The 70,104-nt window shown below is 48.0% G+C and overlaps 7 protein-coding genes across 7 annotated transcripts in view; 1 reads left to right on the plus strand and 6 right to left on the minus strand.

Annotated features, from left to right (window-relative positions):
* NFATC4 (nuclear factor of activated T cells 4) overlaps positions 1 to 6,648 on the minus strand; it is an 18,553-nt gene extending 11,905 nt beyond the window's left edge. The window contains exon 1 of the mRNA XM_056863905.1: positions 5,751 to 6,648. Within this exon, the coding sequence (XP_056719883.1) occupies positions 5,751 to 6,619 (869 nt within the window). The 5' untranslated portion in view covers positions 6,620 to 6,648. The remainder of the gene's footprint in view (positions 1 to 5,750) is intronic.
* A 16,077-nt stretch (positions 6,649 to 22,725) lies between these two features.
* On the plus strand, positions 22,726 to 39,624 carry LOC130490105 (ubiquitin carboxyl-terminal hydrolase CYLD-like). Its single transcript, XM_056863904.1, has 14 exons — positions 22,726 to 23,154; positions 24,627 to 24,956; positions 26,043 to 26,148; positions 29,387 to 29,754; positions 32,000 to 32,168; positions 32,356 to 32,500; positions 33,207 to 33,329; positions 33,725 to 33,816; positions 34,058 to 34,121; positions 35,033 to 35,165; positions 36,609 to 36,717; positions 36,995 to 37,113; positions 38,143 to 38,359; positions 39,440 to 39,624. The coding sequence occupies exons 1-14, from the start codon at positions 22,726 to 22,728 to the stop codon at positions 39,622 to 39,624; spliced, it is 2,589 nt and encodes an 862-aa protein (XP_056719882.1).
* A 1,765-nt stretch (positions 39,625 to 41,389) lies between these two features.
* On the minus strand, positions 41,390 to 42,346 carry LOC130490323 (olfactory receptor 2D3-like). The gene has a single exon (XM_056864151.1). The coding sequence runs from the start codon at positions 42,344 to 42,346 to the stop codon at positions 41,390 to 41,392; it is 957 nt and encodes a 318-aa protein (XP_056720129.1).
* A 6,483-nt stretch (positions 42,347 to 48,829) lies between these two features.
* LOC130490324 (olfactory receptor 2D3-like) lies at positions 48,830 to 49,774 on the minus strand. Its single transcript, XM_056864152.1, has one exon. The coding sequence runs from the start codon at positions 49,772 to 49,774 to the stop codon at positions 48,830 to 48,832; it is 945 nt and encodes a 314-aa protein (XP_056720130.1).
* Positions 49,775 to 55,631: 5,857 nt separating this feature from the next.
* On the minus strand, positions 55,632 to 56,582 carry LOC130490325 (olfactory receptor 2D3-like). The gene has a single exon (XM_056864153.1). The coding sequence runs from the start codon at positions 56,580 to 56,582 to the stop codon at positions 55,632 to 55,634; it is 951 nt and encodes a 316-aa protein (XP_056720131.1).
* Positions 56,583 to 61,595: 5,013 nt separating this feature from the next.
* LOC130490326 (olfactory receptor 2G3-like) lies at positions 61,596 to 62,540 on the minus strand. The gene has a single exon (XM_056864154.1). The coding sequence runs from the start codon at positions 62,538 to 62,540 to the stop codon at positions 61,596 to 61,598; it is 945 nt and encodes a 314-aa protein (XP_056720132.1).
* Positions 62,541 to 69,767: 7,227 nt separating this feature from the next.
* LOC130490328 (olfactory receptor 2G3-like) overlaps positions 69,768 to 70,104 on the minus strand; it is a 951-nt gene continuing 614 nt past the window's right edge. The window contains exon 1 of the mRNA XM_056864155.1: positions 69,768 to 70,104. This exon is cut by the window's right edge and continues 614 nt beyond it. Within this exon, the coding sequence (XP_056720133.1) occupies positions 69,768 to 70,104 (337 nt within the window).

Consider the following 70,104-nt stretch of genomic DNA (forward strand, 5'->3'; position numbering starts at 1 on the left):
GGTGGGTCATAAGCCTTTAAGAAGAAGAGTTGGTTTTTATATCCTGCTTTCTTCTACCTTAAAGGAGTTTCAAAGAGGCTTACAATCGCCTTTCCTTCCCACCCACCTACCCACAACAGACATTTTGTGAGGTAGGTGGGGCTGAGAGTTTGGGGGGAACTGCGACTAGCCTAGGATTGCCAGGTCCCTCTTTGCCACCGGCAACCTTAGGCTACTTGCAGTTCCCTCCAAACTCTCTCAGTCCCACCTACCTCACAAAGTGTCTGAGCCTGAGGAGTTTGGGGAGGGGAGGGACTTCAATGCCATAGAATCCAATTGCCAAAGCGGCCAGGGGAACTGCTCCAGGGGAACTGCTCTCTATTGGCTGGAGATCAGTTGTAATAGCAGGAGATCTCCAGCCAGCACCTGGAGGCTATGCAAAAACAATCCACACAAGGCTCAGTTCTATACATATATTCAAAAGGAGATAGTCAATACAAAACGTAGTGCAAGCAATGTCTATAGGTGAGCGACAGTCAAACAAGAGAACATTATACAAAAATATCAAAAGACAAGTCAAAGAACACTATATACAACAAATCTATGTCTAATGTTTCTCTTTGAGTCTTAAAGACTTTCCAGTATAATTTCAGTCTTTGTAAGAGCTGGTCCCGAAAGTAGAAGGAATTCCTACAGATTTTCCAAGAGTCCAAGTGGGGAATCAGACTTTTATATCCACTGGCTATGTGCTGCAGGTGTTTCAAAAGGAGACCAAGCTGGCACTTATAGTAGAATGGAAACGTCTTCCAGGTAATAGACGCTTTCACCGATGATGGCTTCTTCAGCCTTGTTGTTTTCTTAATGCTACATAGTAGTCTGGTGGAAACCACCAGACTACTATGTAGTGTTAAGAAGACAACAAGACTGAAGAAGCCATCATCGGTGAAAGCGTCTATTTTGAACGAAACCATCAGACGTGAGCCCATCACCTGGTCTGTCCGATCGGCACCGAACGACTCGAACGCCATTTGGACTGGGGACCCACATTTAACTAGGGATGCCACGAATTTTGCACAGAATACGTTTGCAAGTCGAACTTTCTGTGTCCCGAACGCAACTATCAGACGTGAGCCAATCTATTTGATTGGCAATGAATGACTCGAATGCCGTTCAGATCAGGGACCCACGTTTAACTAGGGATGCCACGAATTTTGCATAGAATTTGTCTGCAAGTCAAACTTTCTGCGCCCGAATGAAACTCTCAAGATGTGAGCCCTTCACCTGTTCTGTTCGACTGGCATCGAACGACTCGAATGCCGGCTGAACAGGTTTGGATCAGGTTTCTTCACAACAGAGCAGGTGCAAAGCAGATCAGCAGCCATTAACTACAGACTACAAAGACCAACACCAAAGGACAGGATCCGCATTCGTAGCAAATGGTAGCTTGTCATTACTTCTGAAGCGTGATTCGTGCCTTCCCTGCAAACTAGATTCCTCAGTGGTTTTATCTCGAGGATCCCCCTCAGCCTGTTCATATAGCAGCAACCCACATTGACACATTTGAATCAGGCCTAGATCTAGAAAAAGTTTGTGTGTAAAATGGTCGCAGCCGACTTATGACCCAGTAGGGTTTTCAATGCATGAGACTAACACAGGTGGTTTGCCATTGCCTGCCTCTGCATGGAGGCCCTGGTATTCCCTGGTGGTCTCCCATCCACGTACTAACACGCTGGAGAGCAAGTGTGGTGTAGTGGTTAAGAGCGTTGGTTTGGAGCAATGGACTCTGATCTGGAGAACCGGGTTTGATTCCCCACTCCTCCACATGAGCCGCGGACACTAATCTGGTGAACTGGATTTGCTTCCCCGCTCCTACGCATGAAGCCAGCTGGGTGACCTTGGGCTAGTCACAGCTCTCTCAACCCCACCTACCTCACAGGGTGTCTGTTGTGGGGAAGGGAAGGTGATTCTAAGCTGGTTTGATTCTTCCTTAAGTGGTAGAGAAAGGTGGCATATAAAAATCTATTCTTCTTCTCTTGCTCTTTTCTGCTTAGGGTTGCCTGCTCTGGGTTGGGAAATACCTGGAGATTTTGGGGGTGAAGCCTGAGGAGGGCGGAGTTCAGCGAGGGGAGGGATTTCAATGCCATAGAGTCCAATTGCAAAAGTGGCCATTTTCTCCAGGGGAACTGATCTCTATCAGCTGGAGATCAGTTGTAACAGCAGAAGACGTAGGGTTGCCAGGTCCCTCTTTGCTACCGGCGGGAGTTTTGTAGGGCAGAGCCTGAGGAGGGCAGAGTTTGGGGAGGGGAGGGACTTCAATGCCATAGAGTCCAATTGCCAAAGCGGTCATTTTCTCCAGGGGAACTGATCTCTGTCACCTGGAGATCAGTTGTAATAGTAGGAGACCTCCAGCTAGTACCTGGAGGTTCCCCACCCTAAGGAGATCTCCAGCCACCACCTGGAGATTGGCAGCCCTATTTCTACCGCTAACGAAAGGCCAGTTGGCTTTGAGGTCCGATAAGGCTAATTATACAAGATAATTCATGATATAAACCAACCAGGCTAAAGGTTGGACGGCCGTTACAGACTGTGGATTCTAGACTTATGAATTGCGTGTGCAAACAGTAAGGGCGGCCCACGTGGCGAGAGGCATACTTGTGAACCAACCGCTTACCTTAACAGGGAAGGAGCCGCGGGATGTTTATGCCTGCTCCCGCCCCCCCTCTCCGCCACCCCCGGCCTGCGGGCAGGCAGAGCTGGGGTCTGGGATGTGTAACTGGAGACACCAGCCCTTCAGCCCGGGCTGGCTTGACAACTTGTTTTTATACAACGGAACCTCTGGCAACCAGACCAAAGAGCTTCCAGCGCGGCGGGCGAATTCCAACTGGCTGGGTGAAGGGGCGGGAGGATGAAATCCAGGGTGCCCCCCCCCCACAAGCACCCCTTCTCTAGTGGGCAGCGTTGTGAGGTTGGCACATTTGGATAGAGGAATTCAGATGGGGGGGGGGAGATACATGGGATCTATGCCAGGAGAGCAAAATTGGCAGAGGGGAGAAAGGATAGCCCATTGCTACAAGCGGCCGACCGAAAGGGTGTCAGATGCTTTTGCAGAGAATCCGTCTCGCTTTAAGAGCTGGGAAGAGGGGTATGAAGCCGCTGAACCTCTTGCCGTTCCCATGGTTTCTTGGACCACCTTTTTTTTCCCCCTGCCAGAGTTTGCTAGCTCTGGATTAGGAAATTCCTGTAGATTTGGGGGTGGAGGCTAACCTCAGCTTGATATAATGCCATAAAGCAACGGTTCCCAAACGTTTTGAGTCACGGAGAGAAATTTGTCACGCAGCACTAATTTTCACCTAGCACCTAGACACTAAACCGCATGACAGTAGTATTTTCCTTTCCAATCTCTTCACGGAGCACTAGGAGATGTTTCGCGGAGCACCAAGTGAACTGTGGAGCACAGTTTGGGAACCACTGCCATAGAGGTCATCCTTCAGAGCAGCAATTTTCTCGAGGGGAACCTCTCTCCGTCACATGGAGACCAGTTGTAATTCCGGGGGAGCTCCAGCCTCCGCCTGGAGATTGGCAACTCTACCGCCATGAGACCCCACCCACCCCGTACAACAGACAGGAGAGAAGAACGGACAAAGAGAACTATCACAGGACTCCTTCGATTCTTCTGCTGCTCGTGCTCCAAGCTGTCAAAAGGGATGGGGAGAATCTCGAAGGGGGGGGGCGATGACACACTGCTCCCTGGGGCTGGCGCTGGGAGGGGGTCACTATGGCAGGCTAGCTGCCAAGGTGGACCCATGAGGGACCGGAGACCTTGGCCCGTCCACTCCCACTAGGGAAAGAGAGACAGCCCCAGAGGCTCCAGTGACGTCAATGGGGCCTCCCACTGCCCAAGGGAGGGGGATATCTGGGGGAGGCAGCTTCCCTTCCTTCAGGCAACCTTCCCACCAGGAAATCTGTGCTATCTCCGAGGCCTCTGGGACAGCCCCCCGGCATCCTGATAGGAGGAGGAAACGAGAATTACGGGATCTGTGGGGAGATCTCCCGTTTCCTGGCTACAGAGACGCTGGGGAGAATGGAGCAATGACACATTGAACACATGCAGCTGCCTTATACTGAATCAGACCCTTGGTCCATTAAAGTCAGTATTGTCTGCTCAGACCGGCAGCGGCTCTGCAGGGTCTCAGGAAAGAGGTCTTTCACATCACCTACCTGCCTAATCCCTGTAATCTTCTGCATGCCAAGCAGATGCTCTACCACTGAGCCACAGCCCCTCCACATTCTCTGGGCTCCCCATTCTCTGGGCCCTCTATCCTGCTGGCACGGACCCCAGAGAAGCAGGTGGGTGGGTTGGTAATGTGTGTGAGAGAGCAAGAGAGAGCCAACACATTTTTGTATATGTGGGGTGACGGAGTGGAGGAATTGGAGGCAGCCTAGTGGTCTCCTTCACAGGGGAGTGCTACAAGTAGGGTTGCCATGTCCCACTTAACACCCGGAGGGAGATTTTTGAGGCAGAGCCTGAGGAGGGCGGGGTTTGGGGAAGGGATGGACGTCAATGCCATATAGCCCAATTGCCACAGCGGCCATTTTCTCCAGGTGAACTGATCTCTACTGGAATGAGGTCAGTTGTAATAGCAGGAGATCTCCAGCTAGTACCTGGAGGATGGCAACCCTAGTCATCCAGCTGGCCCTGTCTATGTGGGTCTGAGAAGCAGGACTTGGCATTTCCAGCTCAAGAAAACAGCAGGAAACACTTCGAGACTGAACCCTTCCCGATCTTCATCTGCCTCCCCTGCACTTCTCAATGAGCAACACCAACTTCCCCAAATTTCTAGCTGCTTCTAGGGGAGGCTGTAAACAGCCACTCGCCTGGTCGCCTATGGTGAGTAAGATTTGGCTACCCCTGGGAGCGATTTCATAAAGCTTGCAGGGGAGAAACAGTGAGGTTACTCAATGTCTTACTTTCTAGCCAGAAATGTATGAATATAGTTTTGCATAGGCAGATGGGCTATGACTGGAATTGAGAACCTCCAGGTGGTGGCTGGAGATCTCTCACTATTACAACTGATCTCAGGCAACAGAATCATAGAGTTGGAAGGGACCACCAGGGCCATCAAGTCCAACCCCCTGCACAATGCAGGAAATTCACAACTACCTCCCCCCCCCACACCCCTAGTGAACAGAAGATGGCCAAGATGCCCTCCCTCTCATCATCTGCCTAAGGTCACAGAAGCAGCATTGCTGACAGATGGCCATCTAACCTCTTCTTAAAAACCTCCAGGGAAGCTTACTACCTCCCGAGGAAGCCTGTTCCACTGAGGAACCGCTCTGTTAGAAAATTCTTCCTAATGTCTAGACGGAAACTCTTTTGATTTAATTTCAACCCGTTGGTTCTGGTCCAACGGGTTGAAATTAAATTAAACTGACAGAGATCAGTTCCCCTGCAGAAAACGGCCGCTTTGGCAAATGGACGCTATGGCATTGAAGTCCCTCCCCTTCTCCAAACCCCACCCTCCTCAGGCTCCACCCCAAAAATTTCCAGGTATTTCCCAACCTAGAGCTGGCAACCCTAGCTATGACATATTGGACACCTAACAGCCTTTGTGCATTTATTTGTTCACATGCACGTGTGAACTCGGCCTAGGAAGACTCTGCTGAAACAGACCACCGTTCAGAGCCATGATGGCTCTTTTTTTTATTCCTAAGGAGAATCAGGAAGCAAATAATGCTGTTCTCTCTCGGGGTGGGGGGCAGTTTTCATTTACCTGAACACGGGACTGTGGCCTCCAATACGGGCCTTCGACCAGGCTAGCGGAGACGGTACCGCCAGGTAATCCATCCCTTCTTTACGAGCCACACCAAGTCCAAAGCCCACTGGGGCGCTGCCGCCATCCTCTCCATTGCAGCTCCCTTCCTCTTTCCGGGTCAGGGCCACCGTCTGCTCCGTCGACGTCTTGCGGGCTTTTTGGGGAATGCTCTCTACCGGTCGGGTTCCGGCACAGTTATAGGGGGCCACGTCAGCACCCGCCTCCACGGATTCCCCAGAGATCTCCTCACCAAGGCTGCCCCGCCGAGACAGACATGGGGATGCCGAAGAGTGCGTTTCGGAGCTGGAGTAGCGCCGCTTGCCGCAGGGAGAAGCTGGCCGTGGGCCCAGAAGCATCCACCCATCCTCGGTCCCCCGGCTCGGGGAATAGCTGGAGCCGTAGACTGGCCATGACTCATCGGTGGACGACCAGGGCTTGGGGGAACCCCGCGGGGAGCCCAAGGGGGACGTGAGGGCAAACCGCGCCGCGGCCTCGTTCAGTTCATGTTCCACGTCGTCCCCGGCGGGTGCCTCGTCGTCCGAGAAGAAGCTCCATGGGGAGACGCTACCGCTGCTGGCGGGGCTGGGAGTGAAGAAGCCAGATGCTGGTGGTGCCTCGCGATAACCCCCAAAAGCCTCTAGGAGGAGGTAGTCCCGCGGCGAGGAGTCCCAGTCATCTTCCTCGGTGCATCGGCCTGGGGAAATGGTCGTGATTTGTATGCTCGGGCACTCGAGCACCCGGGAACCACCGAGCCGCACGCGCCGGGCCGGCTGGCTCTCAAAAGTGTCCCCGTCCAAGTCAGCCGGACGGGGAGGGGGAGAGTGCATGCCAGCTCGGCCTCCGCCCGGGTGCAACGGACAGGGGATGCCCAGAGGAGAAGCGTAGGGAGGGGGGTCCCCCAACGTGAGCGAGCAGTAGACAGGAAGGCTGTCCGTGTCCAGATCTGGAAAGAAGACACAGTTTCATTTATTGATTCACGGCAAATATGTCAAAACCTCAACAAATCTATCGTATTAATACTATAAAACAAACATATTGTTGGAAAAGAAATTGAGAGTCATTGAGGAATCGTAAGCTGGTAGAAGGGGATAAATGAGATGAGAAATCCCCCCCCCCTTCCACACTCAGCTCAGACTTCTTCACCTCTCTCTGATGTGGTTATTTCTCCCTAGAACTAACTCTCAACTGCTCTCGCCCTTCCATACCTCCAGCAGCATACTCAGTCCTCATCAGACATTATTTGAGGGTTAGTTTGTTTGTTGTAACTGACAAAAGGCACATTTTTATGCACACTAGGGGATCCCTGGTGTGCCAGTATGGCATAATGGATAGAGTGCTGACCTGGGTTCAAATCCTCACTTCTGCCAAGGATGCATGCTGGGTGACCTTGGGCCTGCCATTAGCTCTCAGCCTGGCCTATCTCACAGGGTTGTTGTGAGGCTTGGGAAATTTCTGGAGTTTGGGGGGGAGGAGCTTGAGGAGAGTGGGGTTTGGGGCGGGGAGGGACTCCAAAGCCATAGAGTCCGATTGCCAAAGCAGCCATTTTCTCCAGGGGAGGTGATCTATATCGGCTGGAGATCAGGTGTAATAGCAGGCGATCTCCAGCTAGTACCTGGAGGTTGCCCACCCTAGTGGATACAGAGACAGAATATCCACACCCACAGAAACCACTGTATACAGCCTTTGAGAAAATGATTAATAAGGATTTGGCTCTTCAAGAGGAACTGCAAGAAAGGCCCTGCTTAGCAAACCACCAGCGGGCAGATCGGGGCATCCAGTCACCATGGTGAAAGCAGCCTGTAACTAAAGATGGACAAGCGTCATCTATTTCACTTCTGGATTCATTCCTCTACCCCCTTCCCATAGTGTACTCTGGGAAATGAACAAAGTCATGGAACTAGTCTTGTCAGGTCCCTCTTCGCCACCAGCGGGAGGTTTTGGGGGCGAAGCCTGAAGAGGGAGGGGTTTGGGGAGGGGAGGGACTTCAATGCCATAGAGTCCAATTGTCCAAGTGGCCATCTTCTCCAGGGGAAGTGATCTCTATCGGCTGGAGATCAGTGGTAATAGCAGGAGATCTCCAGCTAGCTCCTGGAGGTTGGCAATCCTAGCCTGATAGTTCTCCTGCTCCTGCCTACCTACGCTAGGAATTAACAGCATGTGGAAGGCAGTCCGAAAGAGAGGTAACCGCTTCGGAGAACTTTTGCGCGAGGCCTTCAAGCAAGCGACCAGACAGGCCTCCTGGATCATCCTCCCAAACGGTGAGGATTTTGGTACAGACGGACTGCAATTCCACACAAGGAATCCGGCCAAGATCCAACTCTGTGCCCTTCTTCCACCCGAGACAATTCCGTCCCTCCAAAGAGGCAGATCTGAGAATCCCAGCCCCATCGGATGGGCTTAAATCGCTGGTTCGGAAAGCAACCAGCGGCAAAACAGAAAGTCAATAAAGACAGGATTCTTTCTCCTAGAGAAAACAAATAGTTGGACCAACATATTTAAACAAATAAAAAGAGAGAGATGAAAGCCAGTTTGTTCCGTTCCTCCCCCTCGCTCTTGCTTTCTTCCTCTCTACCCGCCGCCACCCCAAAGCCTGCTTCTCATTTAACGTCCTGTTTCCCTACCCCCTTTTTCCTCCATCTGTTCTCCTGGCAGGGGGCGGTCCCCCCTCCAGCGCCCAAATGGCGCCCGCTTGGCTTGCCCCCTTACTCGCTACTCCCCCTCGTGTCAGCCCCGATGCTTCTGCACGCCAGCCTTTTCGAGAGCTCACCATCTGGTGCAAACAAGCAACCGCACGTTTCCTCACAGTCAGGGCAGGAATGCACACGTGAACATTTCAGAGACTCCTTGCGGACAGGTGGGATGAGAAACTGGACCACCTCAGAAGGTAGGATGGAGGTGGCCCAGAAAGGAATCGGATTAGGGGAGGGGCTGTGGCTCAGTGGCAGAGCCTCTGCTTGGCATGCAGAAGGTCCCAGGTTCAATCCCCGGCATCTCCCGTTAAAGGGACTAGGCAAGGAGGTGATGCGAAAGACCTCTGCCTGAGACCCTGGAGAGTCGCTGCCGGTCTGAGTAGACAACACTGAATTTGATGGACCAAGGGTTTCATTCAGTATAAGGCAGCTTCATGAGTTCTTGTGTTCAGATGAAATCCCCAAATAAACCTATTCAAGGGTGATCTTGACAGCATGGAGCACTTCGCACAACAGCCTTGAGAGGTAGGAGCACAGTTATTCATTCTACATTGCAAAGGAGAGGGCAAAGGAAAAAGACAATAATTTGCCTGTAATTATTTGGCTAGGGGCAGAGAGAAAGTCTGAAGCAGGGTGATTTTAGTTCACAACTCATCTCCTTCACAAGATGCTAAGCAAAGGCAGGGTCTACTGCTTAGATTTTGGCTGAAAAGGGAGAAACCCCAAAAATGTATGAACATACTCCCTCCCCTTCCGCAATGTTTTCAGTTCACTACCTCTCCAATTAATGATAAGCATGCTATAGCTTCCCACGGTCAATTCACTTTTTGTTGTGGATTCATCTTGTTGGGGTTGTAACACTATAACAAACATCTTTGTAACTTACTTCCCCAACTTATCCCCCCCCTTTTTTTTTGAGAGGGTGAAAGTGGAAATCAAACCTCTCAGCTGAGACTGGAAAAACCCCGAGCAAAGAACCCATCCTAGCTAAAATGGAACTTCCATGTTCAGAGGCAATATACCTTTGAGTAGCAGACATTGGGGGATGAGCAACTGGAAAGGACTGTTGGCGTCAGGGCCCTGCTCATGAGCTTCTCAGCGGCATCGAACTACTGTTACAGCCAGTGTGCGTAGTGGTTAGAGAGCCAGGAATGGGGAAGCCTGAGTTCTGGTTCTTTACCTATGAAACTTCCCAGCTGACTTTAGTCCAGCCACACTCCCTCCGCATAACCTACCCCACAGGGTTGTTGTAAGAACTAAATGGCAGGAGAGAATCACATATGCTACCGGAACGTGATATAGAGCTAGTGTGGTGTAGAGGTTAGAGTGTCAGACTTGGATCTGGGAGACCCAGTTTCAAAGCCCCATGGAAGCTTTCTGGGTAGGGTTGCCAGCTCCGGGTTGGGAAATACCTGGAGATTTTGGGGGCGGAGCCTGAAGAGAGCTTCAATGCCATAGAGTCCAATTGCCAAAGAGGCCATTTTCTCCATGTGAACTGATCTCTATTGGCTGGAGATCAGTTGTAATAGCAGGAGATCTCCAGCTAGTACCTGGAGGTTGGGAACCCTAAGCTAGCCGCTGTTAGACGCCTGTGGTCCGATCCAGTAAGAGCTTGTACGTACTCAACTCTCCTGGGAGGAAGGGGGCCCGCCGTCTGGTCCCCCTGCTCTGGTTCCATCCAGGACCTATGCCAGGCGCAAGACTCCCAGCCTTCCCCTCTACCTTAAGGTTTTGGCAAGCAAAAGGGGGCTCGTGGAAGCGTCTCCCGAACTCGGCCAAACCTTCTCCAGGCCTCCGCCCTGTTCTGCGGGCCAGAGACAAGCCCGGGGTTGGGAGGGGCCGCCATCTGAACCCAATTAAAGGGCCATTTCCCAAAGCCCCAGGCTCCACTGGCAGGGACCCCCGTTGCCAAGGAAATGGGGCCCGGGCCAAGGACGAAAGGGAAAATGGCACCGTTGCAAGGGAGATAGTTGAAACCGTATGTGAGAGGCAGGCAAGAGACGTGCGTGTCCCCCCCCCCCTTGCCGCCATGCCTCCCCGCCCCCCTCCACCGAGGACGCGAGATCTTCGATTGAGGCCAGTCTGGAGGGGGTGGATTCGGCGGGATCATCTGGATCTCATTCGAACCAGACACCGCCTTGCCCAGAGACGGTTTGACCTTTCTCTCTGGAAAAGGACCCAGTTTCCTACCTTCGCCTCTGGGGCCCGCCAGCTCCCTCCCAGAATCGGTCTCAGCCAGCATGTGGATCTATTCGGCCCACAAGACAGCGTTGGGAAGAACGTCACCCCCTCCCCAGCCCACAGGGCCAGGAGCGTTCCCATTGCAGGTCCCGAGATGGGGCTGGAGTCGTAAATCAGATCACGAAAAAAGCGTGCCCCCACCCACCCACCCCCTGGGCGCTGTCTATTTTTCAAATATGCATGTCACGCAAACCACACTTTTCTATTTTGGAAAGCCGGGCTTTGAACGCCAGATGCGACCTTTTGCATTTTAAGCTCTTCCGAGGGGACCGCTTGGGAGAAAACAGGCTTCGACTCACAGACGCTCACGGCCCCTTAAATGTTGGGTTTTTAAAGGTTATTTTTTGCTCTACCAGCCTGTCCTTCTGGAAATCGTTCCGAATTAACTTATTTATTTTCAGGAGGTGGAGTCCAGCTTTTGGGGAAGACCGGGGGGTGGGGGCGGGGATCAGAACGAGAACCACTGCATGAGAGAGATGCAAGAAAAGAGAAACATTTCGGATAGTCAGAACTGATGTGAAAGAGGGAGAGAGAAAACAAATTATGACTTTGGTGCTAGTCCTTAAGAAAATACTATCTGTCTTCAGAAACAATAGCTGTCACAAGAGGCCTACCTATCGCCTAAGGGTTTAGATACTACAGACTTTAGCCTTCTAGCCTGTCTCATGCTCCCGGTGGGTTAGGGTTACTTAAGAACATAAGAAAGGCCCTGCTGGATCAGGCCAAAGCCCATCAAGTCCAGCAGTCTGTTCACCCAGTGGCCAACCAGGTGCCTCCAGGAAGCCCCCAAACAAGACGACTGCAGCAGCATCCTGCAAGTGTTCCACAGCACCTCGTATAACAGGCATGTTCCTCTGATACTTGAGAGAATAGGTATGCCTCATGAATATTCATTTTTAGTAGTAGCCATGGATAGCCCCATCCTCCATAACAACATAAGGAAAGCCCTGCTGGATCAGAACCAGGCCCATCAAGTCCAGCAGTCTGTTCACCCAGTGGCCAGCCAGGTGCCTCCAGGAAGCCCACAAACAAGACGACTGCAGCAGCACCATCCTGCCCCTGTTCCACAGCACCTAATATAGCAGGCATGCTCCTCTGATCCTGGGGAGAATAGGTCTGCATCATGACTATTATCCATTTTCCTGGCCACTGGCATCTGTGCAGGGGTAGGATTGCCAGCTCCAGGTTGGGAAACTCCTGGATATTTGGGGGTGGGGCTTGGGGAGGACAGGGACCTGAGCAGGGTACAACGCCATAGAGTTGACCTCCCAAACCTGCAATTTTCTCCAGGCGGACCTGATCTCTGTAATCTAGAGATGAGCAGTAATTCAGGGGGGTCCCCAGGTCCCCCCTGGAGACTGAACACATGAAGCTGCCTTATATTGAATCAGACCCTTGGTCTACCAAAGTCTACTCAGACCGTCAGCGGCTCTCCAGGGTCTCAGGCAGGGGTCTTTCACATCACCTACCTGCCTACTCCCTTTAACTGGAGATGCCGGGGATTGAACCTGGGACCTTAAGCATGCGAAGCAGAGGCTCTACCGCTGAGCCACAGCCCCTCCCATCTGGATGCACCATAAGGACCGGCATCCTTATGGTGCACATTTATGAAGGATTGCCAGCCACCCAGTTTTGACTATGCAGGAATTCGGGTTTAAAAATAAACGAAAGGGTTTTTTTTAATACCAGCCTAAAACTTCAAGGGCTAGAACTAGGGTTGCCAGCTCCAGGTTGGGGAATACCTGGATATTTTGGGGGTGGCGCCTGAGGAGGGCGGGGTTTGGGGAGGGACTTCAATGCCATAAAGTCCAATGGCCAAAGTGGCCATTTTCTCCGGGGGACCTGATCTCTGTCACCTGGAGATCAGCTGTAACAACAGGAGATCTCCAGCCACCACCTGGAGGTTGGCAACCCTAGCTATACTTTGCCAGATACAATCTTCGAGTGTCCACGGCCTCACCAGAGGCAGGTCACGGGTGAGGCAAAGCGCACTCTACCTGAAGTACATTCCTGGTTCTCCCACTGTCATTACCGCCGCCTATTTTCTAGGTTAGCCAAATTAGCAGGGCAGGGAATCATTTTACAAGCTGGGGAAGAGCTGTTCCTCTTCGCTCAAAGCCCTTTACACACACACACACACACACACTTCGTCATAGTCACAACAGACCTACGAGGCAGGCCACTCTCAAATGAGAAGGCCACAGCCAGCTTATGGGATGGCAGCTCACCTCAAGCAAGCCCACAGCTGCAATCTGACCCTGGGATTCTCTGGATCATTGCTCCAAATACAACACTGTACCAGCTCTATTTGGGGTTTGTTTGTTAGCTTGTCTAATTGTCATTCACACACAAACGCAAGATAGCCGGTTATCGATGCTGGGGAGTCCAAAGCTACAATATGCCTTCTGTATGGAGCTCTGTGTGATCCATAAATGTGCAAACGCAAACTTTGGTTGACACGCCGAACTCCATACAAACTGCATCCTTCTGCCTGGTGCTGGGAAAAGCATCCTGAGAAGAAACAAGGCAGACATCCAGTTATTGCCCAGTTTTTGCATGTGTGCATATTAACCCTTCTTGCTAGCATTACAACCAGCTTTGCAATTCTTACAGGCAGATCTCCTCGCCGCCCACCCCCCAAGCGCTGCAGAAGGGTGGAATCTCTCATGCCCTCCCCCTCATCCTAAAAAGGAAAAAAAAGCTCTCTCTTTCACACACACACTCTCTCTCTCTCTAAAAAAAGCAACTCTTCATCCCCTGCTCCAGAATATCTTAAAATAGAGCCTTCCTCCCAGCCAAAATATTGACCCCCCCTCCAAAAAAAAAAACAACCCAAAGCCCCTCACCTTCCAAGGGGACCCCCATGGCGGGGGATTCTTTCTCCTCTTCTCCAAAAATCAGCTTAAATTCCAGATCTTCGTCTTCACAGTTTGAAGCCCCCATTTTGGGGTGGGTGGGGGTGGGTGGATGCAGCCTAACAGGGGGCAAACCTCCCTCTCCCCCCCAAAAAAAAATCCCTTAGCCACTTCTTCTAGGATGGGGGGGGGAATTCTCCCGATCCCCCCCTCTTCTAACTCAATGCCTCTTTCCGCCTTCCACTTTTCCCTCCTCCTTTAATATATATTTTTTTTCAAAAAACCAAACTTTCCCAAACTTTTCCCTCTCCTCCAGATGCCCCCCTGTCCCCGCTGATTGGCTGCCGGAGAGAGCCAAGTCCGGCCCCCATGTCACACTAAGACACGCCCACTGAGTGGGGAGGGGGAAGCAAGGGACCTGGACGGGTCTATTCTCCCTCCACCCCTCCCCAAGGAATGAGCCTCCACCGCCAGCCTCCCTCCCGTTCCTGCCCAGAAGGAACATTCTACCTGGAGCCCATTGGAAGGCTGCCCGGGGAGACCCGCCCCCGCGCGTCTGCCTGTTAAGAGAGGGCTGGCCACGCCCCGTCGGGCTCTTAAAGGCGCCGGGGGACCAATGGCTACTCTGCGGCCGGGGACAGCGGCGGCGATGTCTGGGGAACGGTGACGCGCGATGCTCCAGCCGCCTGGATGCATGCACGGCTGCACTGCGCGCGCGAGAAGGAGCCGCCCTGCAAACACGAAGCAAGGAAAGCGGATGGTGCAGTGGTTCCCAACCTTTTTTTGACCAGGGACCACACTTTTTTGTTCGGTGCAGGGACCCCAAGTTTCAAACTAAAAATTCCGAGAATTTGAAAATAAACTTGAATCATAACAGTTAGTTAAACATTAAACTTAGAATAATATTTGAATATATTTTTAATAATAGAGAACTTTTAATTGGAAATATTAATTTATTATGGGTTTATAACTTTGTTTCGCGGACCTTAATTTAGTTCTCCCGGACCCCCGGTTGGGAACCAGTGCTTTAACTGGAGGTGGCAGGGATGGATAGGGTTGCCAACCTCCAAGTAATTGGACAAATATACAGTTAGCCTGCTATATAGTTAGTTAGCAAAACCCAAAACAGCAGAAAACATTCGCTAGGAAATTGGTTCAATGAGGCATATGTATTTCCAAAAAAATAGTGTTCAAATAATGCCAAAATCATGAAAATTCTAAATCATATCAAATCACAGTGGGTAGCCGTGTTAGTCTGTTTGCAGTAGTCAAAAAGGGCAAGAGTCCAGTAGCACCTTAAAGACTAACAAAAATATTTTCTGGTAGGGTATGAGCTATCTGAAGAAGTGAGCTGTGGCTCACGAAAGCTCATACCCTACCAGAAAATATTTTTGTTAGTCTTTAAGGTGCTACTGGACTCTTGCCCTTTTTGACTATATCAAATCACATATGTGTTGTTGAATCATATCAATTCTAAATCATATCAAATCACATATGTGCTGTTGATTTGAAATCTTTGTTGATTTGAAATGCTTGTGATTCAACCGCACATATGTGATTTGATATGATTTAGAATTTTCATGATTTTGGCATTATTAAGGAACACGTTATTTGGAAATACATATGCCTAATTGAACCAATTTCCTAGTGAATGTTTTCTGCTATTTTGGGTTTGCTAACCTCCAGGTAATAGCTGGAGATCTCCGGCTATTACAACTGATCTCCAGCCAATAGAGATCAGATCACCTGGAGGAAATGGACGCTTTGGCCATTGAACTCTATGGTGGCGAAGAAAGACTCCCACTGGTGGCGAAGAAGGACCTGGCAACCCTAGGGATGGAACCGGGAGCCTTGTGCGTTCAGATGAAATGCTCCGCCGCTGACCCAATGGGCTCACCCCCAGCTCACATTGCAGAGCTTGAGAAGGTGCGGAAAAGAGCCACCCAAATGATCAGGGGGCTAGAGCAACTGCCCTATGAGGATAGGGTTGCCAACTGCCAGGTAGTACCTTAAAGAATTCTCACCGACGCTGCACAATGTATAGTTAAAACAATATCGAACAGCATAAAAGCTCAAAACTGACAAATACGTTATCGAAACTCTGTCAATTACACTAAAGGTTATTTAATAAACGTGAAACACTGAAGACAAAATACACATGTTGCACCAATACCGTATACCACAGACCTGCTACAAATAACACAAAAGAAAGTCAAGTTCTTCGGACCTTGAAGACAATTTGGATGGACTTTCTTTTGTGTTATTTGTAGCAAGTCTGTTGTATTTGGTATTGGTGCAACGTGTGTATTTTGTCTTCAGTGTTTCACATATTTGTCAATTACACTAAAGGTTATTTAATAGAGTTTCAATGACACATTTGATAGTTTTGAGTTTTTATGCTGTTTTATATTATTTTAATTGCCAGGTAGTAGCAGGAGATGTCCTGCTATTACAACGGATCTCCAGCCGATAGAGATCAGTTCCCCTGGAGAAAATGGCCGCTTTGGCAATTGGACTCTATGGCATTGAAGTCCCTCCCCTTCACAAACCCTGCCTTTCTTAGGCTCCGCCCCCAAAACCTCCAAATGGTAGCGAAGAGACACCTGGCAACCCTATATGAGGAGCAGTTAAATCGCTTAGGGCTGTTTAGCCTGGAAAGATGGCGGTTAAGGAGAGACATGATAGAGGTCTATAAAATTATGTACGGTGTGGATAGGGAGAAGCTTTTCTCCCTCTCACATAATACTAGAACACAGGGTCATCTGCTGAAGCTGGAGGGTGAGAGATTCAAAACTGACAAAAGGAAATATTTCTTTACACAACGCATAGTTAAAATGTGGAACTCCCTGCCCCAGGATGTGATGGCTGCCAAGTTGGAAGGTTTTAAGAGGGGAGTGGACACCTTCAAGGAGGAGAGGAGTATTCATGGCTACTAGTAAAAATGGATACTAGTGATGATGCAGACCTATTCTCTCCAGGATCAGAGGAGCATGCCTATTATCTTGGGTGCCGTGGAACACAGGCAGGATGGTGCTGCTGCAGTCATCTTGTTTGTGGGTTTCCTAGAGGCGCCTGGTTGGCCACTGTGGGAACCGACTGCTGGACTTGATGGGCCTTGGACTGATCCAGAAGGGCTTTTCTTATGTTCTTATCTCCAAATTATTAATTTCAAGAATCGGCCACCCTGGTTGAAATCCAAACACAGCATATGTGGTGTATGTTTTAATTTCTCAGCTGTCTTTATGGACCTAGTGAGGGCAGAAAGGCAGGGTCTGTATTTTGTAAAGCAAAAGCAAAATAAAGGAAGATTATTAGCTTTACTTATACCCTGCCTTTCTCCCCAATGACGACACAAAGAGGCTTGCATCATTCTCCTCTCCTCCATTTCACCCTCACAACGATCCTGTGAGGTAGGTTAGGCTGAGTGCATGTCTGGCCCGAAGTCAGCCAGTGAGCTACCATTGGCAGAGTGGGAATTGGAACCTGGAAGACATTCACACCTACTGCATAATGTACTTTCGATCCACTTTGCAGCAGGATTTTTCCGTTTCACACAGTAAAATCCAGCTGCAAAGTGCATTGAAAGTGGATCGAAAGTGCATTACTGGGAACGTGTGAAAGTGCCTAATCAGGCACTTTAACCACTACACCGTCGTATTTACAGATCTCCAAACACAGCATATTGGATAAGAAAGCACGCAGAAAACTGCTCCTTGTTATCCAAATCCCCAAGTAGATCAAAGGCTCGTTTATTAATTTTATCAGGGACGCTTTTTAGGATTCCTTTCCAGCATCCCGCCCGAGGCAGATTGAAATCCCCACCCTGTTTGTTCCCGCCCCCTCCCACGTTTCCTCCCGTCCTCCCAAACTCACCGCGGCCCTCCTGTCTTGCCTCATTCTTGCTTTTAATCGAGGCTTTGGTCCGCGTCACAAGCTGCAATCAGGGTCACCTTGCGATGGCTGTGGAGAGAGGCGTCCCCATCATTAAGGCCAAGATCCCCGGTTATGAAGGGACTTTAATGCTCCTTTGCCCTGTCCTGAAAAAGCCAAAGTGACTAGCCATTCAAATGCAGATGATCATGACAAACTAATTTTTCTCTGGAGCTGAGCTGCACAGAAGTTTCTTTCTGGACAAGGCAAAAAGACTTTCCCCAGGTGATCTTTAGGCTTTACAAACCAGTTTTCCCACATGTATTTGCATTTATTTATTTCTATTCCATTTTTCTCCCTAGTTTCTTTATTTTGATTTCTATCCCATCCTCTCTCAACAGCCATGGCCGGGCTCAGGGTGGCTACAGGATTACCAGATCCAGGTTGGGAAATACCTGGAGGTTTTGGGGACTGAGCCTGAGGACGGCGGGGTTTGGAGAGGGGCGGGACTTCAATGCCATAGAGTCCAATGGCCAAAGCGGCCATTTTCTCCAGGTGAACCGATCTCTATCGGCTGGCGATCAGTTGTAATAGCAGGAGATCTCCAGCTACCACCTGCAGATTGGCAACCCTACCCCAGAGCCACACACAACCCCCCCCCCAGTGCCCCAACACCCCAGCACATAGGGTTGCCAACCGCCCGGTGTGGCTTGGAAATCTCCCAGAATTACAACTGATCTCCAGACTACAGTATTCAGAAAAGGGCTGCTTTGGAGGGTAGACCCTGGCATTATCCCCTGTGGGGGTCCCTGCCCTCCTCAAGCTCCACCCCCACATCTCCAGGACTTTCCCACCCCAGATTTAGGAACCCCAGCCGCCCAAACTCCAAGGGGTTAACATTCTTTCGCTTCCCCATTTCTACAACCCACGAGGGAGTCTGACGCATGTGGAGTTTTGCAAATCAGAGGAAACTGCCTGGGCCGAGCACGCACGCTCTGCCTTCTCTCGGTCCCTCTTTCATTAACTTTAATCAAAACCATCCGTCTTTTAGCAGGCGGAGTTACGCAGGCGGAGTTACGGAGACCGAATGCCAGGCCTATTTCTAAATCTTTCCCTAGAGGCCGATCTGAGCTGGACTCAGGAGGGGGTGTCTTTGAGTTGCACTAGACGGTTCCCTCCAAGGTTCGACCCCCTCTTCATCCCCCGCCCAGCCAACCCGCAGGCCCTCCCCAACTTTAAGTGTCTGTTTTGGAGGCCGGCATCTGTCTGGTTTCCCTATAAAAGCCAACGTTCCCAGCAGCCAGACATGGAAACTGCCTGTCAGTGAGGTCCAAATTATTCCCCCTCCTCTATGCTTTTCTTTTTATACCCAGCCCAGGCAGGCCTGGGGCTTCCACTGCATGGCAAAGAAGAAAGAGGAGGAAGAGGAGTTAGTTTTTAAATGCCGACTTTCTCTTCCTCTTGAGAATCAAACCAGCTTACAATCACCGTCCCCTCCTCACAACAGACACCCTGTGATGTAGGTGGGGCTGAGAGAGTTCAGAGAGAGCTGTGACTAGCCCAAGGTCACCCAGCCGGCTGCATGTCGACAAGTGGGGAAACCAGCCCAGTTCACCAGATTAGCATCCGCCCCTCACGTGGAGGAGTGGGGAATCAAACCTGGTTCTCCAGATCAGAGTCCACTGCTCCAAACCACCGCTCTTAACCACTAAACCATGCTGTAGAAGAGAAGGGAAGATTGGCCAAGGATCCTGGAGGGTTTTCTCCTCAACTTCTGGGCATGGAGTAGGGGACACTGGGGGTGCATGGAGGGGAAGATATTGTTCAGGGGTTGGGCTAGATGACCCTGGTGGTCCCTTCCATCTCTATGATTCTATGAGAAGGATATTATTCAGTTTAAGCTCACACATGAAGCGGCCTTATACTGAATCAGACTTCTGGTCCATCACAGTCAGTTTGTCTGCTCAGGCTAGCTCCAGGGTCTCAGGTTGAGTCTTTCCATCACCTACAGCCTGATTCTTCAACTGATTTCCGAAGTCTGGAGATCAGCTCCAATTCCAGGAGTTGGCGACCCCCTATCTGGAGCTCAGAGCCCTAGACGTGTTTTGGCCCATCTTTCTAACCTCAGAACAACCGCGTAAGGTAGGCTAGGCTGAGCTGAACCCATTCTCCGACTCCAATGGTGCAAACAGCTCCCACCACACCAGTTCTAGGAAGATTACCAAAGGTTGGTGGAGGGAAGCGACGGAGACGTTTATGTGGCAATTAATCCACCGGCGCTCCCGAATTTATAGGGTTGCCTCTTCACCACCAGCAGGAGGTGTTTGGGGCGGAGCCTGAGGAGGGCGGGGTTTGGGGAGGGGAGGGACTGCAATGCCGTAGGGTCCAATGGCCAAAGCAGCCGTTTTCTCCAGGTGAACTGATTGCTATCAGCTGGAGACCAGTTGTAATAGCAGGAGATCTCCAGCTAGCACCTGGAGGTTGGCAACCCTATGAATTCAGAAAAGTCACTCAGCATGGGCAGACTGCATGTTACACACACACACACACACACACACACACACACACATCCATCTACGTTTCTGAGACTGGAGCCATTTATGCATGTGAGGCTTTGCCTTGGATTTGCTGCACTCTAGATGCACATTTCCCCCATCTGAATTCTCAAAACTCTGCATGGGGGCTTATTTTGGAGTTCTGGGAATTTGGATGGGAAAAATGTGCATCTAGAGAGCGGCAAATCCAAGGCAAAAACCTCCCATGCATAATCAGCCAGGGTTTCAAAGTTCAGAAGCTGCTCGCAGCCCGGCATAATAAAACTCCTGGGACTTTTCCTTTTAGAAGAAGAAAAAAAACTGAAGCTATATTGTGCTGGGGGGGGGCAAAGAAAAAACATGCAGGAGGGAAAAGTTTCCTGGATCTTCAGGCGTGTGCTTGTTGCCCCCTGGTGGAGGGAATGATCTCTGCGTTATTGGGGTAACACCCACCCCCTTATTTTAAAACCGGATCAGACACAAAACAGGACAGGTCTTCATGCACAGAATTGCATCCAACAGAAAGAGGCTTTAAAAAAAAAAAGGGATTCTAGGGCCATTTATGCACGGGAGGTTTTGCCTTGGATTTGCCGCTCTCTAGATGTGCATTTCCCCCCCACCATCCAAATTCTCCAAACTCCAAAATAAGTCCCCATGCAGAGTTTTGAGAATTTGCATGGGGGAAATGTGCCTCTAGAGAGCGGCAAATCCAAGGCAAAACCTCCCGTGCATAAATCGCCCTATAGATTAGGTTTTGGCAAGGCGTGCGTTCTAGTTAAATCGCACTTTCCCTCTCACGCCGCTCATTCATACACTTTTTCTTTGCCGGGGAAGGGGATTTCCTCAATGGAGGCGAAGCCCAAACGGAATCGATAGGCACTAAGGGGGATAAAAACGTTCCGGGGCTCAGACCCTTCCAGCACACACCTGCCACCTCACTCACTCCATTTACACTACTTTTTGCACAAGCCAGACATCAGGATTGTTCAGAAAGGGGGGAGGGGTTGGATGGGAAAACCCCACTAAGAAATCCCCCAAACACACCTTTTTCTCCCTTCCTCTTTTTCAGCTGTTTCTTGCCCCCCCTTCCCTCCTCCTCTCCATTCTGATTGGCTGTCTCGCCTCCCTGCGCCTCTTCCGATTGGCTCTTGCTTTCCGCCCCTTTAAACCTGCGGCCACTTCCTTAGTCAGTTTCAAGAGAAGTTCCTTCATGTGGCTGGAAGGAGCTGATGCCTCCAGGTAAGATAGAGGAGGGGCAGGTGAGGATTAAGGGTTTTTACTGGTTGCAAAGATGCAAAATCCGGCCATCTTTTGCCTTAAAACGGAGGAGCAAATTGTGGGGTGGTGGAGTTTGTTCCCCTCCTATTTCCTGCTTGATCCAGATTCATGCTGGCTCAGTGCGTGCATGACTTAAATCTGGGCCAGGATCAAGCCCCTGGTCTTGTTAATAAGTCTAAAGCTTTTTTTCTCTGTATGTTTTTATTCTGCCTTCTCGCCAAGCTGCTCAGAGTGGTTCACACTTTGCTGTTTGGTCCTCACGACCCTGTGGGGTAGGCTAGGCTGAACGAGAATGGCTGTCCCAAAGTAACCCGGTGAGCTTCGTGGCTGGGAGTGGATTTCAACCTGGCTGTCCTGAGAACAAGTATGCCGTTCTAACCACTGCCCTGATTAAGAATAATAGGAGGCCTCTGAGCATATGCAGAGTGCCTTGCAGGAAAAACACACCTGGGATATTAGGGGCTGAACTAGGGTGAATTAGGGTGGTTCCCTAAAATACACTGATGGTTGTAAATTCTGCAAAGTTTTAACACCTGGGGGATGGGCAGAGAGTCACTATTAAATCTAATGGCATTTATAATTGCAAGTGCCAAACCAATTCCATTGGTATGCTTAAAAATCTTCCGCTTCTTCCAAGGAGTTCAGGATGGCATCCGTAATTCTTCTGTTCTGCCAGTTGTCTTTACAACAACCCTGTGAGGTAGGCTAGACTGAAAGAGCTAGACTGGCCGGCCCAAGGTGAGCCCAAAATGCGCTGGCCCAAATGAGCTTCATGGCCAAAGGAGATTCGAACTCGGCTCCCTCAGCTCCTAATTCAATGCTATTCCTCATAGTTGAGAGAACAGAAACCTGCAATGAGATTTGTTTTCTCCTCTGTAGTCATCTGCAGTCTTTTCCACTCTGGCCAATTCACACAGTCCCCAAAAAAGAAATAGAATCGATCGAGCACCTCTTATTTGAGTGTACCTTATGCAATAAAATTCATAGTGAAACTATTGGACTGTTGCTAGAAAGGTGTCCCGGAAGATCTAACAAAATTAGACTTGAATATCTTCTGTCAGGTAAGAACCACCAAACAACAGGATTGGTTGGCCGGTTTTGCAACCAGGTCTGTAATCACAGAAAAATTGAGCAGGGCCTTTAATCCCGAAGAGTGGCGGAGATTTTAGTTCTTGAAATGACTTAATCTCTACTATTTGCCCAGGAGAATGTCGAAGTGTTAAATTGCTGACATATATGTGTAGTTTTAACTGGCATCTATTAGGAATATCCTGTGTTTATCGAGATCAATTGTATATAAATTTTATTCTTTCTGTAATTAATGTTTCCTTTATATACCTACTGGTCGTGGACTGTAATAATAAAGAACTGAGCTAGTTCAGTCTTCCTCTGGGGGTTGACGGTGTCTTTCCGTTCTCTCCCTGCGAGTAGGTTCCTCCACCTCGATCTCCTCCTGACGACGGCGATGAAGCCCCACCGGCTCTTCATAGCTGTGAGAAGCTTTTCGGGGGAAGCCAAGTCAGGTGGGGAGGTGAAGGTCTCTAAAGGTAGCCTCCTGCGTCAAGAAGACCCCCACAGGGCCTCCTCGGAGGGGTCTTTTTGGGCCAAGGTCTTGGACACCGAGAAAGTGGTCCGAGTCTCTTCTTCCGCCGTCAAGGAACTGACCGGCACCCACGCCGGGCTCTTGGAGGCCGTGACCAACGGAGAGGAGCGCCTGGGACTTTTCAATCAGGAGCGGCTGATGCGGAGGCTCAGTTCCCTCCAGAGAGGGGACCCAGTCCGGGTCCAGATTACTTCCGCCTCCGGGCAGAAAGTTCAAGGCATCGTCCGTTACCGAGGTCCCATAGAGAAGAACAAACGTGATACAAGTATCATCTTTGGAGTAGAGCTGGTGGTAAGTGAATGGGACCAATGAGAGAAGATGTGGTTTTCTGGTCTTTTCACAGGGACATTTCCCCCCAAGGAAAAAAAGTTCCTAAGACTCAATGGGAATTTCAGAATGAGGTCTTTTTGGGGGGGGGGGGGTCTTAAAAAGCTCAAGTTTCTAGTCCTTGGCATGGCAAAAGTTTGGTACACATAAAGTACTTGAAGGGTTGTCATATAGAGGATAGTGCGGAGTTGTTTTCTGTTGCCCCAGGTCGGACCAGAACCAACGGGTTGAAATTAAATCAAAGGCGTTTTCGACTAGACATTAGGAAGAACTTTCTAACAGAGTGGTTCCTCAGTGGAACAGGCTTCCTCGGGAGGTGGTGAGCTCTCCTTCCCTGGAGGTTTTTAAGCAGCGGTTGAATGGCCATCTGTCAGCAGTGCTGATTCTATGACCTTAGGCAGATGATGAGAGGGAGGGCATCTTGGCCATCTTCTGGGCAAGGATTAAAGGTTGGTGGGGGATGATAGTTGTGAATTTCCTGCATTGTGCAGGGGGTTGGACTAGATGACCCTGGTGATCCTTTCCAACTCGATGATTCTGTGATCAATATCAGTGGTGTTTAATGGGGGGGGGTATCATTGCTTACAGTGTGGGTGTGGTAAGTTTAAAAGCAAAGCAAAAGGGACAAAATGTAGGTGTTTAAATGTCACACAGACCACCTAGAGGACACAAAAAACAATGAATATATTCCAACAATGTTTAAAATAAAGATGACACTGTCGTTAGTTGCTAATGATATAACTGTGCACCAGAATTCTGTATACCTTACAAAGCATATAAGGCTAATACAATATCTGACAATATGCAGGGGGGGGGAATTCACATGCATCTAGATCAGGGGTGGGGAACGCCAGGCCCTGGGGCCGTATAAGGCCCGCAAAATCATTTGGTCTGGCCCTTTGTGGGTCCTGGCAGATCTTTAGCTCAGAAGGATCTAAGACTGGTTATCCGCCCCCTCCCACCAACAGGAATAGTCTCTATTCAAGACGGAAGTGAGTTTGTTTTGCCAAGAAAAGGAACCCTCCCCCCCTTGAAGAAGAGTCGCTAGCTATGGAGCTGCTAGGACCACCCAACAATATAGCAGGCTAATTTTTGAGTTGATAATCTTGTATGGCCGGCGAATGATATTATAAATATCCAAATGGCCCTTGGCAGAAAAAAGGTTCCCCACCCCTGATCTAGATGATAAACATTTTTTTCCCTCTAGGGTTGCTAGGTCCCTCTTGGCCACCGGCAGGAGGCTTTTGGGGCAGAGCCTGAGGAGGGCAGGGTTTGGGGAGGGGAGGTCCTTCCATGCCATAGAGTCCGATGGCCAAAGCGGCCATTTTCTCCAGGGAACCGATCTCTACCGGCTGGAGATCAGTTGTAATAGTGGGAGACCCCCAGCTAGTACCTGGAAGTTGGCAACCCTATTTCCGTCTCTCCCCATCCCCCAGGGTTCGGCCGCTGGGAAAGGTTTCACCGACGGCTCCTTCAAAGGCCAGAAATTCTTCTCTTGTCAAGAGAACTGCGGGGTCTTTGTGCCCGTCAACCGTATTGAGCCGGACGACTCCGTGAAGGGCAGTCCTCCAGCGCCTCCAGGAGGCAACGCCAGGGAGTGCACAAGAATCCAGCTGACATCTGGAGATCCTCTGTCGTCTCCCGGGCTGGAGATCGGGGACCGTGTTTTCTTCAAGATGGAAGACAGCACCCCTACTGGTACCGTGGTGTACTGCAACTACCTGCCCAAGAAAATGGAGACTGGGGTGTTTGTGGGGATACACCTGGTAAGTGGCATCCAATTTCCTCCTCCATATTATTCTCAGAGGCACCCCAAGGAGGGTTTCAGCTTGAAGGAACCCCTTTTTTCCAGCTTGCTAACCTTGAGCTCCCTGGAAGAAAGGTTGAGGTTAAAATATGTGCTAGATAGTGAAATGCAATCCATCCATTAAACCTTCCAAAAGGGGGATATTATTAGATGCAAAATAATCATGGTTGTCATATCTGAAAATGTACAAAGTGCCTTATTAACTTAAATATAGGAATTTGGGGGGCTATAAAATGTTCCACTGGAACCCAGGGACAGGGTATTTTTCACGATGCCACCAAGACAGCATCTGAAGAAACCTCCTTCTGAGAATGAAGCAGAGGTTGTCAAACAATGAGGACTAGAAACATATTTTTATGTTGCTTTTTAATTTAAAAACAAGCTGAAATAATTTAGCAAAGAACAAAAGTTTTCCTCGATTCCATGCAAAAGATCCTACAGCTGGTTACGCATCAGATACTGGCAATAAGGACAGAGGAAATTTGTATGTGAGCAGAGGGGAGCCAGTGTGGTGTAGTGGTTAGGAGTGGTGGACTCTAATCTGGAGAACCAGGTTTGATTCCCCACTCCTCCACATGAGCGGCTGAGGCTAATCTGGTGTACCCACTCCCACACATGAAATGCGCTGGGTGACCTTGGGGTAGTCACAATTCTCTCTGAACTCTCTCAGCCCCACCTACCTCACAAGGTGTCTGTTGTGGGGAGGGGAAGGGAAGGCAACTGTCAGCTGGTTTGAGTCTCCTTAAAAAGGTAGAGAAAATTGGGGTATAAAAACCAGCTTTTCTTCTTTGGAGGCACTGCAAGAGACCCTGTTAGCCTCCGCTCATGGATGAATTAGTGACTGAGGGAGGGTGGTACTTGGATCTTGGATTTGTATAGCAGGTAGTGGCATGGGATTGGCTCTCACCATCAGGAACCAGGAGGATATTGGTCTGCAGCCTCAGTGTCTTAGCTTGACAACTGCATCGCTTACTATTTGTACGCAAAGTTCTGACTACCTTCTTGCCCCAGAAGCAACTATTGACGTGTTTAAAACTTATCCTAGGACAAGCCAGTTGGTTCCTGGGATGGTTATTTCAAAGAACGCAAGCTCTGCCATATCCCAGCGCCAGAGTATGGGATTCTCTTGCCGATTTCTAAAGTACAGAAAGGTAAGTCCGTAGTATCTCATGGAGTAAGGGGACCAACTGGGTTTGCATCATGTATAAGTAGGGTTGCCAATTTCCAGGTGTTGGCTGGAGATCTCCTGCTATTACAACTGACAGAGGTCAGTTTCTTATGGGCTAACACATACATACCATATCGAAACACATGGAACAGATGGATTTGTAGAATTTTCCTATTTAAAGTTAATAAAACACCATTAGAGGCTTGTCTTTCATTTGAAACTAGGCAACCCAGACATGCCTGACCACATAATACCTTTTGGAATACAGGCCAAGAGACTCTTTTAGAGGACTCTTCTGGAATCCAGACTTTCCTGGAATCTGGCTTTTAGAAACTATGTTTACGGAATCCAAGCTGTCACTAGCAAAGACTGTAACTGACTGAAAACATTATCGAACAGTGTTGTATAATTTTATATTATGTTTTAAGTTTAAAAATAAATAAATCACAGTAGAATGTTAGTAAAGATATTCATGTAAGCATACTCTTTGAGAAATGTAAAATGCTGGTATATTTATCCATTATAAAGGTATAACAAGACACAAACTGACTGTTCAGCATATGAGCTTATGACCAGTAGGAGGAACTCCTTATATGGTATCCAAGGAATCCAAGGATTCATACAGCAGTTGTGCGCAAACTCAGAATACATCTCACATATCAGATCAAAAAATCAGGAAAACCTGATCTCACAAACATATAAAAGAAGGGCTCTTCTAAGCCTAAGGTTAGAGTTCCTAACAGGTTAGTACCCTCTGGTCTAAATGGATCTCTCCATCCCTTGCGTGGGATGTAAGCTCTCAGACCTTGATCCTTGTGTGGATTGAGGCTCTTAGAGCTTTCCAGTCCTCATGGACTGGAGGAGCTTAGATCCTTCCAAGTCTTTGCGTAGACATGGAGGTTCTAAGAGCTCCCTAGCTCACTTCTTATAGATCTCTCCATCCCTTGTATGGAGGCAGTGAGATCTCCTTAATTCTAGCATGGATTAAGGAGCTTTCACTAAGATCTATATAGCCCTTACATGGACACTTCAGTCCTTATAGGCATGGAAGTTCTTAGACTTCCCTTAGACTAAGGTCTTACACAGAACGCTTTAATCTTCGCATAGATTAAAGGTTCATGGAGCTCTCTAGTCTTCGCATGGAACTAGAGGTGCACACACAGATCTCTCTGATATTGGCAAAAACAGAAAGACTTCTAGACTCAGTCCTCTCATAGGCTAAGAACACTCAGAGATTTTTCTATAATTTCATGGACCTGGTCCTGGCATGGATTAAAAATATGCTCTATATGCTCATGAATTCCATTCTTACATGAACTTAGAGAATAATCAGAGATTTCTCTATCCTTTACATACACCAAAGATACTCAGAGACTCCAACAACAAATGGAGAGTCTTATAGGTCTACCCAGTTTTAACATGGACTGGGGACTCTCAGATCTCTTTAGTCCTGCTGTACTGGGGAGTTTCACAGATGACATGATTGGGTAAAGTATGCCTACTTACTATTATGATATTCTAGATACTTTGAATTAAGATACTTTTAACTAAATCAGATCTTATTCACTGAACTAACCATTTTTACAAGTTTCTTTAACTTACATTGTTTGAATGATGAATATGAATAATATTATTGTTTAAGGTTTGATACTCCTAAATAGAGATATAAAATAGAGATTGTTTAAGATTGCTTGCAACAAGAACATGTTTAAGACTCATAATGTCTGAACTTTTGTAACATTCAGGGCCGGATTTAGGTTTGATGAGGCCCTAAGCTATTGAAGGTAATGGGGCCCTTTATATGTCCAGATAACAGGTACAACAGCTTGACCTACATTCAACTGTGCTGCACTACAGTGTGCAGCTGCATGCTACATGTTGCCATGCAACCAGTCCATGCAGAATGTAGGCACCCTATATATAGAAATGAGCAAACCAGTGATATTTTAGGGAGCAGGCTAGCAGGCGGGGCCCATTACTTTCATCATAGGAGCCTACACAACACAAAACACTGTTGCTGTATGTAGGTTTTATTTTATTTGTTTTTTATCTTATATTTTGGAAATGTACATCCAGGTTTTTTTTCCTTTAATTTTTTGGGGGGGCCCCAAGAGAGTGGGGCCCTAAGCAATAGCCTGTTTAGCTTATACGTAAATCCGGCACATTATTAACATAATGTAGTATGTATGCATGTAGATGGTTACAAAGTCTTTAAATGCTACTAACATTTAAAGACTTTGTAACCATCTACATGCATACATACTACATTATGTTAATACTATATATATTTTGCATATTTTTGAAGCAATTCAATAAAAAACTTACTCCGGTAAGAAAGCAGTTGAGTCCTGCTTAGTAGGTGTCTAACTGAATACGATAATATACTTCTTCTCAGGAAGGGGTCGATTCTAAGAGCATAGGCACTGAAACTCACCGACCCTCTTCAAGTTCCCCTGGAGAAAATGGCCGCTTTGGAGGGTGGACCCTAGGGTATTATACCCCACTGTAGTCCCTCCCCAACACTCTTTTATTTTTAGAAAATATTATCAGAAAGCTGTTCACTGCCAAACTGGCTACTGATTCTGATTCTGTTGCCCCAGAAGGTCGGACCAGAACCAATGGGTTGAAATTAAATCGAAAGAGTTTCTGTCTAGACATTGGGAAGAATTTTCTAACAGAGCCGTTCCTCAGTGGAACAGGCTTCCTCGGGAGGTGGTGAGCTCTCCTTCCCTGGAGGTTTTTAAGGAGAGGCTAGATGGCCATCTGTCAGCAATGCTGATTCTATGACCTTAGGCAGATCATGAGAGGGAGGGCATCTTGGCCATCTTCTGGGCATGGAGTAGAGGTCACTGGGGGTGTGTGGGTGGGAGATAGTTGTGAATTTCCTGCATTGTTCATGGAGTTGGACTTGATTACCCTGGTGGCCCCTTCCAACTCTATGATTCTATGATTCTATATGCATCATACTGTTGATGTGGTTTAATGGATAAGGTGTTAGATAGACATCAGAGAGAGCTGGGTTCTAATCCTGGCACAGACAGACGTGGAGCTCCCTCGGTAACTTTGTTCAGTCATCATCTCTCAGCCCGTCTTACTTTACAAGTTTGTTGTGGGGGGGGGGAATTAAAGGGGCACAGTCTCATATGCCGCCCTGAGCTTCCTGGAGGACTGGCGAGGTGACAACATGACAGTTTATTTAATTATATTTTCTCCTTCCACAGAACAGCCTGACAGGAGCCCTGAGGCTTTGGACAGCAGCACCTCCCCACCCAGCTCGGCCTTTTTTGATTGCTCATCCCCCCCATCCATCCGGTACCCCCCAAGGATGGAGGGGTGTTCACCCAAGGAGCCTTCCTCCCTGCTCCATTCCCTTGGCTCAGAGAAGCAAAAAGGCAGGAACGGTGAGAGAAAGGAGGAGGAGGAGGAAGAGGGGGGTGAAGAAGACAAGGAGGAAGAGGATGAACCATATGAACACCATCTCCTGGAGATCAACTCCATGGTAGAAGTTAACTATCCACCAATCTACGGAGTGATCCGCTGGATTGGGGATCTACTTGACATGGAAGAAACGATTGCTGGACTGGAGCTGGTGAGGACAAATGAGGTGGCCGGGTAGAATGTGTCATGGCCGAAGCAAACCCCATCTAGGGTTGCCTGTCCCCCACCCCCCACCATTGGCAGAAGCTTCTGTGTGGGGAGTGGGATTTACGAGCGCTCATGCAATAATGTCCCTTCCGGGGTAAACCCAGAAGTGACTGGGGCGCTCTAGTGCGTCCCTCAAAAAACTCTATGGAAACCATGGAGATTTTGGAGGAGTGTGCTAGAGTGTCCCCATCAAACCCAGAAGTGGTGGCTTTGGAAGGGACATTAGTGTGCCACGCCACACGTGTGGGTATTGTCCTCCCCTTTAGCTGGCCTGTTTCCCCCGCTGGCCAGCTGAGGGCTGGTGGGCTGGCCTGTTAATTGGCGGACAATTGCCCACCATTAACAGGCACCTTGCAGCCCTAACCCCGTCACACGTCATTCTAGTCCGGTGACATTCCGTGGCTGTTGACAGGCAACCTGCGTCTCCTCTGAGCGCCGTTCCCCAACGTTGCACCTCTCCAACGTTCCTCCCCACGTTTCATGGAAGTAGGTAAGGGCATTGCTTGGTGCAGGGGTGGGGAACGTCAGGCCCGGGGGCCGTTTAAGGCCCGCGAAATCATTTGGTCTGGTCCTTCGTGGGTCCTGGCAGATCTCTGTCTCAGAAGGATCTAAGACTGGTGATCCGCCTCCTCCCGCAGACAGGAATACCCTCTATTCAAGGCGGATGTGAGTTTGTTTTGCTGAGAAAAGGAACCTTTTTCCCCCTTGCAGAAGAGTCATCAGCTATGGTGTTGCCAGGACCGCCCAAGAAACTGTGTTAACCCTTTGCCCGCATGGGGCGGGGGTGTCATCTCGGGTAGCTGCCTGCTTGGGGCTTGGTCAGCTAATTTTTAAGTTGATAATTTTGTATGGCCCGCGAATGATGTTATAAATATCCAAATGGCCCTTGGCGGAAAAAAGGTTCCCCCCCCCCCCGGCAGGTGGTTTTGTTTATTTATCGAAACTTTTCTATCCCGCCTTTCCTCATATGACAACAATAGGTGAAAACGCTGTAAATTAAAACTAAAACAGACAACCCGTACTCTTTCCCCCATCCCTTACCTTAAAACATGCCCACCATTCAAACCCCTTCAAAATCTCTGGCAAACAGGCAGGACTTGCAGCTAGGGTTGCCAGGTCCCTCTTCGCCAACCTGCTGGAGGTTTTTGGGGCAGAGCCTGAGGAGGGTGGGGTTTGGGGAGGGGAGGGACTTCAATGCCGTAGAGTCCAATTGCCAAAGTGGCCATTTTCTCCAGGGGAACTGATCTCTATTGGCTGGAGATCAGTTGTAATAGTGGGAGATCTCCAGCTAGTACCTGGAGGTTGGCAACCCTACTTGCAGCACCTCCTGAAAATCTCATCTCTTCAAGGAGCCCATTCTACAGAACCGGGGCCACAATGGAAAAGGCCCGGGTTCTGGTCGATGCCAAACGTAGGGATGCCGGCCTCCAGGTGGGACCTGGGGGATCCCCCTGCTGCAGCCACAGCCCCTTTGATTTCTCCAATCCCTTGTTAATGTATACTTGACGACGGCACAGACTGACAGTGCTGTGACTTAGAATGTGGGTGCAGAAAAGAGCAACCAAAACGATCAGAGGGCTAGAGCAACTGCCCTATGAGAAGCTGTTAAAACGCTTAGGGCTGTTAAGCCTGGAAAGAAGGCGCTTAAGGGGAGACATGATAGAGGTCTATAAAATTATGCATGGTTTGGAGAGAGTGGACAGGGAGAAGCTTTTCTCCGTCTCTCATAATACTAGAACGCAGGGTCATCTGCTGAAGCTGGCGGGTGAGAGATTCAAAACTGATAAAAGGAAATATTTCTGCACACAATGCCTAGTTAAATTGTGGAACTCCCTGTCCCAGGATGTGGTGATGGCTGCCAACTTGGAAGGTTTGAAGAGGGGAGTGGACATGTTCATGGAGGAGAGGGGTATCCATGGCTACTAGTTAAAATGGATACTAGTCATGATGCAGACCTATTTTCTCCAGGATCAGAGGAGCATGCCAAATATATTAGGTGCTGTGGAACACAGGCAGGATGGTGCTGCTGCAGTGGCCTTGTTTGGGGGCTTCCTAGAGGCACTTGGTTGGCCACTGTGGGAACAGACTGCTGGACTTGAGGAGCTTGGTCTGATCCAGCAGGACTTTTCGTATGTTCTTATGTAGGATGAACCCGATGGGAGATTGTATCTGCTTTGTGTATTTTGTAGGAGGAGCCGCTGTCTTCGGGCTGCACGGATGGACAGTACCGAGGGGTCCGCTACTTCCATTGCCCGCCCAACAAGGCCCTCTTTGTCCGGTTGCGCCGCTGCCGGCCCGACTCCCGTTTCGGCATGGAGCAGAATCTGGAGAATCCCGTTTTGCGATGCAATTCCCTGGGTACGGCACATCCTTAGGAGGATAGTGAGAACTGTGATGGATTTTGGTTCGTTTAGCCATTGATTCCCCAAATGTGTGCTCGGACATGCTGGTGTGCCCCCTCAAGGGCTGTTAGTAGGTTTACCACGTGGAGCAAGGCGAACCCAACACTCTTCATCCGAAGATCTCATCACCCTTCTCTCCCCAGATTTCCACGTGTATACCAGTGCGAAAGTGGAAGAGGACACGCCGCCGCCGCCGTTGGGTGATCGTGGCATGGAGCATCTCTTGGGATGGAAGAAAGGGATCCAGGGACATTGCAACTCCTGTTATCTAGACGCCACGCTTTTCTGGTGAGCGCAGGCTCACGCGAAAGAGCCCATCTGGCGGAATGGGCAACCACTGGAATACCTGAGTTCAGTAACTTGCTTGGCCCTGAGATATCCAGGGGCAAATTCCTATCCTAGGTTTGTCTTTGGGAGAGCCTGACAGGTGTAATACGTGCTTGTAGAGTCCAGCGAGCTAACGGTGAAGGAGTCTTCGATTATCGGCTTTCCCTCTTGGACCCATAAGGCTGTGCTCTTTAACCCCACGTTGCACGACATCCCATAGTTTTCCATAGCGTGTCACTCATCGAAACTTGCCACAGAAATGGTGCTCCTGCAATTACAGCTCAGTTATTTCCAGCATGGTGTAGTGTGGAGAACCAGCATGGTGTAGTGGTTAAGATCGGTGGTTTGGAGCGGTGGACTCTGATCCGGAGAACCGGGTTTGATTCCCCCCTCCTCCACATAAGCTGCAGAGGCTAATCTGGTGAACCGGGTTTGTTTCCCCACTCCTACACCTGAAGCCAGCTGGGTGACCTTGGGCTAGTCACAGCTCTCTCAGCCTCACCTACCTCACAGGGTGTCTGTTGTGGGAAGGTGAAGGGAAGGTGATTGTAAGCCAGTTTAATTCTTTCTTAAGTGGTAGAGAAAGTCGGCATATAAAAACCAACTCTTCTCTTCATTCAGAACTGGGTATAAATGTAGCTATTTGCCCCTTCTCTTCTGCTCTTAGTATGTTCACTTTCTCCTCGGTGCTGGATTCGATGCTGCTCCGTCCGGCAGACAAGAACGACGGGGAGTCTTATACTGAGACGCGGGACCTGTTGAGGACGGAGATAGTCAACCCTTTGCGCAAGTGAGTTTGCCAAATTTTCACATCCTGTTCCATTGTAGACCATCCCCTGTTTTCCTCCAGGAGCAAAATATAGCCCTGGAACTTCAATGTGTACTAAATCTTTGTGCTGAGCTATGGCACAGGGCCCAGTTTGAATGTAGGATCCCAAGAGAGAAAAGGTAACCTCTAATAGTGTTATTTTTCTGCAAAGTCATTCCAGAAATTTCTCATCAAAATTGTGTGTGTAAAATGAGCAAATTTGCATATATGCTATCATGTCTTACTGATATATATATAAACTATGAGCAGCACACAACGGTTGCTTTCCTTCCGAGACCACAACTGTATACCCAAAAATTGTTTCAGAAGTAAATCTGGAGGTGGTAAAGTTGTTTCTTTCCCTCCTCTCTGGGTAGGAACGGCTACGTCTGTGCTACCAAAGTCATGGCGCTGCGGAAAGTTCTGGAAACTGCCGGGCATTCTTCGGGCTTCACAAGTGAAGAGAAAGGTTGGTGAAAGGTGTGCGTGAGAGAGAGAGAGCAACACAGTGACCGTGTGTGTAGTTTGGGCAGCTGTACAAGGGAAGAAGAAAGAAGAAGAGGGAAAAGTCAAATTTATTAAGCTGCCATTGTGCCCTCGATGCGGCATCTTGACAACTTGGCTGGTGTGTTCAAATGAGAGGCTTCAGTGAGGACTGGGCAGGGCGTTCCCTCCTCTGGTACCACGTCCTCTTTCCTTTCTTATCACAGACCCAGAAGAATTTCTCACCCTGTTGTTCCGAGTCCTGAAAATGGACCCGCTCTTCCAGATTCGGTGAGTGACCCCCAAGCACCAAGGGAAGAAGAAGGAGCCCCTTTTCATCTCTACTGCGCCCCACCTTTCTGTGACCCGTTTTCCTCAGAAATTACTTTTATGACACATTGCTGGTAATGCCCTTTCAAAATCGCCAGAAATATGGCATTAATGTTCTCCCCCAACATGCAACACTGAGCTTATTAGGAGGATGGGTGGGGTTGCCAACCTCCAGGTGCTAGCTGGCGATCTCCTGTTTTTACAACTGCTCTCCTGTTGATAGAGATCAGTTCACCTGGAGAAAACGGCTGCTTTGGCAATTGGACTCTATGGCATTGAAGTCCCTCCCCTCCACAAACCCTGCCCTCCTCAGGCTCCACCCCAAAAACCTCCCGCCGGTGGCGAAGAGGGATCTGGCAACCCTAGTTGGAAGAAGGAGTTAGGGTGGGCACCGAAGCCTCCCTTATGGATAACCCTGTTCTGTTTTGTGTGCGTTGCTGAGATCTCACTGGACTTACCTTCATGACCTTGAGGACTTAAGCCATTTTTTTTAAAAAAAAGAAAACCTAAACATGATACCCAAACAGTGCCATCCTAAGAACACTTTCCTGAGAATAATCCCCATTGAGTTCTGAGTAGACCTATTTAAGATTACTCTCAGGGTCCCCATAAGGGACATTTAACTGGCTGTATTGCTACCCAACATCTTTTTGTTCATATTGCAGTAGCTCACGTTCCAAAATGTTTATGTAGGTGTAGGTGATCATAACCTAAATGGGGAAGGGGGGGGGGAACTATTCGTTACTCCCACTGGCTATAACTATCTTCTCTTCTTGCCCTTGATTCACATTCTACTTTCCTTTCATTCCCCGCAGCCCCCATTCATATTAGCTTCTCCCCTTCTCATCCTTTTCTCTCCCCTTCCCACCAAGCTCGGCTGGCAAGGACCCTCACGGGTGCATTTTCTACCAGATCTTCACCGAGGGGCACCCCACCCAGGCGGTACCCACCGTTCAGCAGCTGCTGGAAGGGTCACTCATCACTGCGGACCTCAAGTTCACAGAGGTGAGATCCAGAAGGATGGTAGGACCATCATTTTGATCGCGCCCCGTAGACGCCCCGTTTGCTCCGTCCTGTAGTCTGTGGGGTTAGCAAGCCTCTTATGACAGCGGAAGGGTCCATTGTTAATGGAAGGGATCTGCTAGAACCGACTCCACGGTTTTTATGGCAGCTCAGTGGAGTAGTACACAAGTGCCACAAAAATGTCCATGAATAGACCCAGCGAAGAGTTCAAGAAACACTGGAAATTATATAATGCTTATGTTTCATAAATTATGTAAAACTTGAAATGAAACTGTTTAGTCAAATTATTATACAGGAACAGTAGATAATAGAATTATTATCATATTGAGGATGGTGCCGAGTTGTTTTCTGTTGCCCAAGAAGGTCGGACCAGAACCAACGGGTTGAAATTAAATCAAGAGTTTCCGTCTAGACATCAGGAAATTTTTTGTAAATATTAGAGCAGTTCCTCAGTGGAACAGGCTTCCTCGGGAGGTGGTAAGCTCTCCTTCCCTGGAAGTTTTTAAGAAGAGGTTAGATGGCTCTCTGTCAGCAATGCTGATTCTGTGACCTTGGGCAGATGATGAGAGGGAGGGCATCTTGGCCATCTTCTGGTCACTAGGTATGAGGGGGAGGTAGTCGTGAATTTCCTGCATTGTGCAGGGGGTTGGACTTGATGACCCTGGTGGTCCCTTCCAACTCTATGATTCTATGAATCTAGCAACTATAAACAAGCCTATATAAGACTATGTGGTGTTCATTATGAATTAACAGTTTAAAGTATTTATATTATGAGATGGAATGATTGAATGAAAAGCAGTTAACTCATTATCATAAAGCAGTAAAATTAATGCCAGAAAGTTATAATAGTGTATAAAAGGGAAGATGGGGAGAGGGCAGTAAAACTATACACATTCACCAAGTTAAAGCCTATCTTATCTATGTTACTTTATATCAGGGGTGGGGAACCTTTTTTCTGCCAAGGGCCATTTGGATATTTATAACATCATTCACGGGCCATACAAAATTATCAACTTAAAAATTAGCCGACCAAGTCCCTAGCAGGCAGCTGCCCCAGATGACCCCCCCTGTGCGGGCAAGCAGGCAGGCATCCAACCGGTGGCTCACTCTGTGGGAGGGGGTGGATCGCCAGTCTTAGATCCTTCTGAGCCAGAGATCTGCCAGGACCCACGAAGGGCCAGACCAAATTATTCCACAGGCCTTAAACGGCCCACGGGCCTGACATTTCCCACCCCTGCTTTCTATGTATGTAATGCAAGGTGTTCTTTTTTGTTTTGTTTTGTTTTGTTTTGGTGTTATATGTTTTATATAACTTGGAAATAAAAACTTAATTAAAAAAAAAACCAGGAAAAAAATGTCTATCAATAGCTACCCATCCTTTCTCTCCTTCTGGCTTATTCCTGGCGCTTCCTTGTTCCCCACCAGGCCCCCTCCTGTCTCATCCTGCAGATGCCGAGGAACGGAAAGAACTTCAAGGCCTTCCGCACCATCCAGCCCAGCCTGCTACTTGACATCACTGACCTTCTGGAAGACAGTAAGGAAAGAGACGGAATCTGGTGCAAAAGTCTCCCGGGGATTTGTGGGAGGGAAAGGGCAAGTTTCTGGGTGAGGACCCAGGGCACTGGCCAATCAGTCCTGTGCACAGCCAGCTTCTCTTTCCAAGAGAAGCTGAGTTAGGTTTTTCAGAGAGGGAGCACAGCAAGCGTGCTTCCACATTAGCCTCACTGCTCTAAAAGCGTTAGGTGTCTTTGGTCTTTGAGACTCTTTGTTTCTTTGACCGACCGGAATGTGTCTGACCGAAACATTTGCAGCTCCTCGGGAATGCTGTATCTGCCAAGGGCTGGCGGTGACGGAGTGTCTGGATTGCTACGGGGATCACAGCTTTGGCTTCGGACACATCAAACAGTTCTGCGGGACCTGCAGCCAGCAGGTACGTTTGGTGGGTTGGTTTCTCAGTGCAGGGGACCTTGGGTTAGATCCCACGAATGATGGTTTCAGCGTCAGGGTCGGGGAAGGCACCTCGTGCCCGGGGAAAGTGCCACCATTTGCAAAAATCTGTCCCTGAGAGCCTGACCCTAGTGTACCAAACTCCCCCACAAGACAGAAGGGAGCGTACACAAAAAGTTTAGTCAGGAGGGGAACTACCGTAAGTTCAAGCCAAACCTTTGCAACAAATGCGATTGGTTCATTTCAAGGATTTGGAGGGGAAATAACCACTTTATTTGTTAATTAGAGAGCCAGCGGGGTGTAGCGGTTAGGAGCAGTGGACTCTAATCTGGTGAACTGGGTTGGCTTCCCCACTCCTTCACATGAAGCCTGCTGGGAGACCTTGGGATAGTCACAGTTCTTTTAGAGCTCTCTCAGCCTCACCTACGTCACAAGGTGTCTGAAGGGAAGAAGATGGTAAGCCAGTTTCCTTCTCCTTAAAGAAGGTAGAGACCATTCCAGGCTAATTTTATAGCACTTTAGACAGCTCTTGAAAAGGAAAAAAAGACAGAAACAATATAAGAGAACCTTGTCATGGTATTCTGTAAGATGCAAACATAACTACTTTAATAGAGTTCCACACAGCTGTTACAATGTCTATAGCTAGTTTCCCACATGGGGTTCAGCTAGATTATGTAGTAAAGCCTCAGCATTCCTCCAGGGAAATGTGCCACTGGCATGGACGCTTACCCACATAATCTGAGATACCACAGATGCCAGCAAAGTATAGAAGCAAACTGAAGAAAAAGGGTCTCTCAAGCTCAGTATTGTCTGCTCTGAGAGGCAGCGCTTTCTCCAGGGTCTTGAACAACGGACTTTCACACCACCCCCTACCTGATCCTTTCAATTGGAGATGCCAGGGGATTGAACCTGGGTCTTTCTTTGTACATCACGGACGCTCTACCACTGAGCATTGACCCCTCCTCATCCTCCCCTTTCTAAAATGCTTGCGGCACTCGGCTTGCCTTTGCAGGTTCACAAGCACCGTGCCCGGCGCTGCCACCAGCCCCGGCCGCTGCATCTTCCTGAGGAGCTGTCCCGTATGGGCCATTTGCCCAACGTCATCCCCCGTCAGACCATGCAGCTCTTCGCCATCCTCTGCATCGAGACCAGCCACTACGTAGCCTTTACCCGCCACGGCTCCGATGTCCACCAGTGGCTCTTCTTTGACAGCATGGCTGACCGGGAGGGTAAGCAGCCACGAGGAGAAGCCGAGAGCCTCTTCCTGTGAGGAACAGGAAGAGGGGCCCCCTGGTGGTGGAACTCTTTAGAGCAGGGGCGTCAACATACGGCCCAGAGGCCAGATGTGGCCCCTTGAGATCTGTGCTCTGGCCCGCAAGCCAGCCGAGGCAGCCACCTCCCCCCACTCTCGATCTAGGCAAGCGAGGCATGGCCCAGCCCGACCAAGTGAGATTTATGTCGTCTCCAGCCCTTGTTCACAAATGAGTTTGACACCCCTGCTTTAGAGGGCTGATGAACTTACCTCTGTTTTCATCTTTGGCCTCTTCCGGTCCTCCATCTCCCTCTTGCCTCCTCATCTAATCTACATTTTGCTGCTGTCATGTATTTCTTTTTCTCTTCACTTCGCTATCTCAGACTCTTTACATTTTATTCTCCTTGGGCATTCCTGAGATTCGGCATGGGGAAACGGCAGGGAGGAGGTGTGGCTGCGCCTCCTAAAGCTGTTCCCCGCATGCCAAACACCCAAAAAAGCCTTTTAGCTGCTTTTTTTGTTTGTTTTTTGCAAAACAGGGCCTTTTTGGTACATAGAGAAAAGCGAGCCAATGCCTGCTAAAAAGCAGGTGCAGCTTTGCTCTTCTCTGAGCCAGCATTCCCGGGGCAAAAAAGGACAGGAAGCTGCCTAACGGCAGCTCCTCCCCCCAGCCCGCCCCAGGGATGCCTTCCAGGTCACCAGCGTGGGCTTTTACGCTGGTGGGACGCCGGCGGAAGGCCCCTTCAGCATCCTGGGGCGGCACTGCCATGCCAGCGACCGGCATCTGGGCTTTCCCGTCAGCATTTGGGCCACTAACGCCGGTGTAAGTAGCCCAGACACCGGCGTGGGGCCCCCGAATGCCAGCACAGTGCCTTCCTGGCCTCCTAAGGGCTTCCTGGCCTCCTAAGGGTGTCTGTTGTGGGGAGGGGAAGGGAAGGTGATTGTCAGTCAATTTGCTTCTTCCTTAAGTGGTAGAGAAAGTCAGCATATAAAAACCAACTCTTCTTCCTCCTCTTCTGTTTCTCCTAACCTCTTCCCTCATTCCTCTGTGTTTCAGGTGGCCTCAATGGCTTTAATATCCCTCGCGTGACGACCTGTTCGGAGGTTGCGGACTACTTGGAACTGTCCCCCAAGGAGCTGCAGGACCTGGACCCCAAAACCTTGCCCCCATGTGCTCGCCGCCTGCTCTGTGATGCTTACATGTGCTTCTACCATAGCCCTTCCCTCGGCCTGTACAAATAAGCCCCTTGCTGAAGAACACAAGGATTACAGATAGGGTTGCCAGCTCCAGGTTGGGAAATAGCTGGAGGATTTGGGGGTGGAGCCTGAGGAGGGCGTGGTTTGGAGAGGGGAGGGACTTCAATGCCATAGAGTCCAAAGCGGCCATTTTCTCCAGGGGAACTGATCTCTGTTGGCTGGAGATCAGTTAAAATAGAGATCTTCAGTAGGGTTGCCGGGTCCCTCTTTGCCACCAACGGGAATTTTTTGGGTTGGAGCCTGAGGAGGGCATGGTTTGGAGAGGGGAGGGACTTCAATGCCATAGAGTCCAATGGCCAAAGCGGCCATTTTCTCCAGGGGAACTGATCTCTCTGTCGGCTGGAGATCAGTTGTAACAGCAGGAAATTTCAGCCAACACTTGGAGGTTGGCAACTTTAATTATCGCCAAAGCACTCAGGCATGGGTGTGGAGTCCTGGAGTGAACCTTGCTATGGATGAATAGCAGGATGTGTGGGTCTTCAGCTGGAGCAGCTGGGATAAGTGGCACAGGCCTAACCCGGTGAGCAGCCAAAGACTGAAACCGCTTCTGCTTTTTGGTGGGAGCGGCCGTGTTCTCCCCCTGACACAACTGAAATAATCCAAGCCATGATTGACTGCCTGGCAGCCGTGCTAGTGAAGATTACGGCTGCCAGTTGTACGAGCATACCTCGGAGACATTGTGGGTTCAGTTCCGGCCCACTGCAATAAAGCGAATGTCACAATAAAGTGAGTCACGCAAATTATTGGGTTTCCCAGTGCATATAAAAGTTATGTTTACACTACACTGTAGTCTATTAAGTGTGCAACTGCCGTGGCTCAGTGGTAGAGTGTCTGCTTGGCATGCAGAAGGTCCCTGGTTCAATCCCTGGCATCTCCAGTTAAAGGGACTAGGCAGGTAGATGATGTGAAAGACCTCTGCCTGAGACCCTGGAGATCCATGGAGAGGGGCTGTGGCTTAGTGGTAGAGCATCTGCTTGGCATACAGAAGGCCCCAAGTTCAATTCCAGGCTTCTCCAATTAAAGGGACCAGGAAAGTAGGTGATGTGGAAGACCCCTGCCTGAGACCCTGGAGAGCCGCTGCCAGTCTGAGTAGACCAACACTGACTTTAATGGACCAAGAGTCTGGTTCAGTATAAGGCAGCTTCATGTGAGCAGGAGAACATCAGGTTTAATAGAGGGAAATGATTTAGGGGAGGGGCGGTGGCTCAGTGGTAGAGCATCTCCTTGGCATGCAGAAGGTCCCAGTTTCAATCCCCGGCATCTCCCGTTAAAGGGACCAGGCAAGTAGGTGATAGAATCATAGAGTTGGAAGGGACCACCAGGGTCATCTAGTCCAACCCCCTGCACAATGCAGGAAATTCTCAACTACCTCCCCCTACATCACCCCACAGTGATGGGAAAGACCCCTGCCTGAGCCATTGCTGGTCTGAATAGACATTGCTGACTTGGATGAACCAAGAGTCTGATTCAGTATAAGGCAGCTTCATGTGTTCACAATTGTACAAACCTTAATTAAAAACTACTTTATTGCTAAAAATGTGACACAGACACGAAGTGAGCACATGCTGTTAGGGAAATGGGGTAGATAGACTTGCTCGATGCAGGATCACCACAAACCTTCAATTGGTAGAGAATGCAATATCTGCAAGGTGCAACAAGAGGAGGTGTGCCTGTACAACATTTAACACCCACTGGCATTTTATTCATGGTAAGCAACTGGCAGCCATTGGACAAAATTGGGGGCAGCTCATCAAGACATCAACAACATTTTCCGTTTGAAGCCCCATCTTTGCAGCATCCTGGACACTGCCCCGTGGATGTCCTTGTTGCGTAGGGTGTAAATGACAGGATTGAGCAAGGGGGTGACCACAATGTAAAGGACGGCAAGTTCTTTGTCCCGATCAGGAGCGGCGTCTGACCCGGGTGTCAGGTACACAAAGATAAGGATGCCGTAGAACAAGATGACCACTATCAAGTGGGAGGCGCAGGTGGAGAAGGCCTTACGCCTCCCGGTGGCTGACTGCATTTGTATCACCGAAGACAGTATGAGCACGTAAGAGGTCAGGATAACGAAGAAGGGAATGATGATGATCACCGCAGCCAATATAATAATGTTGCGCTCTGTCGCTCGTATGTCCGCACAGGCGAGTTTCAGCACTATGGGCATGTCGCAGAAGAAATGATTGATGCGGTTGGGACCACAGTAGGGGAGGTGAAGGGTGAGACCCACGTTTATGGAAGCAAGGAGGAAGCCGCTTGCCCAGGAGGCCGAGGCAAGCTGCACCTGGCGCCCCCGACCCATGGCGATGGCATAGAGCAGAGGGTGGCAGATGGCCAAGTAGCGGTCATAAGCCATGGCGCCCAGCAGGAAACACTCAACGCTCCCCAGGCAAATCACCATGTACATCTGAAAAGCACACCGGGTGAAGGAGATGGCGCCCTTTCCAGCCAAGAGGTGAGCCAGCATCTGGGGCAGGCTGGAGGTGACGTAAAGGATCTCCAGGATAGAGAGGTTTGAAAGGAAGAAGTACATGGGGGTGTGGAGGGAGGAGTCGCCTCGCACCAACGCTATGATCACCAGGTTCCCTGCAATGGTGAGGGTGTAGATGAAGAGGATGACCAGAAACAGAAGGATTTGTGTCTTGCGGTGGTTGGTGAGTCCTACCAAAATGAATTCTGTGATGGAAGAACGGTTCTCGTCCCCCATCATGGGCTCTCGTCTGCAGAGAAAGGGCAAGAATGAATGACGGAGTCATGTTCTTCTCTCTGCCTCATGAAGAGAAGAAGAGTTGGTTTTTATATGCCGACTTTTGCTGCCACTTAAGCGGCTTACAATCACCTTCCCTTCCCCTCCCCACAACAGACACCCTGTGAGGTAGGTGAGGCTGAAAGAGTGTGACTGGCCCAAGGTCTCCCAGCTGGCTTCATGTGTAGGAGCGGGGAAACCAACCCGGTTCTCCAGATCAGAGCCCACCGCTCCAAACCACCGCTGCTATCTTACACCATGCTGGCTCTCATGGGAGTCAAAATCCATCAAATTCACCATCATGAGCCCATTTCAAACAAAAATACGAATCTCTCTTTTGAGTCTCCGGTGTTCCATTTTCAGAATGTATGTCATATGTCACAAATGTCCCATATTACAAGGGCATTAAATCCTGAGGCATAAAACGCTACTCTAGTGGTAGTGGAAAGCGCCGTCAAGTCACAGCTGACATATGGCGACCCAGTAGGGTTTTCAAGGCAAGACGTTCAGAGGTGGTTTGCCATTGCCTGCTTCCGTGTGGGCTGAGAGAGTTGGAGAGAACTGTGAGCAGCCCAAGGTCACCGGGCAGACTTCGTGCGGAGGAGTGGGGAATCGAACCCGGTTCTCCAGATTAGAGTCCACTGCTCTTAACCACTGCCCTGTGCTGGCTCTCACAGCCCGTTTTACCGGGTTGGTTTCCCCACTCCTAAGGAAATATGTACCTTAGCTTCTCATGGTTAGAGTCTGCTGCTCTTAACCACTACTGCTGTCTAGCTCCCTTTTCACTACTTTAAGGAGTCTCAAAGCGGCTTACAATCCCTTCCTCTCCCCACAGCAGGCACCTTGTGAGATAAGTGGGGCTGAGAGAGTTTGGAGAGAACTGTGACTTGCCCAAGGTCACCCAGCTGGCTTGATGTGTAGGAGTGGGGAAACCAACCCGGTTCACCAGGTTAGAGTCCGCCACTCTTCACCACCATACCACTTTTTTGGCATGCTATAACTCTTTGGTGCTGACTGAACACATTACAAGTGGGGAGAAGTGGGGAGTCGTCCCCAAAATTCTGAATCTCCCCCCATTTGTAGATGATTACACATGTGAACTAGGTCTTCCACCTACAATTTGGGAAATTCCTGGAGACTTGGTGGGGGGGCTTGGAAGGGTAGGGTTTTGGGGACAGAAGGGACCACAGTGGACTATCATGCCATAGTTTACACATTCCGAAATAGCTGTTTTCTCCAGGGATGTTGATCTCTGTAGTCTGGAGATCAGTTGTAATTCCAGGAGAACCCCAGGTCCTACCTGGAGGTTAACAACCCTAAGCTGTGAACCAAACCATGCCTGCACACAGCAAAGGTCTGCTGTGAACCACCAAAAAAGGCTTGACCATGGTAGGTATCCTTCCAAAGTGTAGTGACTTTTCTTTTTCTTTGGGCTCAACTTTAGAGAGGTTAAGCGGTGGAGAGATGGAAAGGGAAAAGATGAAACTGGCCAGTCCCTCTGCATACAGTATATTAATTGAAATCAATAACTCGTTAAGAAGAAGAAGAAAAAGAAGAAGAGTTCGTTTTTATACGTTGACTTTCTCTACCACTTAAGGAAGAATCAAACCAGCTTACAATCACCTTCCCTTCCCCACAACAGACACCTTGTGTGGTAGGTGGGGCTGAGAGAGCTGTGACTAGCCCAAGGTCACCCAGCTGGCTTCATGTGTAGGAGTGGGGAAACAAATCCAACTCACCAGATTAGCATCCACCACACATGTGGAGGAGTAGGGAATCAAACCCGGTTCTCCAGCTCAGAGTCCACCTCTCCAAGCCACCACTCTTAACCACTACACCACACTGGCTCCCACAATCTTAGCCGTTAGGTGTAAGATTCAGAGCCAATGGTTCTAGCAGGCCCATCAATAGAAGCTTCAAAATGACTTCCACACCCCTCAAACTGAGTACTGTAACATGTCACCTTACCTCAATTCTCCACCCAGGTGTTCCTCAAAGACTGACACGTTTTTCATGCCAGTGGCTTACATTAAGGCATGAAATCGCTGGGTGGCTTTTAGTCAGCTTGTTGCTCGTCCAAGATGTTGAAAAATCACGTGAAAGAAAGAAGACCAGATTGTCACTGGTTACAGGGGAGACCAATATAATCTCTGACCCGGTGATGGAGGCTTTTCCATGCCGCTGTGAAAGAGCTGTTGACCGTCTTTTTCTTCTTTCAGTATGGAAACACTGAGGTGGGAAAAGGCAAGATCCTCTGGAATGAATAATGTGCCATATTACTTGTTGGGAATATGCCGTGTGGTTGATTGGGCATCACAAGAGGATGGAAGGAAATAATGATATCCATCTTTCCCAAGAAGATCCTTTACAGCTAAGACCAGCATGGAAGCTGCTTTAATAAAAATGTGCTGGCTATATTTCTACTGGCAGCAACACTTCTGTCTGTGACAGATAGGCTTCCATAACCTATAACCTGATATCCTTTTAAGTGGTAGTGCCAAGGATTCTCATGGTGGTTGCTTTACCACCTTGAGAAGTGCTCCTTCAACCAGTTTGCAAAGGCTTCTAAGATAAGAGTCCACACAACCTGTTTTCTTCAACCTCTTGACTACTTCTCAGCATTAGGAAAACTGGCAGCATTCTGGTGTTTTCCCCTGTGACCTGTCCAATATGTGAGGATTTAGCAAAGCGATAAAGACTGTGGATCTACTCCAAGGTTGTTACTACTCTGTCCCTGTGGTACTTTCCCCTCTGGTTCATTAGCAGCCTGTTTGTTACTTCAACCTCCTGGGTGTTTCAACAGTCTTTAGAGCAATATGGGAAAGAGTTTTGTGTCTCTTTGTGTATGATCATAATGAGGGGGGGGCATCTACTTTACTATTAGAAGGAGTCAAGACCATTTTAGTCCATGTATCTTGTTTTAACTGGCCAAGGGCAGCAAATAAACTATCTATCTATCTATAGTGATGTGTGGTAGTCACTGATGGATCGTGTATCCTCCACACATTGCTCTATTTTGGTTCAAACAGTTACTACTGGGTAACTAGGGTTGCCAACCTCCAGGTACTAGTTGGAGATCTCCTGCTATTAGAACTGATCTCCAGCCGATAGAGATCATTTCACCTGAAGAAAATGGCTGCTTTGGCAATTGGCCTCTATGGCATTGAAACCCCATAGAAACTCTGCCTTTCCCAGGCTCTGCCCCCTCCCAAAATGGGGAGGGGCTGTGGTTCAGTGGTAGAGCATCTGCTTGGCATGCAGAAGGTCCCAGGTTCAACCCCAGCATTTCCAGTTAAAGGACTAGGCAAGTAGGTGATGTGAAAGATCTCTGCCCAAGACCTTGGAGAGCCGCTGCCGGTCCGAGTAGACAATACTGACTTTGATGGACCAAGGGTCTGATTTAGCATAAGGCAGCTTCATGTGTGCATGTGTTCAAAATCTCCTGCCGGTGGCGAAGAGGGACCTGGCAACCCTATGGGTAACTATAATGACATTTCTATGGTAACACCCCATAGATTAATATTATGTAACAAAGGGCAGCTTGCCTATAAGCAGACTGGGGAGGAGTTCCAGCCCAGAGGGCTTGGGGCTGCCTCAGCCCACAGATGGTGCACCCACCACTCTTCGCACTTCTGTGACAAATCCATCAGATCACCATGGCAAGATTCCAGCGTGATCAGAGCACCGGCCGCCACTGCCGCGGGATGCGGAAAGCGGGTCGCCGAGGAGGGGGTCGGTCCAGACGGAGAGGGAAGAAAGGGAGAAGAGGGCGGGGCAGGAGGAAAGGTGAGACTGTGGCTCAGTGGTAAAACATCCGCCTGGCATGCAGGAGGTCCCAGGTTCAATCCCCGGCATCTCCAGTTAAAGGAATTAGGCAAGTAGGAGATGTGAAAGACCTCTATCTGAGACCCTGGAGAGCTGCTGCCCATCTGAGTAGACAATGCTGACTTTGATGGACCAAGGGTCTGATTCGGTATAAGGCAGCTTCATGTGTTCATGTGACACTACTGACTTTGATAGATCAAGGCTCTAATTCTGTCTAAGGCAACTTCTCGCGTTCATGAATTGCAGATGGTCACATATGTTATGTGCCACTCTCGAAATATGGAGACAGCTGGAGCTGCCTGGGTAAAATCTAGGTTTTGGGCTCATGCTGACGTAGAGTCCATAAAGATGACCAAGAAATCTCAGGGTGAATGGGGACCCGTCCTTGGAAGGGTGGGATAACATTAGGATATAATGGAAATTCTCACAGACAACCTGGAATCTGTCCAAAAAGGACAGTCGTGCAAGGATAAATGGCCAGGCAATAAATAAGGAAGAGGGATTGGACAGGTTTAAGCAGAAAATCTGTCTGGATCCAACTCCCAAACTGGTTTGGCTTATTTTCATCACTCTTACTTCCTGTTCCTGAACAGAATGGATGGACCAATTCATAGCAAAAGTAACTTTCTTTACTTAACCTTCTCTTTATTCAATAAAGTTCATCCATTTTCTCACAAGTGACAAGGCTGGCATGACCATCTTTCGTAACCCAATGAGCCTGTTGAAGCTACCAATTTTCTTTCAGTTCTGAGGGTCTCTTCCCGAACTGCCTTGACTTCTCTCGCCATTTGTGCTGAAAGTTAGTTTCTGTATGTTTATGTGTCGACAAGATCAGGGCAAGTGATTACGTATATGCTGATGCATAGCTATGGACCTCACTATACTACATATCTATAGTGGATTTGTACCATTGTACCTTGTCATGGGCTAGCCGGATCTCATTAGATCATAGAAGCTAAGCAGGGTTGGCCCTGGTTAGTATTTGGATGGGAGAACACCAAGAAAGTCTAGCATGCTACACAGCGACAGGCAATGGCAAACCCCCTCTGAATACAATAGAATCATAGAGTTGGAAGGGGCCATACAGGCCATCTAATCCAACCCCCTGCTTAATGCAGGATCAGCCTAGAGCATCCCTGACACAAGTGCTTGTCCAGCCTCTGCTTAAAGACTGCCAGTGAAGGAGAGCTCACCACCTCCCTAGGTAGCTGATTCCACTCTCAAACAACTCTTACTGTAAAAAAGATTTTCCCCCTAATACCTTTCCACTTGCAATTTAAACCCATTGTTGCGAGTTCTCTCTTCTGCTGCCGACAGGAACAGCTCCCTGCCCTCCTCTAAGGGACAGCCCTCCAAATACTTAAAGAGAGCAATCATTAGGGTTGCCAGGTCCCTCTTCACCACCAGCGGGAGGTTTTTGGGGCGGAGCCTGAGGAGGGTGGGGTTTGGGGAGGGACTTCAATGCCATAGAGTCCAATTGCCAAAGCGGCCATGTTCTCCAGGTGAACTGATCTCTATCGGCTGGAGATCAGTTGTAATAGCAGGAGATCTCCAGCTACCACCTGGAGGCTGGCAACCCTAGCAATCATGTCCCCCCTCAACCTCCTCCAGACTAAACGTTCCCAATTCCTTCAGCCTTTCCTTGTTGGGCTTGGTCTCCAGGCCCCTGATCATCCTCGTCACTCTACAACCGCTCCATTCTGTCCACATCCTTTTTGAAGTGAGGCCTCCAGAACTGATCTCTATCGGCTGGAGAGCAGTTGGAATAGCGGGAAATCTCCAGCTACTACCTGGAGGTTGTCAACCCTATTACTGGCACATGTGCTGTAGCTTTGCTTCAGGTGCAGTAGTAACATTTGTGTTCACTGAACTTTGATTTTATTTTTTATCCAGGCTGCAGAGGCCGAAGCGGGAGGAGGAGGAGGAGGAGACGACATTAAACTGTGGACAACTCATCTTCCCATGAATTTCAAAGCCATCGGACACTGCCTTGTTCATCCCCTGCTATGAGATACTGAAATCCATCCTCTTTGTCGGATACTGAGGCCATGTGGCCCTCCAAAAGTGATCAGTGTCCTCCAACAATAAACCCCAAAAGTCCGCCATCATCACCGGCCTTTTGTGATTCGCTCTATGTCACAGAAGGAACTGGTTGCCATGGAACAGTGGGGTTGCCAGCTCTGGGTTGGGAAATTCCTGGAGATTTTTGGGGTGAAACCTAAGGAGGGGGCGGTATTTGGGGAGGGTTAGGGGCCTCAGCAAGGTATAATGCCATAGAGTCCACCTTCCAAAGCGGCCATTTTCTCCAGGTGAATGGATCTCAGGACCAAGTGAGGAGGAGGAGGAGGAGAGGAGGAGGAGTAGTTGGTTTTTATATGGTGACTTTCTCTACCATTTAAGGAAGAATCAAACCAGCTTACAATCACCTTTCCTTCCCCTCCCCACAACAGACACCCTGTGAGGTAGGTGGGGTTGAGAGAGCTCTAAGAGAGCTGTGACTAGCCCAAGGTCACCCAGCTGGCTTCATGTGTAGGAGTGGGGAAACTAACCCCGCTCACCAGATTAGAGTCCACGGCTCCAAACCACCGCTCTTAACCACTACACCACGCTGGCCAATAGTCAGCTTTTTTGGCCAAAGCCCTGTCTTCGAAGCACTTTGGTTAGTGCTGCATGGACATCTTTATTCCTCAGGGTGTAAATGATAGGGTTAAGCAGGGGGGTGACCACAATGTAAAAGACTGCGATTTTCTTGTCAAAGTCAGAACCTGATCCCAACCCAGGCCGCATGTACATCGTGATGACAGTACCATAGAACACAGTAACCACCATCAGGTGGGAGGCACACGTGGAGAAGGCCTTGCGCCACCCCGCTGTTGACCTCATTTTTAATACCGAAGACAGAATGAGCCCGTAGGAAGTCAGAATCACCGATAATGGACCCAGCAAGACCAGCGCAGCAGTCCCGAAAACAACCCTTTCTGTAATGTGGGTGTCAGCGCATGCAAGTTTCAGCACCACTGGCAACTCGCAGACAAAGTGGTTGACGTGGTTGGGGCCTGAGAAGGGATGCCGAAAGGTGCAGCCCACGTTTATCGTCGCAAGGAGGGCGCCCAGCCCCCAGCAGAAGGAAGTGAGCTGCCGTTGGATCCCCCTGCCCATGGCAACTGGGTACAGCAGGGGGTGGCAGATGGCCAAGTAGCGGTCGTAGGCCATGGCGCTCAACAGAAGGCATTCGGTGCCACCCAGGGTCAATATCAAATGCATTTGAAGCGCGCATCCAACAAAGGAGATGGTTCTGTCTCCAGACAGAAGGTTAAACAGCGCCTGGGGCAACGTGCTGGTGACGTAACACATCTCCAGGCCGGCGAGGTGCGTGAGGAAGAAGTACATGGGGGTGTGGAGGCAGGAGTCGGCCCGCACCAGGACGATGACCGCTCCGTTACCCGCAAGGGTGAGTGAGTAGGTGATGAGGATGGCCACAAAGAGCAGGACCTGCGTCTTGTGGTGGTCGGAGAGCCCCAGCAATACGAACTCCGTGATGGAGGTGAGGTTCTGCGTCACCATTCTGGTTTCTTACCTTCAGAAAAAGGAGAGAAAGGGAGAGAAAGCAGCAGTCGCTGAGAAGAAGACAAGCTTAAACAAAATTGGGCATTGATTTTCCCCCGTCACTGTCGTAAATACCAAACAAATCCATCAAACACAGAATTTCCACCCAAAGAGTAGCAAGACTATCTGGTATATTTTAATTTCACTCTTCCTTAGAGTTGCCAGCCTCCAGGTAATCAGTACAGGAGCGAAAAACATATATAGTGCAAAAATAGATTTATCTGTGCTACTTAACTAAACAACTATGTTAATACATACATATATACAACAAACAAACATATGAGACCTACAATGTGACAACAAGGTATACCATACAGGTAACAATTTTGTATATAGAGGAAATTCAAAAAGGATTGTAAAATGTCTCTAATAGAGTACACCCATCATCATCAGGCAATTTTTCCATGTAGTCTTGTATAGAAGAAGCCAAGTTTACCATGAGGATACGGCCATTTCAAATTCTTGATTAATAATTCTTCATCAGTCCTTCAATGGATATTCTTCTTACAGTTTCACATATTCACAAATTCACAAGATGTAGGTTACATTAAGCTTCCCACAAAGGGTAAGAAGTGCGATGTGTAGCAAAGAGGGATCTGGCAACCCTACTCTTCCTCCAAGCAGTTCAAGGCAGCATACATGGTTACAAGAGCTAGCTTCAAGTCCAGCAGTGCCTTAAAGACCCACAAGATTTTGGGGGTATAAGGTTTCGAAAGAAAGCCCGTTCTGACAAAGGAAGTAGGTTAGCCTGACAGCATGTGATTGGCCCACAACTGTGAAGTAGGTTAGCCTGAGAGCATGTGATTGGCCCAAGGTCGCACTGTGAGCTTCACAGCAGTGTGAAGATTATACAAGCACACCTCAATTTATTGCACTTCACTTTATTGCGCTTCACCAGATATTGCATTTTTTACAAATTTTTACAAATTGAAGCTTTGTGGCAACCCTGCATAGAGCAAGTCTATCGCCGCCATTTTTCCAACAGCATGTGCTCACTTCTTGTCTCTGTGTCACATTTTGAGCAATAAATTAGGGTTTGTACATTTTTTAGACATAATGCTATTGCACACTTTATAGACTACAGTCTAGCATAAACATAACTTTTATATGCACAGGGAAACCAAAAAATCTGGCTCATAATGCCATATTCACCTTCCAAAGAAGGAGATCTCCAGCCACCACCTGGAGGTTGGCAACCCTCAAATACCCATGATGGTGGATACCTGAGTACAGAGGCCTACCTGCATTGGCTAAAATAGCCAATTATCTGAGCACCACATTAGATGTCACAATCTTACCTGCGTTCTTCTCATTGGTGTTCCTTCATAACCAAGGAAGATATTTCTGCTTAGTTTCTGTAGCTGAGTCAGTTGGGGGGTCAAGTGATTTAATTCAAGATGATGGGAAACTCTTTGGAAGGCCGTGGACTCCCAGTGCCTTCAAAGAGAAAATTTGCAGCATTTTTCATATGTGGGTGATGGCTGGTGAATTTCTCCCCATGCTCTAAAAGCCTCCTGCAGTAGCATCGGAGTAGCCTAAAAGCCTAATTCCCCCTCCCAAGTATGAACATATCCCAAATTTCCTAGGTGGTAAAATGACCACCAGGAGCCCCGTGGTGCACAGTGGTACGCTGCAGTACTGCAGTCCAAGGTCTGCTCACGACCTGAGTTCAATCCCAATGGAAGTTGGTTTCAGGTAGCTGGCTCAAGGTTGACTCAGCCTTCCATCCTTCCGAGGTCGGTAAAGTGAGGACCCAGCTTGCTGGGGGTAAAGGGAAGACGACTGGGGAAGGCATTGGCAAACCACCCTGTAAAACAAAGTCTGCCTAGTGAACGTCGGGATGTGACGTCACCCCATGGGTCAAGAATGACCCGGTGCTTGCACAGGGGACCTTCACCTTTTTAAAAAATGACCACACGTTTCAAAGGCTCTTTGAAATGAACTATGGAGTTTGGACACCTGTTGTCACAGAAAAACATCGATGCATTTGCTGCTTAGTTTGTTAGAAGAAGAGTTGGTTTTTATATCCCGCTTTTCTCTACCTTTTAAGGAGTCTCAAAGCGGCCTACAATCACCTTCCCTTCCCCTCCCACGGTCACCCAGCAGGCTTCATGTGGAGGAGTGGGGAAACCAACCCAGTTCCCCAGGTTAGAGTCCACTGCTCATGTGGAGGAATGGGGAAACAAACCTGGTTCACCACATTAGAGTCCACCACTCATACGGAGGAATCAAATCCAGTTCTCCCAATTAGAGCCCGCTGCTCTTATCCACTATGACAGGCTCGCTGTTGATCATCAGAGTTCTCCATTTCTGTGAGAAAGGCAGAACTGTAAATAAATAAATAGGGCAGTAGGACAGCAGTTGACCAGCTGTTTGGCTTCTAGGACAGAAGCTGCTTTAGGCTGAAAAATGGTCCACTTGGCCTAGCGTATCCTGTGTAGCAGCAACTCTCTCAGCTTTCGAGTAGATGTCCTTCTAAGCCACGTTTCTGGAGATCCTTCAGCTGGAAATCTAAGGAACTTCATACATGAGCTCTTTGTCCAGGAGGCCAGTTTCCTAAACCATTTTGACCAATGCTCTTCCAACCAGTTTGCAGGTACTTCAAATGTAAGAATCAACACAACTTGGTGTCTTCCACTGCCTACAAAACCTCAGCTTTGACAAACTTGACAGCAAGCTATTTCCTCCTCTCCCCACACCTTTCTGGACCTTCACAATGATCTGAGGATTCAGGGAGATGATAAAGACTGTAGATCTGCTCCCCTGGAACTGCTCCAGTCCCTTGATATCTTTGAATGGTTAATAGCTAGTTGTTTGTAGCTCAACCTCTTGGGGTTGTTGGGTAAACTCAATAATTAGCTGTTTGGGGGGAATGTTCCTTGAAGTGCAATTTCAAACCGAGTTGTACCCTTCTATACCCATTAACTTCAGTGGACTTGGAAGGGTTGCATTATTTATTTACTCCCATGATGCACATATTCAGTTTATTTATCCTGTTCTTGCAAGGGAGAAGAACAAAATTAGATCTCTGTTTTATCTGAAGCCCGCCTGTCTTCCAAGCAAATAAGAATGGGCATTTTTTGCCAGGCCTGTTGGCAACCCTAATATCTAGAGGTGCCAGGTCCCTCTTCGACACCAGCGGGAGATTTTTGGGGCAGAGCCTGAGGCGGGCGGGGCGAGGAGAGGGGAGGGACTTCAATGCCATAGAGTCCAATGGCCAAAGCGGCCATTTTCTCCCGGGGAACTGATCTCTATCAGCTGGAGATCAGTTGCAATTGCAGGAGAGATCTCCAGCTAGTACCTGGAGGTTGTTAGGAAACAAACACAGGAGCGAATGTATATAACAAAGTGCAAAATGATGTATTAAATAAGCTACACAATATAAAGAACATGGTAAGTAACTGTACAACAATATATCCTAATGGATATAGACAGCAAAGTCAGTAACAAAGCATCTCTAAAGCTATCCTAATGAAATTCCATATGTTGCAAAAGTCCAAGTCTTGTACAAATTGCTGTAAAAAGGTTTAGCTTATCTTCTTATTTTCAGTTCAGCAAGGTACAGCAATTTGGACTTTTGCAACATATGAAATTTCATTAGGATAACTTTAGAGATGCTTTGTTACTGACTTTGCTATCTATATCCATTAGGATAGATATATTGTTGTATAGTTACTTACCTTGTTCTTTATATTGTGTAGCTTATTTAATACATCATTTTGCACTTTGTTATATACATTCGCTCCTGTGTTTGTTTCCTAACGTTCTGTATTTACACAGAGGTGTCTTTTTCATGCAAGTACCTGGAGGTTGGCAACCCTACTAACATCTGATCAGCTGCCAACTGAGTTGGCCTACAAGAATGCAAGTTGTTTTTGCAACAGAGAGAGAGAGGGAGGGCAAGGCTGGTTGAGGAGTTGAAGGTGTGACCAGAGACTCCATTTCCAGTAATTGTTGCAGTGGTCACATGGGTGAGGGAAGGGGGCATATGACTCTCCTTGCCCAAAGATAACCAAATCTCTTTCTGGCTGCAATCCTGAACACACTTGATTGAGAGGCAGTCCTGTTGAATATATGGATTTACTTCTGTCTGATTAAACATGCATAGGATTGCACCATTAGTGGTCCATTAAAGGTACTCTGCCCATTTTTTAAAAAAAAAACCTTCTGAAAAACATGACCTCCAGAAAGGAAAGATACGGGACTGCTGAAAGCCTTTTCTGAAACCAGAACCACTCAATTTGATTTGGGCTCACGGTAGGTAGATAATTACCCAGCAGAAAAGGAACGCTTTTGAATTCTACATATAACCTCTTAGCATTGTGGCTCTTTACAACGTGGGGAATGAGTTCATGAGCTAGGGTCTGGGTAAGGGTAAGGGCAGAAAAGGTTGTGACCTAAGGTGCTCGTAACTTTTGTTAAAATGCCACTGGAGGTACACTTGTAAATTAAAACAAAATCCGAAAGGGCAATGTACTATGCCCAAAATAATTTTATGATTGAGAATTTGCTAGAAATTGGGAATGCTGTAAGCAGTAAACGGTCCCCTTACATGTATCCATTGGCTGCAGCTGTAAAGGAGCTAGATCCCATCATGTGATCTCATTCTGATAATTTTGGGGTACAGGAAGAGAGTGGATTGGGACCTCACACTGAGTTGATAGCTGGTAATAGGTAATTCCATTTGAACCGATGTAATCCTGTAGTCATTACTATTTGGGTCTTTTTGCCATCAAGTCACAGCTGATTTATAGAGACCTGTGGGGTTTTCAGGGCAAGAGATATTCGGGGTGGTTTGCAATTGCCTGCCTCCTCGTCACAACCCTGGTATTCTTTGGAGGTATCCCTTCCAAATCCTTACCGGGGCCGACCCTATTAGCTTCCGAGATCTGACCAGGTTGGGTTTGCCTGGGCTATCCATGTCAGGGCGTAGTCGTTATAGTATTACAGTTTTTCAGTTGTTGCAGAATAACTTTTTGATGGTAAAAATACGGACAAGTGAAAGATTTAGACAAAAGGCCAAGTTTAAGTAACTGTTGACAGAAGGAGGCAACCACATGTTCCCCTAACATTTATTATATTTGGTTAGTGCTAGAATGTAAACCTGTTGAATACTTTATTAAAAAAAAAAAAGTAAAAAATATTTAGATGATGAAATAAATCCACCAGTGTGGTATAGTGGTTAAGAGCAGCGGACTCTATTCTGGAGAACCGGGTTTGACTCCCCACTCTTCCAAATAAGCGGCGGACTCTAATCTGGTGAACTGGGTTGGTTTCCCCACTCCTCCACATGAAGCCAGCTGAGTGACCTTGGGCTAGTCACAGTTCTCTCTGAACTCTCTCAGCGCCACCTACCTCACATGGTGCCGGTTGTTGGGGAGGGGGGGAAGGTGATTGTAAGCCACTTTGAGACTCCTTAAAGAAAATCAGGTTATAAAAAACAACTCTTTTTCTTCTTCCACCACTTTGAAAGCCATGGAACTCATTAGGTTCCTCTTTTGCAGTTAGCCTGTTTTTTTCAAGGCAAAGTTAGGAAAATGTTGGACCAATCACATCTCTCTCTCCTTGGAGGATAGTTAGAATGAAAGCACTGGTTCTTTCACTCAGGTGTGGCAATTTTTTTCAATGTCTCGTATTCATGCACATCCACACTAGAGAATATATAATTTGTTTTGTCTTCAAGAACTGGTGCTTCAAGTTTTTTTTTTTTGTACCCAAGAACTATTTTGGCTGAATTATGTTACTTCAGTACTACAGCATTTATAAAAGGCAATGAGACAGCCCGCGAGAACATAGAAACCAATTAATCGAGGTATTAATGTTTTGATTTCGGCTCAAAGCCCCATCTTTGGAAGACTTTGGCCACTGCCCCATGGACATCCTTGTTCCTCAGGGTGTAAATGATGGGGTTGAGCAAAGGCGTGACCACAATGTAAAAGACGGCAATTCTCTTGTCAAGGTCAGTAGCCGTACCTGACCGAGGTCTCATGTACATAGAGATGACAGTGCCGTAGAACAAGGTGACCACCGCCAAGTGAGAAGCGCAAGTGGAGAAGGCCTTGCTCCGCCCAGACACTGACTGCATTTGCAAAACAGAGGACAGGATCAGGCTGTAGGAGGTCAGGATGACCGAAAGGGGAACCAGGAGGATCAGCACGGCGGCCCCAAATATGACGCCCTCTGTCACACGTGTGTCGGCACACGCCAGTTTCAGAACTACGGGCAGCTCGCAGAAGAAGTGGTTGACGCGGTTGGGGCCACAGAAAGGGAGGCGAAGGGTACAACTCACATTCATTATGGAGAGGAGGAAGCCCCCCGCCCAAGCCCCTAAAGCCAGCTGCGCCTGGCGCCACCTGCCCATGGCAATGACATAGACCAAGGGATGGCAGATGGCCAAGTACCGGTCGTAGGCCATGGCACCCAGCAGAAGGCCTTCAGTGCTACCTAGCGATAAAGCAATGTACATCTGTGTGGCACAACGGGCGAAGGAGATGGCCCCATTGCCTGCCAGTAGGTGAGCCAGCATTTGAGGCACTGTGCTGGTGACATAACAGACTTCCAGGCTGGACAGGTGTGTTAAGAAGTAGTACATGGGTGTGTGGAGGCGGGAGTCCACCTGGATCAACGTGATGATCACCAGGTTCCCCACGATGGTCAGCAAGTAGATGAGGAGGATGACCACGAACAGCAGAACCTGAGTCTTGTGGTGGTTGGAGAGTCCCACCAAGATGAACTGTGTGACAGAGGTGATGTTCTCAGCCCTCATCCTGGGCTCCTGTCTGCAGAGAAAGGAGAGAATGACATTTTTTTCTCAGAAAGGGTCTGTCCTAAAAGAAGAAGCTATGCTTTGTTCTCTGAAACATTGCAATGAAGCAGAACTGCCTTGCAGATATTAAGGGTAGAAACTATGGCTCAGTGGTAGAGCATCTGCTTGGCATGCAGAAGGTCCCAGGTTCAATCCCTGGCATTTACATTTGATAGGATCAGGTAGTAGGTGATATGAAATACCTCTGCCAGAGACCTTAGAAAGCTGCTGCCAGTCTGAGTAGACAATACTGACCTTAATGGACCAATCTTTTCAATCTATCCATTTGAGGTTGATTGACAGAGACTGGTTGAGTCATTTGATAATGGAAACAAGCAAGGCACTCATCCTTAAGGTTGCCAACCTCCAGATACTGTGTTTGACTCAATGCAAATGACCACTATGGGTTTTCTCTTGGATTTGCACTTGTGCAGAAGTTCTTCTCTGGATCCAACCCATTCCCATAGCTAAGAATATTGTTTTTCCATGCTTTTTGTTAAGGAGAAGAGTTGGTTTTTATACGCTGACTTTCTCTACCATGTAAGGGAGACTCAAACTGGCTTGCAATCACCTTCCCTTCCCCTCCCCACAACAGACACCCTGTGAGGTAGGTGGGGCTGTGAGAACTGTGACTATCCCTAGGACACCTAGCTGGCTTCTTGTGTAGGCGGGGGGAAACCAACCTTGTCCACCAGATTAGCCTTCACCGCTCATGTGGAGGAGTGGGGAATCAAACACGGTTTTCCAGATCAGACTCCACCGCTCCAAACCACTACCGCCACAAATGGGGTAGAGCCTATATACATATATTTTGTATGTGCATAGGCTCTGAGAGCCAGTGTGGTGTAGTGGTTAAGAGCCGCAGACTCTAATATGGAGAACTGGGTTTGTTTCCCCAGTCCTCCACATGAAGCCTGCTGGGTGACCTTGGGCTAGTCACAGTTCTCTCTGAACTCTCTCAGCCCTGCCTGCCACGCAAGGTGTCTGTTGTAAGGAGGGGAAAAGAAGGTGATTGTTAGCCACTCTGAGACTCCTTAAGGTAGAGAAAAATGGGGTATAAAACCTACTCTTCTTCTTCTACACCAACATTCGACTGAATATGTTTGGTGCTGTCTACGATGTGCGATCGCATTTCCCTCTCTACTTGTTTTGTTTCGACACTTGTATGCGTAGTGGTAGTGACAGCAGCAAAGGAAATTAAAAAGGAAACATTGAAGAGAAGTCATGCATTTTTTTGCACATTTCTGAAGTCAGAAAGGTGGGAGGAAATGGCAGCTCTTGCCAAACGTTAGCCCTTGAGTTCAGTGCAAGTTCCTACAGAGTAAGGTTGAATTCATCTTCAGTTAATTCAGGGATGGTACTTATAATGCTCGCATCAACTAAAACAGCAAATTGCAATTTACTCCCCATAATCCAATCCCAAATTGTAGAATCAGATCTTACCTTCAGGTTTCTCCCAGGGGTTCCTCAAGATCTACCAAGGGGTACTGATGAAAGGTGGCCCTAAGCAGCTCTGCAAAAACGACCCATGACCCACCCTTAATTGTTGGTTGTCCAGTGGCTTGTTCCTCCAGCTTGAAAGCAGAAATGATTTGCACTCTCGTTGCTGTAAAACTGCAGGATCTTCAGATCCTCTGGACTTAATTATGGGCTTCGGCGATGTCCAGATATACACAGGAAGCAATGTATGAACAGTGTACATTGCTGGCTTAAAATATTCAGTTTCACTCTGTGCAGCTGGCTGTCAGAAGGTTTTCACTGTTCCAACATCTACGACAGGGTGGAAAATCCTAGCCCTCCCTCCCTCCCTCCTTCTTTCCTTCCTTCCTTGAAACAGTTTTACTGGATACAGTTTTACATGGTTTTTCTGTGGCCCCAACCGCAGTTTTCCAGTCCTTCAGGCAGAAGTCCCTCCATGCCCTACTAAATGAGATCCTTCAACTGGAGATGCCAAGGATTCTTTACAAGCAAAACACACATCTGGAACCCACCCTCTGGCTACTAAACCACTCTTATGCTCTTCCTATCAGTTTCAAAGGCTTCTAAGATGGCGATCAACACAACATAACCAACACGACATAACCATTCCCAGTGTCAAGTAATACAGAGCCCCCTCTCCCCCGTGAATTGTCAAAGATTTGAGGATCCAGGAAGGTAATAAAGACTGCATATCTACTCTGCGGGGAGAAGTCTGATCCCTTGGTGCTTTATTCTGGATTAGTAATTGCCTGTTATCTCTCACTCTGCCTCTGGAGGCAGATGAGCTTCATGTCCCATCCAATATGGGGAAAAAATTCTCAACTTCACACAAGGCCCCATGCAAACCTTGTCAATTAGCCTGCTAGCCAACAACGAGGACTGGATGCATTCTTGCACAAAGAAGGAGGGGCCGCGGCTCAGGGGTAGAGCCTCTGCTTGGCATGTAGAAGGTCCCAGGTTCAATCCTCGGCTTCTGCAGTTAAAGGGACTAGGCGAGTAGGTGATGGAAAAGACCTCTGCCTGAGACCCTGGAGAGCCGCTGCCAGTCTGAGTAGACAAGACTGACTTGGATGGACCAAGGGTCTGATTCAGTATAAGGCAGCTTCATGCTTGTTCATGTGTATCTATGCATTCCTGAAGATAGCATCAACTACAAATAAACAGTGATTGGACATCAGTGCTGAAGATATGATCTCCTATGTCCAGACCCAACAATAAAGCCATTCTGGGTTAGAATTCAAAGTAGGTAGTATCAACAAAAAACATACAACAATCTTCATAGTTTAAAAACTATATACAGTGAGGGAAAAAAGTATTTGATCCCCTGCTAAATTTGCCCGTTTGCCCTCTGACGAAGAAATGACCAGTCCTTAATTTTAATGGTAGGTTTGTTGTAGCTGTGAGAGACAGAATAACAACAGGAAAACCCCCAGAAACCCAGAAGACAAAAGTCAGAGATTGATGTGCATTATAATGAGGGAAATAAGTATTTGATCCCCTATCAACCAGCCAGATCCTAACCCTAACCCTCAACCTCCCTCGGTCTGGGGCTCCATGCAAGATCTCATCTCGTGGAGTTGCAATGATCCTGAGAACGGTGATGAAGCAGCCCAGAACTACACGGGGGGAACTTGTCAATGATCTCAGGGCAGCTGGGACCATAGTCACCATGAAAACAGTTGGTAACACACTACGCCGTGAAGGACTGAGATCTTGCAGAGCTCGCAAGGTCCCCTTGCTCAAGACAGCACATGTACAGGCCCAGAGGAGAACTGGGTGATTCAGATATGCATTGGCAAACTGCAGACGGGCCTGGTTTTATTTGATCGACTGCTTGATGGTATGCCAATAAAGGTATTGAAATTTGACCTGAAGAAAATGGCCGCTTTGGCAATTGGATTGTATGGCATTGAAGTCCCTCCCCAAACCCCGCTAGGGTTGCCAGGTGCCCGGTGGTGTCGGGCAAACCCCCGCCAATCCACCCCCCTGCCCACCAACCAGCTGAAGGTCGGCTGGCAAATGTGCACGCATGCCTACACACCGAAGCATATCACTTCCGGTTTACACCAAGAAGTGTCATATCACAAGGGCCCCTTTACTACTCAAACTCACCACGAGTTTGAGTGGTAAAGGGCCCCTCGCAATGCGGCACTTCCGGGTGTAAACCGGCAGTGACATGCACACACGCAATTCCCTCAGCTCTGCCCCAAAAGCCTCCTGCCAGAGGAGAGGGAAGACCTGGCAACCGAAAATCCTGCCCTCCTCAGGCTTCACCCCAAAACCTCCCGCCGGTGGTGAACCTGGCAACCCTAGTGAGGAATCCAACCCAGTTTTCCAGATTAGAGTCTGCCGCCCTTAACCACTTGACACTACACCATGCTGCTCTACAGCGGGGTCAGCTGCTTCTGGACTGATATTCTCTACAGAGACAAAGGCAATACTTAGGGCCACCATCAGCATACCCTGAGATGGGGGAGCTGACAGTGCCTAGGCTTTCTGGCAAGGCCCACAGTTGCAGAGCCCCCCAACCACATGCTGCCAAGGAAGGAATGGTGGCACTCCTGTTGGCCGAAGACAATTTTAAAACCAACAGGATCGCTCCTTGGTGTCCCAGCCCAATAAGCACACTAAGCAGGAGAAGGTTTAAAGTTTTATTGTTTAGCTGAATAACAGGCTCTGGTCCAAAATGCAGAAGCAACTATTTTTAGTTCGGCATGAGGTTATATACTCGGCAGGCTTTCGATCGTTGTATACGTCATTCTTTCCTCACCTTATACATACGTTGTCCCATTATGCTAGGGCTGCCAGCTCCCCTCCGGCAGGAGGCTATGGGGCTGCAGTCGGGATTGTGTGTGTGCACAAGCCGACGTGCATGTGTGTCACTTCTGCCGTGCACTCGGTGTGCTCCATCACTCCAAACCACCACCCTTAACCACTACACCACGCTAGCTCTCCTCTTCATATATCACACGTTCAGAAAATGGAGGCAAGTTTCCCTTTAAGGTGGGCAATTTACTATGCTAATGAAGTAACACCTCTGTCTTCGTCCTTGGCCAGGATAACTACCCTCACCTACAAGATACAAAGACAGTGTGTGCCTTGATCATAGGGTTGGCCAGGTCCCTCTTCGCCACCGGCGGGAGGTTTTTGGGCATTGCCCCAGTTTTCCTGATAGGCTGTCTTTATGTCATGTATACATTGGGTCGCATCCTAACATAAATGAATGAATAAATAACACCAGCAACAAAAGGAGGCAAAATAAACAGGCTTACACTGACATGATACCAAAAAGAAATGGAAAAAAGTGTATTCATATGAAGCAGAGACAGCACCGTCTTAAAGATGGCTGAATGGACTTCACAGATGAGCACGGACGTGATCTTGCATGTCCAGACCCAACAAATGAAGCCATTCTGGAAAAGTGTTCACAGTAGGTATTAGCAGAACCCATAATAGCTCTCAAGTGAAACCAGTCCAGGACCATCAAGCAATAAATCAGTATTTTTCTTTCAAACCTTTTCTTGGTAGCATCTTAGCTGCTGCCTTGTGGATCTCCTTGTTCCGCAAAGTGTAAATGATAGGGTTGAGGAGAGGGGTGATCACCACATAAAACACAGCGGTTTGCTTGTCACTATCAGGGGTTGTGTCTGACCTGGGTTTCATGTACAAGGAAATGACATAGAACATGGTGACCACGGTTAAGTGGGAGGCGCATGTAGAGAAGGCCTTGTGGCGTACGGAAGCAGATTGCATTCGTAACACAGAGGACAGAATGAGTCCGTAAGAAGTCAGGATGACAGACAGGGGGATCAGTAGGAGGGGGATCAGCACAGCCACCACAAAAAGGATGGCTTCTGTGACTTGAATGTCACCACACGCAAGTTTCATCACCACCGGAAGCTCACAGAAAAAGTGGTTGAGATGGTTGGGGCCGCAGAAGGGGAAACGCAGTGTGCACACCACATTGATCATAGCGAAGAAGAATCCTCCTACCCAGGAAGCTGAGGCAAGGTGCATCTGGCGCCACCTGCCCATAGCAGTGGCATATCCCAAGGGATGGCAGATGGCCAAGTAGCGGTCGTAGGCCATGACACCTAGCAGAAGACACTCAGTGGCACCGAGGGACAAAACAATGTACATCTGGATGATGCAACGAGTGAAGGAGATGGCTCCATTTCCAGACAGGAGGTGAGCCAGCATCTGGGGCAAGGTGCTAGTAACATAACAGATCTCCAGTCCTGAGAGGTGCGTCAAGAAGAAGTACATGGGGGTGTGGAGGCTGGAGTTGGCTTGCACCAAGATGATGATCACCAGGTTCCCCGCAAGAGTCAGCAAGTAGATGAGGAGAATTATGAAAAAGAGAACCATCTGTGTCTTCCGGTGGCTGGTGAGTCCCATCAAGATGAACTCTGTCACAGAGGTGAGGTTCTCGGGTCCCATACTTGTGCTATGCCTGAAGTGAAAGGGCAAATACAGGAGAACATAAGAACATATGAAGAACCTTGCTGGATCAGGCCAGTGGTCCATCTATTGCTGCATCCTGTCGCACACAGTGACCAACCATGGCATAGAGGCTCAGGCCTTCCCCTGATATTGCCACCTGGCACTGGCACTGCTGTGAATGGGGAGTTTCTCTTTGATAGACCTATCCTCTATGAATCTAATTCCCTTCGAAAGCAATCTGTGCCTGTAGTGGGAGGGAAGGCAGCATCGTACAGCCTGTTCTCTTCAGCTCTCGGAAGCTAAGAAGGGTCAGTACTTGGAAGGAAGACCACCAATGAAGACTCTGCAGAGAAAGGCAAGGGCAAACCACCTCTGCCTCTCAATTGCCTTGAAAACCCCTTGCTGGAGTTGCCGTAAATCAGCTGCAACTTGATGGCATTTTACACACGTGCCTATAGCCATCACTACATCCTCTGATGCCTTGAACCAGTCTGAGACCCCTGATTGACAGGGGATTCAAAAAGAATTCTACTGTTGACCTGGGAGAGTTGGAATTAAATGGAAGGTGGGAGGACCAGAGAAGGAGATGAGTGTAGGATCGAGAAGGATCCTGAAATAGAGAAGTGAAACTGGAAGTCCTTCTATGAGGGAAATAGCTCAAAGGAAAAGGGGGTAACATAAGAACATAAGAAAGGCCCTGCTGGATCAGACCAAGGCCCATCAAGTCCAGCAGTCTGTTCACACAGTGGACAACCAGGTGCCTTTAGGAAGCCACAAACAAGACGACTGCAGCAGCACCATCCTGCCTGTGTTCCACCGCACCCAAAATAATAGGCATGCTCCTCTGATACTAGAGAAAACAGGTATGCAGCATGACCAGCATCCATTCCAACTAATAGCCATGAATACCCCTTTCCTCCATGAACATGTCCACTCCCCTCTTAAAGCCCTCCAAGCTATCCGTATCAAGTGTTAAAGAAGGAAAATTGGAACCTGTGTATGTTCCTGCCCCCACAAGCTTTTTAAATTTTGTGTCAAAGCTTATGAGTGTTTATCTAAGGAGTAAGTCGTGCGATCTCTCTCAACAGAGAGAGTTACAAACACCTGTTGATAGATAATTTGTCACAAAAATGAAGCTGTTTTATTCTATTTTATATGGTTATTAGAAATGGGTGTGCCACTACATCTGATCGTTTTAATGCGCAACCTGTACACTGGACAAGAGGCCTCAGAATGTGGAGTAACGGAATGGTTTCCAATTGGCAAAGGTGTCAGACAAGGATGTATTTTATCTCCCTATCTTTGCAATCTATATGCAGAACATATAATTAGGAAAGCTGGATTAGATTTAGATGAAGGTGGAGTGAAAATTGGAGGGAGGAACATTAATAATTTGAGATATGCTGATGACACTACATTATTGGTAGAAAATAGTGAGATTTGAAACGACTACTGCTAAAAGTTAAAAGAGAAAGTGCCAAAGCAGGACTACAGCTGAACATCAAGAAAACAAAAGTAATGACTACAGGAGAATTACACAACTTTAAGGTTGACAATAAGGAAATTGAAATTGTTCAAGACTTTCTATTTCTTGGCTCCACCATCAACCAAAAGGGAGACTGCAGCCAAGAAATTAGAAGGAGATTGAGACTGGGAAGGGCAGCCATGAAGGAGCTAGAATATATTTTGAAGTGTAAGGATGTGTCACTGGCCACCAAGACTAGATTAATTCATGCCATCGTATTCCCTATTACTATGTATGGGTGTGAAAGCTGGACAGTGAAGAAAGCTGATAGGAAGAAAATAGATTCCTTTGAAATGTGGTGCTGGAGGAGAGTGTTACGGATTCCGTGGACTGCCAAAAAAACAAATCAGTGGGTTATAGATCAAATCAAGCCTGAACTGACCCTAGAAGCTAAAATGACTAAACTGAGGCTATCGTATTTTGGTCACGTCATGAGACGACAGGAGTCACTGGAAAAGACAGTCATGCTAGGAAAAGTTGAGGGCGGCAAGAAAAGAGGAAGACCCAACAAGAGATGGATTGACTCAATAAAGGAAGCCACAGCCTTCAATTTGCAAGATCTGACCAAGGCTGTCAAAGATAGGACATTTTGGAGGACTTTCATTCATAGGGTCGCCATGAGTCGGAGGCGACTTGATGGCACTTAACACACACACACATATAGTTATCTGATTTCCCTCATTCCTGTTACCTTTTCACTCACCAGGTTTAAACCATAGACCTCCCTGACAGTCTGACTTGACCATTTTCCCATAAGAGTGAAATAAAACACCTTCTGTGTTGTGAATTTATATCAGCCCCTCATGTGCCATAGTCAGACCTAGACCAATGAAGGGAAGTTTCCCCACTGCCTAGGCTGTGTCAGAATACACTTATATACATTTTAACATCACTGGGGTGGGGAGGTCAGACAGAGAAACAAAGAGGAAGAAAAAAAGAAAAAGGAGATAAACTCAGCACTCTAAACAAAGGAACAATTTCACTCACCAGCACAAGTTCTTTATCTCCAATGTCTTGGCTAGGGCTTCCCAGGTCCCGCAGGAGTGCAGGTGCTGAAATCTGAACCCTAAACAGGGAAAATATTGTCAAAGCTTGGCTTCCTGTCCTGAAAACCTCCAGACTAACAAAGACTACAGTCCACAATAGCCATGCAGATTAGCTTTGGATTTCACACATTAACAGATCACTTCAGGATACAATGGTTCCATATTAACATACCACACCCTCATTAGCACATTATCTTGATACTTACAGGACAATGATTAGCACATTACCTTTGATACTTTTTGCAGGACAATGATTCAGCTCAAACCCAACCCCTTTCTGACTATATATTACTCTTCCTACACACTTGACGCTGAGAGACACTGTTCTTCAGTGTTACTCCTCTGAAGATGCCTGCCACAGCTGCTGGCAAAACGTCAGGAAAGAAAATACCAGGACCACGGTTACACAGCCTGGATAACCTACAAGAACCACTAAACAGGGAAATACTACACACAGGCTTCCCAGTAGGGTGTCATCATGAGAAATCCTGGCATGAGCTGCAAAGCTGGTTGTTGGCAACAGAGTTGCTCCCACAAAGGACCTAGTTTACAGCCCAGCCTTTATTTGCCCTTCATCTGAGCTCTCTTCCAGGGCCAGCTGTCTTGCACCCCCTGCTGGTATCAATCCTTGTAAAGACTTACGACCCTGGGCTGCTAATCTTGCACTTCAATGCCTTTCCTGCATTTTGAGCCAAACCTTTAATCTTTGCCAGTCGACTGGCCTGGGTGATTCTGGAGGAGATAAGCTTCTCTGTTCCTTTGCTCCCTGCTGAGATGAACAGCCTTCTTCTGCAGCCGTCGTCTTCACTGGCTCAGAGCTAAGGTCCGTCTTCGCTGGCTCAGGGCTAAAGTTCAGGCACACTGGTAAGTCTTCCATGGGTGCAGGGCCCTGTTCTGCCATGCCTTCCTCCTCCTTCAAGAAGAGTTCAGGCTGACTCATGGCAATAACTATATACAATTTCTTTGTTTCTGCGATGGTCAAACACTTGAGGATTCAGTGCAATTATTGAATGTGCATGCTCTCCACCAGGATAGCTCCATTCCCTTTAGGGCTCTCCTCTGGATCATTAACAAATGCACCAAGGGTGTCATACAGCAAGATAGAAACATTTCATAATTTCGCCTCTTTTACACTGCTTTTATGACGCAAGTCTTCAAATACTTGTCAATGCCTGCACAAAGGAATAAAAGACAAGGCGGAATTTGCCATTGCTTTATTTTGTTTGTATCTCATCATAGCTCAAAGAAGCCATGAGTGGTGCTTTAGTCTCAGAACAAACTCTGCGATATAGATTAGTTTGAGGTGGGGGAGTGGCAGCTCAGTGGAAGAGCCTCTCATTTGCATGCAGAAGGTCTCAGATTCAATCCCCGGCATTTCCAGTCAAGGATCAAGTAATAGGTGATGTGAAATACCGTATCTCCATCTGAGACAACTATTGCCAGTCTGGGTAGACAATACTGACCAATGACCTGAGTCAGTATAAGGATGCTTCGTGTATGTTCATGTGTATATCTGTGTTTGTGTGTGTGACTTTCCCAAGGCCACACAAGTGAGCACCTTATTCTAATTGTTATATTATCTCTCAAGAAAAAGGGAGTGAGAAGGTTTTACGGGTTTTTTTTTATAATGGTGAAAATAAGAAACTTGCTTTATTATATTAAATAAAAAGGGAGAATTTTAGGCTGAAAACAGACAAAATACTGGAAAATCCATAATCTGTTCTTCCTATTATCTCGGGATAAAAATGGAAATTCTCATATTCATTGGCTCAGGTCAAACCTCAGTGTTTTGAATTGTTTCTTTTCTACCTTTTCCCAAACTGTTTTGAAAGCATGCTACAATTCATGCATGTTCCCTGGTCAGAGGTCCCTTGCTGCGGATGCTAGATGTTGCTTGTGACTTGATGGCACTTATGCATAAAAAGCAGCATAAAGATATCCATAAATATTTCTTTCCCTTGCTTCCATCTCTACAGTAGTTGAAATCAGTTCTGCTTTAAGATAATGGATGGTTGGATCACAAAATGAAATGATGTAGAGTTGGGATCTGGGCCTGCCATAAACCTGGGGAGCCAGCGTGGTGCAGTGGTTAAGAATGGTGGTTTGGAGCAGTGGACTCTGATCTGGAGAACCAGGTTTGATTCCCCACTCCTCCACATGAGTGGCGGAGGCTAATCTGGTGAACTGTATTTGTTTCCCCACTCCTACCCACAATGCCAACTGGGTGGCCTTGGGCTAGTCACAGCTCTCTTAGAGCTCTCTCAGCCTCACCTACCTCACAGGGTGTCTGCTGTGGGGAGGGAAAGGGAAGGTGATGGTAAGTCAATGTGAGTCTCCCTTAGGTGGTAGAGAAAGTCGGCATATAAAAACCAATTCTTCTTCTTCTGCTGCTTCTGCTTCTTCTTCTTTCTTTAAAAATAATGTGCACAATTGGTCTATAGTTGACCACTAAGAATATTATGAATGAGTACTGTGTTAGATGTTAGAAAGTGCTGCATTGCAAGAGGCCTTTTCCACTCAGACTCCCAGTTTGTAAACCGGAAGTGACGTAATCGCGTTGGTGCAGCCACGCACATGCGATCCCACCTCACCCCCACCTTAAAAACCTCCCGCTGAAGGACAGGAGGTACCTGGTAAGCCTACCATAGAAGGGCAGTTTTGTTACTATATTAAGATATTAAGTAGTTTATTATCTGTAGCTCATTAATAACGAAAAGCAGTGGGTTTTTTTAAATTTAAGAATACTATATCTGTACAATTAATCATGCCCTGACCTGGATGGTTCAGGCTAGCCTGATCTCATCAGATCTCAGAAGCTAAGTAGGGTCAGCCCTGGTTAGTATTTGGATGGGAGACCACCAAGGAAGTCCAGAGTTGCTGTGCAGAGGAAGGCACTGGTAAACCACCTCTGTTAGTCTCTTGCCCAGAAACCCCCAAAAGGGGTTGCCATAAGTCGGCTGCGACTTGACGGCACTTTACGCACACAATTAATCATATAGAAGATTATATAGTAGTTGTCACAATTCAGGATATTAATAATGAAAAGTTATATACAAAATGTTAATTTTGTAAGGGAGGATATAATTCTATGTAATGTGGTACTTTCGTTTATAGGGATGTAAATGAAGATCTTGTTTTAGATATGTTTTAGATAAGGAGCCACACTCATGAATATGGAGTGTATACTGTAATGTTTGTGTGTGTGTTGTTATGTTGGTTATGTTTGAAATAATAAAAATGTAATTAAAAAATAAACAAAGTGAATATCACAATGAAGTGAGTAACACATTTTTTTTTTGTTTTCCAGTGCATGTAAAAGTTGCATTTACACTATACTATAGTCTATTAAGGGTGCAATAGCATTATTTCTAAAATAACTATGGACTATAATGATAATGAAAACATTGGAAATATTGTGAGAATTACCAAAATGTGACACAGAGACACAAAGTGAGCACACGCTGATGGGAAAACGGCACTAGTAGACTTGCTCGAAAATGCAGTATCTGCAAGGTGCAATAAAATGAAGTGCGATAAAACGAGGTATGCCAGTAGAAAACCTGAGAGAACATTGTTCAGTGGCCCATAAAATCAGAACCTTCAGTACAATTCAATTGAAACACTGATGATCTTTAGTGGACAGGCAACCCTTCCTCCCCTGCAGTTTTGGTGTCCTTTGGTTGAAAAGCAACCACTCTGCTGCGCCCTGAAAAAGTACCCCATACAGGATCATGGAAGAGCTGACATTTTGCTTTCTTGTTTTGTGAAAAAAAATAAAAATAAAGGTCACAATGGGGCAAGTGTAGAGTTTTCTGTGAGAAAACTTTAAAAAACGGTATTATCAGTCCCTCACTGTCAAAGCTGGAAAATGAAATGAATGCAGACAAGTTTTTTGTGTTTTACTTTTCAAATGCCAGTAGCCAGCGTGTGCGCGCACACACACAAACACACACACACAGTGGAGAGATTCAACCAACCGGGTTCACCAGATCAGTGACCGCGTCCGCCGTTCATGTGGAGGAGTGGGGAATCATAAGACCATAAAAACATAGGAAAAGCCCTGCTGGATCAGACCCAGGCCCATCAAGTCCAGCAGTCTGTTCACACAGTGGCCAACCCAGGTGCCTCTAGGAAGCCCCCAAACAAGACAACTGCAGCAGCATTGCCCTGCCTGTGCTCCACAGCACCTAAGATAATAGGCATGCTCCTCTGACCCTGGAGAAAATAGGTGTGCATCATAACTCGTATTCATTTTAACAAGTAGCCATGAATACCCCTCTCCTCTATGAACATGCCCACTCCCCTCTTCAAGCCTTCCAAGTTGGCAGCCATCACATCCTGGGGCAGGGAGTTCCACATTTCAACTATGCGTTGTATAAAGAAATATTTCCTTTTATCTGTTTTGAACCCTTCACCCTCCAGCTTCAACAGATGACTCCGCGTTCTAGTATTATGAGAGAGGGAGAAAAGCTTCTCCCTGTCCACTTTCTCCAAACCATGCATAATTTTAATCAAACCCGGTTCTCCAGATTAGAGTCCACCACTCCAAACCACCTCAACCACTACCCCACGCTGGGTTTGAACCTGGGACCTTCTGCATGCAAACCCAAGGCTCTCTCCCTGAGCCACAGTCTTTCCCCAGCTGTGATGACTTCACATTTCTGTGTTACATCCCTCTCGCCATCTTCGCAACATCTTGGCCACCGCTGCATGGATGTCCTTGTTGCGCAGTGTATAAATGATAGGATTGAGCAGTGGGGTGATCACAACGTAAAAGACCGCAATGTGTTTGTCTGTGTCAGGAGCTGAGCTTGACCGGGGTCTCATATACATGGAAGCCACAGTGCCGTAGAACAAGGTAACCACCGCCAAGTGGGAGCTGCATGTGGAGAAGGCCTTGCGCCTTCCAGCGGTTGACTTCATTGCTAACACAGTGGAAAGTATTAGCGTATATGAGGCCAGGACAACTGCAAGAGAGCTGGCAAGGACC

This window comes from Euleptes europaea, chromosome 18 (assembly GCF_029931775.1).
Source record: "Euleptes europaea isolate rEulEur1 chromosome 18, rEulEur1.hap1, whole genome shotgun sequence".
NCBI classification, from domain to species: domain Eukaryota; kingdom Metazoa; phylum Chordata; class Lepidosauria; order Squamata; family Sphaerodactylidae; genus Euleptes; species Euleptes europaea.

Bases quoted from the DNA above. Each gene is read 5' to 3' on its own strand.
- LOC130490105 (XM_056863904.1), top strand. From the start codon at position 22,726: ATGAAGCCCCACCGGCTCTTCATAGCTGTGAGAAGCTTTTCGGGGGAA. The intron at 26,149-29,386 runs GTAAGTCCGTAG...CTCCTTCCACAG, and splicing joins GATTTCTAAAGTACAGAAAG to AACAGCCTGACAGGAGCCCT. The intron at 32,501-33,206 runs GTGAGCGCAGGC...TTCTGCTCTTAG, and splicing joins CTAGACGCCACGCTTTTCTG to TATGTTCACTTTCTCCTCGG.
- LOC130490323 (XM_056864151.1), bottom strand. From the start codon at position 42,346: ATGGGGGACGAGAACCGTTCTTCCATCACAGAATTCATTTTGGTAGGA.
- LOC130490324 (XM_056864152.1), bottom strand. From the start codon at position 49,774: ATGGTGACGCAGAACCTCACCTCCATCACGGAGTTCGTATTGCTGGGG.
- LOC130490325 (XM_056864153.1), bottom strand. From the start codon at position 56,582: ATGAGGGCTGAGAACATCACCTCTGTCACACAGTTCATCTTGGTGGGA.
- LOC130490326 (XM_056864154.1), bottom strand. From the start codon at position 62,540: ATGGGACCCGAGAACCTCACCTCTGTGACAGAGTTCATCTTGATGGGA.